This window comes from Malus domestica, chromosome 12 (genome assembly GCF_042453785.1).
Source record: "Malus domestica chromosome 12, GDT2T_hap1".
Lineage (NCBI taxonomy): Eukaryota > Viridiplantae > Streptophyta > Magnoliopsida > Rosales > Rosaceae > Malus > Malus domestica.
Window position 1 is genome coordinate 9,652,707 of NC_091672.1, and position 68,248 is coordinate 9,720,954.

Here is a 68,248-nt window from a genome sequence, read left to right on the forward strand (position 1 = left end):
TAAGCGTAAAAGTGCTTAGAACACTTTTTCGTGGCCTTCCACCGTGGTAGCTCCAAGCGTTTATGACTTGTACACCGCCTTCACCCTATCATGGGGAAGTGACAAAGTGCATGCTTATATTCAGGAGGAGTTTATTTAAAACATTTGATGAGGTTAAGGTAGGCAACGAGTATGGCCAACATCGTATCATCGTGAGGTCATGCTTGAACCCCTAGCTAAACCGGCATGGTGGGAAAGAACTTAACTAAGAAACATAATGCCAACATCGTATCATCGTGAGGTATTATTTTCTAGAGGCCAAAAAGATGGGTAATCACAAGAGGTTGTTGTGAATGGGTACTTGTACCCTCTCATTATTATTGTTGCTAGCCGACATCGTATCATCGTGAGGTGGGCTTGGTAATAGTGAGCCTCCCATAACCCGCTAGGAGCTTTCTTTGAAATCTCCCGGATTCCATTATGGGGGATATGGAATTTGCCAAAAATGGTGGGTGGTGTCATTCGGTTTAAAGACCCAAATCGTTTGACTTAAACAACAATCAATCTAATTATTTTATTTGTTTATGTATATAGATATGGTTGGAAGCACACTCGCGAAAATACTCGACAAACATTGCCTAGAGGGGCACAATTTCCCATCATGGTATCGTAATGTCAAGATTCTCCTAACCTTGGAGAAAATTGTTTACGTACTAGACAAGGCTCCACCTCACATACCTCTTGGCCCTGACGCCACTGAGGATGAACGTGCTAAGTATGACAAGCACGTTGAGGATGATACACAAGCCAAGTGCTATCTGTTGGCTTCCATGAATGAGGAGCTACAGAGACAGCACGAGGGCATGGACAGTGCATCTTCCATAATACTCCATCTTACGGAGTTATATGGTGAAGGGACGCGCAACCGTCGCTTTAGCACTGTCTGTGAACTTGTGAAGACCAAGATGGTCAAGGGGGCTCCAGTGCATCAACATGTACTGAAGATGATAGGATTCATTGAACAATTGGAGAACCTTGGTACTCCACTTGACGGGGAATTAGCCCAGGACTTCATATTGGCTTCTCTTTCTAATTCATTCTCGCAGTTCGTAATGAACTACAACATGAATAAGATGGATAGCACTCTCTCCGAGTTACTAAACATGTTAGTAACCGCCGAGAAGACTATGAAGAAAGAGAACGTTGTAGGGACTGCTGCAGTAGCCTACAATAAGCCATCCTCTTCCAAGGCCAAGCCGCAAGGCAAAGGCAAAGGGAAGGAGAAGAAGTCCCCCACTCCTAAGCCGAAAGGAGGAGTGAGGAAAAAGAAGGCAATGGAGCCCAAAGGGACTTGCCACCACTGTGGAAAAGAGGGGCATTGGAAGAGGAATTGCAGGTTATACCTTGCAACTCTTAAGGACAAGCCACAAGGTATGGTTTGTGTTCTTATCTTCAATTCTAATTGTTAGATCTTCTAAATATTTATATTTGATATAAAGGGCTAATCACTTGTATAATTGTATATAGGTGGAGGAGCCAAGTAGAAGAAGAACAAGCAAGAAAATGTGGTGAAGGGTTCGGCCACTATGTTTTTTGCTAACTACTTAGGAAGTTTTGTTAGGCATTTAAAGATTGTCTTTAAACTTTCTTATTTTGTTAAGAACTAATTATATGGCTTCATTTGATGGAAGGCCACTATTAGTGCCTAAATGTATAAAGGCACTTATATTAGTCTCTAAATGTATAGAGCTAATACCTTTTGTATTAAACATTATGAATGTTTGAACTATCATATTAATGTAATGTGAAGTATGCCCTTTTAATATACTATTTCCTTAAAGTAGTGTTATGAATTGAAAATTGTCTTGTTGTATCCTAGATGAGATACAAGAGTTATATCACTTAATTGTAATGTGATAAACCAAACTTTAGATTTATCAATTATGGATAGATCTCACATGTAGGACATAAAAGGATACAATGAATCTTTAGATTTGGTTCCATTTGTCCACTTATGAGTTCTATATGAATTGACAAAAGTCTAGAGAATCCTTTCTTGAAGAAAAGGAAGATCACATTACAATGATATAAGTAATAAGAAAAACGTTTCTTATAAGGTTATCACTTGAAACACAATGATCAAGATCACTCTTGATTCAATTAATAGTTTTGAACAATTAATTGGGCATTCTTAAAATTGTTTTAAAATGTAAATTGTGTTAGTGATTAAACCAAGAAAGAAGTGTCTAAATCTATAAAAGGTTTAAAGACTTTAGTCACTTAAATAACAAGACATTAAACTTAGTGAAGATTGAAACAAATAAGCTTGAAATGTTTCAAAGCTACTACACAATGTCTTCTACCAATATAATCCACTTTTATACATTTTGAATGTATGAAATGATTTCTCATTAAAGTCATGAGAAATAGTGGGAGGATTGAAAATGGATATAAACTTGAATGTGATTGGTTTATAGTTGTCTAAAGAATAATAGTACTTGACTATTATTAAGAGTTTGTAATTTTAATTGTTAAAAGGACTCAAGCTCTTCAAACGTTAAAAATCTATGTTGTGTAACATTTAAAGAATAGTCTTTGAATGTTGGTTTCGTCAACCTAGCATAAAATGGTTATATGTTGGGAGTTGTCCATCATTCTCTTTTATGAGAACATGCTAATAACAAAGCATATGGACAAGTTGATGAAACAAAAGGGAATAAGTTTCAAAATGAGTCACAACATATGGTTTAACAACTAGACAATCCAAATTCAACATCTCATGTAACGATATTGCTCTATGTAGTTTTGATAGAGAATTATATCAACCACCTAGAAGGAATGGTTGAGTATCTATATCCTTAGTAGGAGCCATACTTCCACTAAGGAATTAGATAATTCTTATATGACTACATTAAAGGTCTTAGTATGACTAAAACTTTTAGTATGGTGTATGACATCGTATAATTAAATGAATAGACTTGATAAAACAAGTCACATATTCAAAAGGAATTACTTTAGAAGGAATTCTTTTGTATGTGATTCATTTAAATAACTTGTGTTAGCTAGGGTTGTTGATGGTCTCAAAATTGTTGAGATATCATCAATAAGCTAATGGATCTCAATGGATCCAAGACAAGTTAGTGGGAGCAACACGCATTCAAATCAAGAAAATATAAGTGTTATTTTTGAATGAATGCTAAGTTACAACAAGGCCAGTGGGAGTGATGTCATAATTTGAGCAACAAGATATGAATAAAGTCTATTTGATAGACTTGATGAAACATAGATGTTACTCGAAAATGACAAAACATGACACGGTCAATTTTGAAGTATAGACTTGAAATTGGACTTACTGATATAGCAAGGCTATCTCAATAATGTTATATGGGAATTAAATCTCAAATGTTGAAGATTTAAGAAAGCATTTTCCTATGTGATAAGAAATCACTTTCACAACCCTTATAATGAATGTGTCATAAAATCACAAAAGGGACACATGTGTTGACTTGTGAAGTAGATATCCAAAAGTGAAGAAACCACTGAGTTTATCACTTTAAGATATTACTATATCCCAGGATCAGAACCAAAGCAACTGATAGAGTATTATTGCCTTTAAGAAAGAAACATCAGAGTGGGACTCTGGAAGCGTGCATTCACTTAGGTTGTTAACCAAAGTGAAAATAAGCCATTTTAACAAATGGAACTTCATGATGGATGAAGTACTAATCATATGAATGAATTGTTAGTATTGTACTACAATGGTCTCAAGCTTGGAGCAAAGTTTGTATAAAGTATACAAACGAAATATATGTCGATATATAGTTTTAGAAACTGCTTCAAAAAGGTGTTTTGAATGAAAGGGGTTCTTTTAGAACCCATGATTGAATCCAAACCATAAGGTCGTTAGTAGAGTACTACGACGTAATGGGGCGATAGCTCAAGCCATGGAATCAAGGTCTCATCAAAGTATTCGAACACAATAAAGAGACATCATCTAATGTTTTGGAAACATTAGATAAGTAAACCCCTTTTGAATAATAAAAGGGATTAATACATAACCAAGTTAACCTACGAGCATAAACTCTCTCAACAAGATGTATAAGATACACTAGGGATTGACTTTAGTGCAAGTGGGAGATTGTTGGAAATATGCCCTGAAAGTCAATCTTTGGAAGAAATCTTTCAGGACAAATATATGGATGTATGGATGAATCTTATACATCAAATGGCAAAGACACGAATTAGGACTATCTCAATAAACGAAATATGTCCTAAATAGTGTATCCATGGACAATGGATCGATTGAAGAAGTAATCTAATGATGTTAGACTACAAAGATCTTCTTCATATAACCAGATGTCCAAAAAGGTTCCTGATCGTTGGATTGTCGGAGGGATACTGACAATGCGGAGACCGGTACATACTATGTCTGCTTCAATTGGAAGGATGGAAAGTCTCACCCCATTCGTGTTGTGACACTAAGACAAGTATGTAGGTGCTCATTAAGGGAATGAGTTCACTGAACACAATCAAACGGGAGTACTTGCATGGAGGTCTACTCACATGTCAAGCAAGTAACTCTAATGGTTGGAAAGATGTAAGTAATCCTTAGACCTGAGGCATCGTCGTTGTCTTGTGGTTAAGTACTTAATCTTTGATTATGTCAAAGTCTCCCCATTCGAGGGTGTCCACGGCATAATTGGGGTTAAGCCACTTAGTCATGAAGGCAAGTGTATGCGCAACAAGGAATCTCTAATCCTCGATAAGAGAGGAAGAATACTCTAAGATATGATTCGGGAATCTTCGGCCGAAGTATCGAGCGTAATAAAGGAAAGCGTTCCTATACGACTCAATTGGATCATATAAGAAGGAATAATCACATTAGGGGTTTGACATGATATATCCATACCCTAATGATGTGATTGAGAGTATTGTATTAGAGAAGGATTGAATTACATTGTAATTCCAACTGACTAGGTTCTTTGAATAAACTTCTACATTAGCTTGGGTAGCTATGACATATGGTTAGATGTCACTCATAGCTTGTGAGTTCTTCTAGATGATTAGATGTAGTCGTCAAAGAAGAAAGGTGAATTAAAATGAGGTTTTAATTCACTAAGTGATTGAATTAAATATAAGCAATTGGATTAATGCCAATCACCTCACTGCCTTGCTAATTAGAACCTAAAAGATTGTTCACCACAACACTATTGTAGTGAGTAACTAATGGATGATGGAAACAATTAATTGGATTAATTATGTGTTGTGATTAATTTAGAAAAGTCTAAAGAAATCATAAAAGCGATAAAGATCGTTTTGGGCTTAAAGAAACGTTCGGGTTTAATTAGGCCCATTGGGCTTTTATTCAAGCATTGGATGACTTGAAATAACAAAAGCCCAAAGCCCAAAAACAACACAAAGGGGCCGGCCACTTTAGGTGAGGAAAGGTGAGATATTTAGTCAAGTGTTGACTAGGTTTTCTTTTTGTCTATATAAGCAACTTTATAGAGATAAAGTTCATTAGGGTTTTTGTGAGTTTTGAACAACAAAAGAGGCAAAAGAAAATAGCCATCTTGAACCACAAAGGCCGGCCACCAAAAGGGGGTTTTTACTAACATCTCTTACACCCTTTTGGTTATTCCTTCATCCTTCTCACTACACTAGTGGGTGAGGATCTTTAGAGGTTTCCTACTTTGGGAACTTGAAGAGAACCTAGGAGCACTCATTGTAACAAAGTGGAGGAGGCAAGGAGGGAAGCTAGGCTCAAAGATTTCAAGGAGAAAAGGCCTTGGAGGTGGTCCATCCTTGGTCTTAAGTCTAGATCAAGAGGTATAAGACTAACCTTCACTTTGTTCTTGATTCTAAAATTGTTTTGATGCATTATATATAAACCTATGAACCTTGAAGGGGATTTGCATGACTATAGCTTTGATAATTTGTTATAAATGCTTTCGCTGCTTTCGTATATTAAATTTGATTTGTATATGCATGTTAGTCATTATGAAATCCCATTCTAGAATCTCATAAATTTCCCTTCAAGTAACAAAGTGTTGATCGGCATTTTCACGAAAATAATAAAGGAAAGGCCTGGCATGTGGCACTTAAAGTTGAATGAGGCTTTATGGGCATATCGAGCATCACTCCGATCGGTGACCGGGACAACCCCGTATGCACTAACCTACGGACACGATGCAATGTTACCAGTCGAGTTAAGCATAAATTCGTTGCGAATGATTGAACAAAGTAGTATGTGCAACGCCGAATATAATTAGTCCATGAGACAGGAGTTAGAAGATTTAGAAGAAGCGGACTTAACACTTATAACCTGCTGGTGGCACAAAAACAGATTGCTGAGCGAGCCTATAATCAAAAGGTTAGACAGAAAACATTTGGCGAAGGAGAATTAGTTTGGCAAACGGTGTTGCCCGTAGGAATTAAAGACCTCAGGTTCGGCAAATGGTCGCCAAATTGGGAAGGGCCGTTCGTCATACATAAGGTTTTTGACAAATGCGCATATCATCTTAAAGACCGGACCGGTTTAGTTCACAGATTACCAATCAATGGGAAGTTTTTAAAGAAGTACTATTCGGTCACATGGGAAATGCGGGAATAGAAATTCATTTCATTAAGATTGATAGAAGAATACACAGATTGAGTAGGTCGATCAGGTTACATTTAAATAAATTCAGGGCGAAGAAGGGAGAAGAGTTTCAAGAACAACCTTCAGCTCCAGCCATCTCACTTCGCCCATTATGACTTCAGCTTGCCGATTCCACTTGTTCATCTTTAGCTGCTCGACTTCCTTGACTTTAGCCGCGTATTCGGTTAAACAAGATTTGCCACTCGACTTAAAGTCTTTCGTAAGATTAGAAGCAATTGCCGACCTTTGAGTTTGGAGTTCGGTAATTTGGCGGTTGATGTCGACCAGTTTCTCTTTCTTCGACTTCAAGGCTTCAATTTTTGGGCGAAGGGCGTCTCGAGCAGCAGTCACAGCGTTCAAGTCAGCTTCGACATGGATATCTTTTTCAAAAATGGCAAAAAACTCTCAGGTTTGCTCCAAGGTAGAAGACGCTTGAGTGATGGCTTCAGTACTCAAGAGACCTTCAACGGCAAGATCATTAAGACACTCACCCACGAAGTCGAGACCCTTACGTTCAAGAATTTATGAAGCTGAAAGAGAAAAGAGTTCTTGTAGCTTAACAAGCACGTTGCATTCGGCTGTCGAGGAAGGCCCGACTATGGTCGCCGAAGGGCCAGCCGCCCTCGAAGTGGTCGAGAGAAGGGCGTTAAATTTGACTTCCTATGAAGGTTGCATGAAAAGGAGTCGTCAGAATAAGCTAAATCTTCAGAAAATAAGAAGAGGAAATGATAGACCTGCCGAGAAGAGACTTCGGCCATGTCTACCGGTTCGTTGCTCGAACCTAGAGAGCTCAATGGCCGAGCCCAATGTTTTAAGCTACTTCTCAATTCACGCGGTCGATGAAGGTTATCTACATTTGACGGCCACTGAGGTGGCCAAGAGATATAGATAACGCCCCTCGGCGCATAAAATTTTCGGTGAAATGAAAACGCGAGCACCTGACATTTAATATTTTTCTGGTTTAGAATTCTTAGGCAGGAGAGTGATTAAGAGAACAATAATAAGGGTGCTTACGTAGGCAGAAGTGGCTTCTTGGGGAATGATGCCTAGGTTTTGATCCTGTGGATGAATTGGCGTCTCCGCCGTTGCTTCAGTTTCAACAGTAAGACCCTTTCCATGATCGGCCACAGGGGGATCAACCTGGCCGATCGTTTCGAACACAGGAAGTGGATTGGTTGGTCGAGGATGACTTTCCAGCGGAATTTCGTCACTCTCGTCATCCTGGAATAAAGTGTGTTAGAAATTCTAACATTAATTGAAGAAGAAAATTACCAACCACACAATTATACCTCCAAGATGATCGCTGATTGTCTTGGAATCTTGGAGGGTGTTTTCTTCGCCACCGAAGTCATTTTCTCCAAGACAGGGGCAACGATTGGCTCCAGAGCTGTCATTTTCTCGACTAGTGGAGAAATGGTTGGTTCGGTTGGTGGCGGAGGAGTCGTTGGCTCGACCAGTGGAGCATTCCTTGGCCCGGTCACGATTGGAGGGTCAGGACGAGCTTTGGGTGCCTGACTTGTAGGAGCCAGCTGCACGACCGTCGGGATGTGTACGGCTGGGGTGGAAGGAGAAGCATCGGGAGTGGCTGTTCCCGTCGTTTGGCTAGAGATGACATGAATTTCTCGTTGCCCTTTGTTTGCCAATTTCTTGACGCGTTTTGTAGGACGAGGGACTGCAGCGGCCGTCTTAGTTTCCTGTCGGGGTCGTTTGCTCGGCTTAGAAGAAGGGATTGCCTTTTTCTTGGCTGCAATTGCAGCCATCGCTTCTACCTTTTTCGACGCTCGGCTGCCTGAGAATTGAAAGCCAAGTCAATAACAATAAGGATATATATATCTAAATATATAAAGGAAGCTATATACCAAAGGTAGCCTCTATAGGTTGAGGAGCAGGAGCCTTATGAGGACGATCGCCGAAGATCTTGTTAATGACATCTTCGACCGGTGCGCTGAAAAAGCTATGAGTGTATTCTTCCCACCAATCACCAAAGGTATCGGTGCTAAGAGATTTTGGACTGACCGGTCGAAGGCGGAATTTTTGGCATCTTTCATGGAACTCATTTTTGGCGTCATTGCATTCCTTTTCTGAAGAACCAGGTTCGCGTCCGCGGCTTAGGATGGATCGTGAGGAGAGAAGGGGGACCGGGTAACCTTGGAGGTAGCTAAGCTGCCGAGCGAGGAAGTTGGGATGATACACTTCCCAACCCGCTCGGCGACCATCACAGCCGAGAGGCAGGTCGCGGGTAAGCACAAAAGACCCTCAAGATTGACGAAGGTCAACATCTTCATCTATGCCCCACGCTGATGTAGGAAACTTGATCGATGAAGGGTATTCTCAACGACGACAGATCAAGAACTCGTCGTTAGAAAGATTGTCGAGAGCGAAAAAGTATCTGAACACCTCTTTAGCTTGGTGAGGAAGTGTTAGTCGAGAAGCCAGCTGAGGGCCGAGCGCTTCCGTGGGCGAGAAATCAGCAATCGTTGGCCGAAGAGGGGCGAAGTAGACCTGCAGCTAGAGTTGGAAGACCCAGAGGGGACCATTCTAGTGCGGGTCGACCTTATCTAGGATCGTCTCGGCCAAGCAGCGTAGGAGATGGGCGAGAATGGCTAGGATGAGTGCCAGAGTGTGACCGCTAGCTAGGGCTTCGGCCACTGGCATGTTTTCGACCAGACACTTATTGGATTTGGTACAACAGATAAATTTGTTATACTAATAAAAGAGGAAAGCCTCGTGTTCCCCTTATCGCAGAGCCTCTTCTCCTCGGCCGACAAAATGGAGATAGAGGGTGTTATAGTTGAAGAAGTTCTTATGAAGTTTGTGAACATTTTCTTTCGAGGGTGCTTGGCCTTCACCGCTCAGCGTCTCAAGGGCCCGTTTGTCGAAAAGTGCCTTTAGGTCAAGGTTCGACGGGTACCCAGAGAGGGCGGCGTCGATTGGGATTCCAGTCGGGGAAGTCCCCAAGATGGCAGTAATGTCAAGGATGGTGTGACCAATGGGGTTGAGAGGGAGGATCGTGGTGTTGGTGGCCGAACACCAGAAACATAAGGCTGCTAGGAGGAACTCTTTGTCCAGGACGACTTCTATGGATGAGAAGTGAATGGCGTCGTAGATGCCTAGGTCTTTCCATTGCTCGTCGAAGAGTTTTTCCATTCGTACGACCCAAGCTGCCTAGGCTGTAGTGGTCGAGGGCCATGAACCTTGAGGCTTTGCCAAGTCCCACTTCAACCATTCAAACCCTTGCAGCAAAGGTGATAGGCAGTGCTTCTTGAGAAGTTCAGTGATGGTTGGTGGTACCGCCGTTTTGAAGAGAGGACCAAGGATTTGATGATGGGTGCTCATGTCACTTTCAAAACGTATGGTTTTAATCGAACTTCGATCAATAATTTTTTGGCATTGGTCACATTCCTTGGAAAGCTTGGAGATGAAGAAGGCCATTGTAAGTGGGTTGAAGATGCGACACGAGAGGAGTTTTCTGGGTTGGGGGTTTGAAGACGAAGATCTGGAAGAAGGGGATTCACTGGAGAGTGATGGCAAGAAATTTCAGAGAATTTGAAAACGTACAGTATAAATGAGAGAATTTCAGTATTTATAGAATTGTGGAAGGAAGAGCAATCGTTTGAAATTCAAAATGAAGGGTAAAATCGATTGAAGAATTCGCTAATCATTATGAACATTCAGAGAATCCAGTTGAGAAGATCAAAGGTTTCGTGTTTTGGGGGGCACACGATTGCGTGTGGCGGCGAGTTTACGGTGAAAGACGTTTTGGCGTCTGCACGATGCTGAATGGTTCGCGGATCAAGGTGGCATGGTTGTTTAGCAACAAGGTCATGATGGTAAGACGGTTCAGTGAGCCGCACACTTTAAACGTCACTATTAGGGGTTAGCCGTGTTAAAGGATGCCACGTGGTGGATTGGTTAGCAGGATCAAGATCGTGCAATCGTGCTCCATAAATGCGCCTTGGAAATAGAGTATTTGGATTCTGAGTATTAGTTTCACTTCTTCAAGGTCGGAGCTCGACCAGAGAATTTAGGTCGAAGATCTCAGAAGCCAGGGGGCAATGTTTAGGCCCAAAATATTGGTTTGGGCCGAGTGTGGAATCATTCTCGGCCCGGAAGGATTTATTGTTAGGGGTCGTCTTGTTCATGGGCCGCTTAATTAGAGTCGGTCGAGCCCCATTAGGAAAAGAAACGGTCTGGATAAGGAAGATGAGTGGGAAATTCTGCGTTTAACAGAAATCCTGATGTGATAAGGAGTCCCGGTGAGATGAGGAGGTCGAGACACATTTTGAATACAGCCTGATAGAAAGGCTAGGTCCAAAATCCTGATGGGAGTAGGAGTACTCGAGATGGTGTTTGATTAGAAGAAGAAGTTCTAATCCGAGTAGGGTTTAACTACTCGGATTAACTCTACTTAGGAAGTATCTGATGCTATAAATAGAAGAGGCTGTGAATTGTTCAACCCTCCCAACTCAACACACAATTGCCCTACGCAAACTCTCTCAACAACTTTGAGATTTTTTTTTATTTTCTCTTTTCACTGACACATCTTCCGTTGGCATCAACAGCACTGTGAAAGCAACCGGTGATATCTTCAGTCGGCATAGATAGCTCTGTCGTCGTAGAATCAGCCGATCTCGCAGCATCTTCCGGTGGCATCAACAGCATTGTGGCGATGACGGTTGGTTACCTATCCAAGTCTTGGTCGAGAAGGATTTCTGAATCCTTATTGATCGAGGTCATCTCATTAGCCTTTTCGGCGAGGTGAGGTGTTACAACTTACTGAGCTCGGCGCATTGCATGCCGAGTTATTTTATGATTGGATACTCTCAAGTGGGATTTAGAGTTCGGCATTCAGATGGTCGAACCACGTTCACTATTAAGACTTATATCCGCTTTGAGTATTTGTGCCCTTACACTTTGGTGTCGATTCGGTGTGAGTTTACTCTGACAAATACCATCATTGTGACCGAATCCAACGATGACGATTCGTGAACTTCATAAGAATAGTAGCCTTGTCTTCAGGTTCGAGAACCCAAGAGGCCGAGACGTGTTCCTTCCTCGGTCGCAATCGCAGGACGCAGAAGTCAGCCGCGCACCCAACGCAACATCAACAAATTTTACTCCTCGGTCGAGCTCGGTCGACGAGTTGCCACGCCCCTCATTCAACCGAAGGACGTAGTTAGCTTATAGATTACTCGGCCTGCGCGCCACGTAGGCTTGGTAGTTTTTAGGGTCAACACATCCTTATGTTGGACTCCCACCATGCAAAGCGTGTTCTTTAGGGAAGTTGAATACTCAACCCTCATATACAAAGATTATTCACGACCCTCCTAAATTTCTTTAGAGGATTCAAGGGGACATTTGTGGACCTATCCAACCAACATGCGGACCATTTAGATACTTTATGGTGTTGGTTGATGCATCAACAAGATGGTCACATGTTTGCTTATTGTCCACACGCAACGCCGCATTTGCTAAACTCCTAACTCAAATCATTAAGCTAAGGGCTCACCACCTTGATTATTTGATCAAGTCGATTCGACTGGATAATGCTAGAAAGTTTACGTCACAGACTTTTGACGATTATTGCATGTCAGTAGGGATAAATATGGAACATCATATACCTCATGTTCACACCCAAAACGGCCTGGCAGAAGCTTTCATAAAGCGCCTTCAATTGATAACTCGGACTTTGGTTATGTGAACCAAACTGCCAGTATCTGCCTGGGGCTATGCAATATTGCACGCAGTTATGTTGGTTCGCCTGAGGCCCCGACCATTCACGGTTACAGTTGGTCACTGGATACGAGCCTGACGTCTCGCATTTACGGGTGTTTGGGTGCGCCATTTATGTGCCAATAGCGCAGCCGCTACGTACTAAAATGGGTACTCAGAGAAAAATGGGAATCTATGTCGGTTATGATTCGCCATCAATTGTTTGATACTTAGAATCATTGACAAGAGATCTCTTTACTGCACGTTTTGCGGATTGTCACTTTGATAAGACAGTCTTTTCGTCGTTAAGGGGAGATAAGCATGCTAAAGTTCCCATAGAACACCGCAAATTGTCGTGGTATGCTCCCACTATGTCTCATTTAGATCCCCGCACTGCCTTGTTTGAAACTGAGGTTGTCGAATTATAGATCTTCAGAGCATTGTTCAAAGCATGCCGGATGCTTTTAATGATCTAGCAAAGGTGACAAGATCACATATACTCGCTGCAAACACACCCACAAGGATAGATGTAACCCATGTACGTCAACAACCCGCCTGGGAAGGCTGGACAGTCCTCGAAGGAGGGGAGGCCATAACTTCTATGCGGCAAGGTACATTGGCGGCTAGCCAATCATCTGCTCCGACCCTAAAGCATGGCAGACCCCTTGGTTCAAAGGATTCACAACCCCGGAAGAGGAAAATGGCACCAACTAGTGACCCTAGTTTAAATCTGACCATCGCTCACTCATCCGTTCCAACGCATGAGGTTATTCTAGATTATGGTGATGCTTCAGATGAAACATGCCGACTTCCCGAGAATCACGAGATTTCGGTCCACTACACAGTATTAGATGAGGTTTGGAATAGGAATGAGATGATCGTAGACGATGCATTCTCGTACTCAGTAGCTACTGACATCATTCTTAGCGATGATATTGAACCACGTTTCGTCGATGAATGCCGATGTAGAACCTATTGGTCAAACTGGAAACAAGCAATCCAGGTCGAACTCGATTCGCTCGCGAAACGTAAGGTATTTTGAACTATCATTCATACACCACCATGCATGAAGCCCGTTGGCTACAAGTGGGTTTTCATGAGGAAGTGTAATGAGAAGAATGAAATAGTGTGATACAATGCACGCCTGTAGCGCAAGGCTTCTCTCAGCGCCTAGAGATTGATTATGAGGAGATGTATTCCCCCGTAATGGACGTTATAGCGTTCCGCTACCTAATCAGTTTGGTAGTTTTCGAAAAACTGAATATGCAGCTTATGGATGTGGTAACCGCGTATCTCTAAGGGGATCTAGATACGAAAATTTATATGAAAGTTCCAGAAGGACTTCCATTGACTGGCTCAAATAGTTCTAGACCATAGAACACTCTCTCAATTAGGTTGAGGATGTCACTCTACGGATTAAAACAATCCGGGCGGATGTGGTATAACTGTCTGAGTGAATATTTGACAAGTCAGGGTTATGTGAACAACGAACTATGCCCATGCGTGTTCATAAAGAAGTCACATTCTGGATTTGCAATCGTTGCAGTTTATGTCGATGATATGAACCTCATTGGAACTCCCGCAGAGCTTGAGGAAATTGCTACACACTTGAAATCGGAATTTGAGATGAATGATCTTGGGAAAACTCAATATTGTCTCGGCCTGGAGATCGAGCATTGTTCAGATGGAATCCTAGTACATCAATCGAACTACACCTAAAAGGTGTTACGACGTTTTAATGAGGATAAAGCGAAGCTTTTAAGTACACCCATGGTCGTTCGGACTCTAGATGCTAAACGAGATCCCTTTTGTCCAAAGGAGGATGAGGAAGAGATTTTGGAACCTGAAGTTCTTTACCTAAGTGCAATTGGGGCTTTATTGTACTTGGCTAAGTGCACTAGACCTGACATCTCCTTTGTTGTGAATCTATTGGCTAGATATAGCAATGCGCCCACACGTAGGCACTGGAATGGTGTTAAAGACATTTTCTGCTACCTCAAAAGTACTACGGATTTGGGCTTGTTCTATACCCGTGAATCTCCAAGTGTTGCTGCCCTCTATGGCCCTCGGATTGATTCTCGCCTTACTGGTTACGCAGATGCTGGATATCTGTTTGACCCACATAGAGCACGTTCTCAAACGGGTTATGTCTTTACCGTTGGAGACACCGCTATATCTTGGAGGTTTACCAAGCAAACGCTAGTTGCAACTTCGTCTAACCATGCTGATATTCTTGCCCTACATGAAACATCGCATGAGTGCTTTTGGTTGAGAGAAGTTATGGAACATATTTGAAGCACTAGTGGTCTTACATCAGTCGTTAACCTTCCTACGACGATCTTTGAAGGCAATGCAGCATGTATCGAGCAGCTGAAAAAGGGTTACATCAAGGGAGACAACACCAAGCATATAGCGCCAAAGTTCTTTTACTCATACCAGCAACAGCAGCATTAGAACATTGAAGTCAAGCAAATTCGTTCTGAGGACAACCCGGCCGATCTCTTTACCAAGTCATTGCCCAAGTTTACATTTTAGAAGCTCGTCCAAGGAATTGGTATGCGTAAATTATCTGAGTTGAATCGCTTGTAGTTCTCTTATTTAGAAGTTATGTCTAACTCAGGGAGAGTATCTAGAAGTATACTCACATGATCTTAATGTACTATTTTTCCTACGTTTAGGAGCATTTTTCCCACTTGATTTTTGCTACCTAACGAGGTTTTAATGAGGCACCAATCCCGGGATGATCATACTCCGATGAGTTCACTACCTTTGTCCAGTTTGACGAGTGTTTAGACATTATGCATACTTTCTTACTTTTCTCCTTAGTCTATGGGTTTTCCCCATTCCTTGAGTTTTACCATAGCGAGGTCTTTGTGAGTTTTTACAAATGCATACTTCAAAGTAAATTTGAGACTCATGATCACCCGTTGTGCCGATGACTTTATCAGCTATTCTATATTATCTGCTGAAGATCTGATACGATGGTTTGTTGAGTATTTACACACTCAAGGGGGAGTGTTGCAGTCATATTTAGAATATGAATGTGATTGTGTAAATCCTAGGGAATCTGGGAGTGTATCTTATATTCCTATTAGGACTATATTACCTATTAAATGTTGTAATCCTAAAGGGAAAGGTTTTACCCTTTCTACTACTATAAATAAAGGCACAATGGGTGAATCAAACACACCTCACAATTAAATCAATCTCTCTTCTCCCTAAAGCTTGCCGCACCCCTCTCTCTCTAACCCTAGATCGCTCAATCAAATAAGCTTACAACATAATCATATTTCTCTTTTATTTCTCTACAAATTCCTATAATTGCTCCATTCAGTCATTCTATTCCTTTTCCTATAGTAATTGCTTTACTCAACATTTACTTCATTTTAAATTCCCTATAATTGCTCCATTCAACTTTTATTTCATTTTAAATTTCCTATAATTGCTCCACTCAACCTTTATTTCATTTTAAATCCCCTATAATTGCTCCACTCAATCTTTATTTCCTTTGAATTGCCTATAATTGCGAAATTCCGCCTTTATTTTCATTGAAATTCCCTATAATTGTGGCCACTTAGCCTTATTTCTCTTGAAGTTCTCTATAATTACTTACAATAAAATAAATAATTACAACATTTTAAGACTATAGTATAACTAGACTTAATATTGAAGAAGATATTATCTTTGATTTAGTTATAATTATATTTGTTTTACAAAGTATTCTATTTTTATAAATATAATTATATATATAATATATATTAAAATTTTAGGTAGCGTGGGGCGGGGCTATCAATGAAACGCCTCGCCTACGCCTTCGCCTTTTAATACATTGCATAATATTGGTATTCCCTTTTCAAATATCCTCTGCCCGGGAGCAAGAATTGCCAAAGGATCATAAGAAGACTTCCTCTGTGCAAAAACTTTCCATCGAGGGCCGAAGTGAGCTCGCCACTCTCCTTGGGTTCTGTAATGAGGTAAATATTGTTTGATACCAAGGTGGGCCCTAGCGCAGTATTCTAGTATTCTTTTATTTTGTTTTAGAATGTATTCTAGGCCGTCTGTTGCTTTCGAAGATACTGCAGAGGAGAGCAATGCCACTAGGTAGAATACATCTTCATCTGGTGTTACCATAGATGTGTTGTTGTTCCACCTGAAACAGAATATTAGGATTGAAGTTGAGAAATTTAGAATTTGAGAATTTTAAAGTACAAGTCATAAAACTATAGAAAAGTTACTTGGTTTTGTTGACTGGGTACATAAGGATAGGACCATTGATGTTGTCTGTGAGAATATTGCCAAAGACCTCATCAGCAAACTCATGTATCTTGCTTTTCGGAACAAGTAGGTTCATCCACGGGTGGGGAACGTCCCATAGTCCGTTTGCTCGGAGTTTTAGCTCCGACACATGCACTCTCTCTAGGAATTGCACATACGAAACTTCGGACAGGAAGAGGGTCGATGGGATATAGTGCAATTCTAACAGTAAGCTTTCGGTTATCTGCATACATGAAATATTTCAGTGTTCGTAGGATGAACTCAGAAATGTATTTTTCGTTTCAGTTAGTGTCACCTGATCTATGACATTCGTTTCGTCGGGGTTAAAGTATTTGGCCATTTCTAGGCAGTACAGTGTTTTTCCATCCGAATCGAATTGGCTGGCTTGCATTGGATCTTTAGGATTGAAAGAAGATCTCCAGTTGTTCAGGAGACCTGTTCTGTTAATTATTACAAATCCTTCAATGTAGTCAAATGAATTTTCAGATGCTATGAGATACTCTTGGTCTTTGGAAAATGCTGAGAAATCTGAGTACAACACTCTAATCCATTTCACCTGTCAAAATTAACTACATGATTAGAATTGATGTGTTTAAAAAACTGTATAATTATAATTAGGGAGTTCTTGTTAGCGCTTTGAAAAAGTCCTCCCTCACATTAAGTATGTACAACATTAGAGAGAAGTGCAGAATGACTTATTTGGAGTGCCAATAACGAACTCTTATAAATAAACAATATGATTTAAGCGGATTGTATATTACCATCTTTGGTGCTGGTTCAAGAGAGATTCTGGCCTGTGTAATTATGCCAAACTGACCTAGCCCTCCAAGAACACCATAGAAAAGGTCTGCATTTTTGCTCTTTGAGCACATACGTACTTCTCCTTTTCCTGCAATCGAAACTCAAATTATAGTACTCGCACATTTTTTCGCCGGGTTAAATTCGAATTGTTGCAATTGAGTGAGTATGAAGTTCAAAATGAAAGAATTTTAGTCACGTTCCACTTGATTCTTAACACACCGATACTTCATGAGCCACTCATTATTTAATCTACTTGTCATGTTCCACTTGATTCTTAACAGTGAAATTTCTTTTGAGCTCTTCTTTTATTATAATGTCAGATGAGTGCAACAACAGGGCAATCAGGAACGTTGGATTCTCAAAAATTGTCCCAGTTCAACGGCCAGGATTAATCAAATTCTAAAAAAATTCAAAAAACCATAAAAATTACCAAAAAAATTATTTAAAAAATTAAAAAAAAAACTTACAAAGTTCACACTCTAAAAATCTTACAAAATTTAACACACTTGCAAATTAAACATTTGAAATTACCCAAAAATCTAAGGCAATAATAATATGTGGGGACAAGACAAAGAAAACATTTAAAAAGAATATATATATATTCGTGAATAGCAATCGCCTTTGCCCCTTCCCTTCCTCATTCCAAACAAGTGGACTTACACAAAGACAACTACTATTTAGATTGCACTACCCTTCAATTTCCACTGTCTTTCACAAACTGGTAGAGATGCTATTAAAAAACAAAGAACAAGACAAAATTTTGAAAGCAAAAACAACTTAAAATAGTTTTTAATTTCACTTTATTCACTCTTCTTCATTCATCTTTCTCTCTTTGTTTTCCTCTAGTGTTTAGTGTAAGACCAAAACATTTTATTTGACTACTTTACTGCCAAATAAGAGTATTAGATGGCGAAAATCCCCTTTGCCTTTTTCTGAAATGATGAGAGATGAGTGCTCTGTGTGTTTTGCCAAACAAGATCGCGAAAATCCCCTTTGCCTTTTTCTGAAATGATGAGTGATGAGTGCTCTGTGTGTTTGTTTGTGCTGCAATTTCAAGGAACTCTGTACTGTGAAAACATTCTTAGGAGGGCATAAAGTGGTTTTGCATACCTGTGACAACCTGCAGCTGGTAGACGTTATTGATCTGGGGACCATGCCGGAAGGCCTGACCACTGATGCCCGCGTATGATAAAGTCCCGCCGACCGTGAGATGAAGGTAATCGGTCCAAGATTTGGGTGCCAGCCCATGTTTGAGAGTCTCATGTAGAATATTTATCCACAACTCACCACCTGAAACGTCCACAAAAGGCTGCTCTCCAGTGTGAACCTGCATTTGCGGTCCCATTAGCGATTCCATGTTGATGACTACACCTCTATGAGCTTGTGCTTGGCCTTGGAGGGAGTGGCCATGGCCTCTGGCTGCAACAGTAAGCTCCGAAGCGGAACCCATGTCGAAAATAAGTTTCACCATTGAGGAGATATCGGAAACTGATTTCGGATGTAGGACTGCTAGTGGGAGGAACTGGTATGTATTGCCAAAGTCCTTTGCTGCATGATTGTTGTTGTTGAAACTAAAGTAGCCGTCTAGGCTCAGTGCCTCCAAAGCAGAAGTAACATCCAAGTGAGTTGTAGTAGTTGGTGTGGCAATGAGTTGGTTGGAACAAAGGTTGGTTGTTCTATCTGATATGCACCCCATGAATAACACAATCAAGAAAAATTTGAGGCAGACAATGTTATTCTGCCTGCGGAAGCTGTAAAATGGTGAGCCCATATGGTAAGTATTTTGAGGATTTTTAGAGAGAGAGAGAGAGAGAGAGAGAGAGGTTTTCTTGCTGATCTTTTGAGAGGCTAGGCAAAACAAAATGGTAGGTGTAAAGAGGAGCGTAAGAAAATGAGAGGTTTAGAAGACAATTTAAAGGGGAGGTTTTAGGCGGTATAGTCAAAACATATTTGCAATAGAATATATATAGACTATATACTAGTTTGTATTAGGTGTATTTAGGTTTGAGTAAGGAAAATACTTAGGTCAGGTCTAAGGAGCTTAATTATGAGGTCATGTATAACTTGAGTCAAGTACTATCCTTAGCGTAATGGTACATATACCAACTAATGTCCCAACCTTTTCGTTACTAATTGATGTGACACATAACATGGAGTTTCTTGTTGATGAAAAAAATAAATATGGATCAAAGTTGGTTCATCAATAAACAAATGAGACGTTTACAAATCAATTGCAATCGGATGAATGTCTTTTAGGACTTGTTTGGCAACACTTCAAATTTTGTGTTTTGTTTTTATTTCAGTAAAAGAGAAAGGGGAGATGTATGAGAGAAATGATGAGGAAAGAGGTACATATGTGGTAAAATGTGAAAGGAACCCTAAAGCGAAAAACAAAACCATAAAAACTACAAAATTAAGTTATGGTTTCACATAATTTTCTTCATTTCTCCTTTATTCCTTCCTCTAACTAAAGAATAAAAACTAAAACCTAAAAATGGAAGTGTTTTGAAAAAGCAATTTTAGATCATTAAAATTGTTTCAACCAATGTATAGTAGAAAAGGTTAAAAGCTTTTTGGCCTCAAAAAATATTTAAAAAGCCTGACCTTTATATAAATACTTCCTTTAGGAAGCACTACAAGTAATTTTTTAAACTTCAAATAGTTGTCTAGCTAAAGAATAAAAACTGAAATTAAAAAAAACAGAAGTGGGCATGTATCTCTAAGTAAAGAAGAAACAACTAAAATCTAAAAACGAAAGTGTCAACAAAAGGGCTTTTAGGTGTCCTTGTTGGGTTTTGAGGAGATAATACACATCACAACTGACAAGAAAGTGAAAATTCCACATTACCTTTATCAATTTTCGTCTTTGTTATAATAAGAACATGTTGTACCTCCTTTTATGCAAGTTTTTTACTATTATTGATAGGGATGTGATATCCACACACCCCATTTTACTTCTCACACACCCTTTATTAATTTCTGTTCGTTGATCTTCTTCAATTCATCCAATCCGACGGCCGAAAATTAGAAAGGTGTGTGAGAAGTAAAAAAGGGTGTGTGAATATCACACCCCTTATCAATATTTACTACTACAAGTAAACATAGTACGATGAGACCACGCATAAAGGGGAGAAATTTTTAGTTGTGACGGAAATATGGATGGTACATCACATGTTTTTATGCAAATGGTGGAAAATTTTAATTTTTAAGTTATTAACCTTTTAACACACATAACTCATCATTTATATAGGGACACGTGGTGTACCACTTCGTGTGACAGTCACACTGAAAAATCTATCAGAGCTTCCTCACGTATTCCACAGGAATCAATTTTCTGTTCAGAGAGCGATTCGGGGAATGCCCCCTACACAGCTGCTGCATGCTGTTCGAGCTTAGTGTCAGGGGAGTCGGATAAAAGTGGGGTTCCACTGAAGCGTTTATCTTCGGCAGCATGCATGAGCATGCATTTTGTGGTTTTGGCTCTTTTCTCTCCAATTTGACTGTCTCATCTTTTTAATGATCTCGTGAACAACCAAACCATAATATTGTTCACCAAAAAAACCATAATATTTACACCATCAACAGAGAATTATATGGACCATCTCCACGGGTGGTTTAGCTTAGCTAGTTGTAAACTCAAATATCTTAATCAACTCGATTTGTGTGGCGCCGTGATGAAAACTTGTGCAACTTTTTCTTTGTAAGGTTTTAGGGTTTACTGTTCTTTGTTTTTATATCAACACGAAGTTTGTAGCTTAGTATATAAGATGTTAGGTTTTTATCTTATCGTGTGCATTAAATAACTAATATGATTCTATGTAGACATGTATAACTAATATGTCTATCCTTTAACAAAGGACGGATGCTCAAATACCTCGGCAATGTCACAATCTTTAATTAACAAGAAAAATATCATTGGACAAATGCGTGCATATATGTTGAATGAAAACCATACAATGATAAGATTATTTTCAGAAAGAAGGAAAATATGTTGTTATCAAATTTATTTTTAATTAACGTGACCAAAATGAAATATATGTTGTCATAAACATGATAAACATGACAAGGTCATGTAGGACATCTTACACGTGACTTTCACGAGGCATCAAGAAAAAATTGTCTTAGCCTTGACTTTGGTTCAAGGACCAATTAACCACACGTCATGTGTATGTATATGTATGTTCCACAAGGTCTAATAGGAACATACGAATAGTCAGTAAAAAGTCATTCTTATTTCCTAGGAAGACTTGTTTAATCATAAATAGGTGGCTTAAATCCTCGTAGATCACCTACGTTTGAAATTGCTCTTGTGAACTCGAATCTTGTTCTAGGCTTGGAATTTTTCACCTTAATATTTATATTCTATTATGTAATTATTCGTAGATTTATGTATATATATAAGAAGAAAGGAGCGTCAAACGCTAATCAATTAATGTGCTAATCACATGTTTGGGCTCACTCTACAATATTTTTTCATGATCCAAATCATACATATTTTAGTTTTTTTTTTTATCTAGAAATCAACCTTACAAAAATTCGTCTAAATCAGGAAGCACCTCAATATTTAATTGTGACAAAGAAAAATTAACGCGTTGCTCAAATTCAACGAAGTCTGTATGACAATAAAGAGGTGGCTAAATGATTAATTGATTTAGAAGAATTTTCGCAAGGATAATTTTTTAATGAAGATTTAAAAAAATGAAAAATTAGGATCAAGACAAAATATCATGGAGTGAGTTCAGAAGAGAACTAGTTAGGGCTTGAGCACTCCAATATGAAAGGGTGACTCAAAATTTATTATCAAAGAGGAGTGAAAATATTAGTGTGAACTTGAATATGTTTTTGTGGACTGAGATTAATATGTTCAATGTGGCCATTGTATGATCATTTTCTACCTCAAATTTATTCAACTTGTCCTATCTCTCATTCTCACTCATTCTCTCATCTCTCTCTTACTATCTCCTCTAATTCTTTCACACTCACTCCTCCCTATCATTCTCATTCACTCTCAATCTTGCCAAAAGGTATATTCTCCCCAAATTTTAATTTTTGTTCATTAATATGTTTTTGGAGTTAATTTTGAGTTTGATGCGGGGTTTGGGGTCGAGTATAGGGTGAGGGGTGGAGTTTGGGGTCAGATTTGGGGTATACCAATTTTAGGGGAGATTTATGCCAATTTTTTGGTGTTATTTTATGTTGTTTTTTTGGCTATTTGACCTTTTTTTTTTTTTTGTAGGGAATCGTCTAGACTTTGATGGCTAAAGTTGAGGATTAGGACGCTATCGAGCCATCCCCCGCCACTACCACCACAATAGACTCGTATTAGGATTTTATTATTGTACTTTGTTAATTTATGTATACATTTTGAATATATATATATATATATATATATTGGATAATTTGATCACTATTTTTCATATGTAATTTGATTTTGAATATGTCAATTTAAATTAAAGTAATTAAAAAAAATAAAATCATACAATTAAATTAAATTAAAAAAGTAAAAATTCGAAAAATCTTGCGCTACCAAATATTTCGTCGCGCAAACAATTAATATAAGAGAAATAATAAAACAAAGGGTCAAAAACCTTGCACAACAAAATATTTCGGTTCGGTTCAATTTTTTTTTCGATTTTTTTCTGTTCGGTTTTTTTTCGGTTCGGTTTTTTCCGGTTCGGTTTCGGTTTTTTGTTTTTATTTTTTTTCAAAAAACGAAAAACATTGAAATTTTAAATTTTAACATATCCAACACAATCATAACATAAACATTCTAACTAGAATCAAAGACAATGAAAATAAACATTTAAAGTTGAACTAAAATCATCAATCAAGTCTTCCAAAGTCCAAACTAACAACCTCACAACACAAAAATCACACAAAAATCGTACAAATGACTTAGAAAAGTTAAATTGTATGATGTTGTTCAAAGATCAGTGTTGTTTGCTTGTAATTGCATGTTGACAACTTGATTAGTAAAGGTAATGCGTGGGTGGATTTATTTAGTGTGTGTTGGATTCTTTTCCATCACAAATTACCCAAGTAATCTACCCGAAATAAATGTTTATGGATTATGTTACATGTTATATGAGAGTAGATTTGGAAAAGAAAGCTGGCGCAGAAGTAGACAGTGCTATGGAGATGGATGTAGGTACTTCGGGAAGAGGTTTGGATCCGGAACCTTATATGAGGGAGAAATAATAGGTTAGGGTTTAGAGTTTTTATAGGCCTTTTTTTAATATTTTGAGCTTAAAGTTTGGCAACACATTGGTTTAGCACATTTTAACTTACAAATTGGGTTTAGAAAATAATACCCAAAACAAATAATTAAATAAAAAAATTAATTTAATTAATTCGGTTCGGTTCGGTTTCTAGATCACTAAAACCGAACCGAACCAAAAGAATTCGGTTCGGTTCGGTTTTTTCAATTCGGTTCGGTTTTTTCGTTCGGTTCGGTTTTTTCGGTTTCGGTTCGGTTTGGTTTTCGATTTTTTTCGGTTTTCGGTTTTTTGAACCCACCCCTAATTCTAACTATTGAAGATACTAACGTGTGCGTAACTCAAGAGAGAGAAATGATGTCTTTAGGTCACTCATCTCAGTTAGCACTCTATAGCAACTTTCTTGTGGCAATCAAAACATCTCTTGTCTCCCACAAGAAAATTGGGAAAGTGGAAACATATATAGATAGAGAATGTACGAAAATAGTAAGGGAAAGCATGCGAGGAAAAGGAAAAAACAAGGAAATTTTCCGAGCCACAGTTTTCCAAAAATAGGTGATAGTGGAAGTACTCAAAACCATCACTTTCCTATTCCCAGTAGGATAATGACAAACAGTTCCTAACACTACATAGTGTGAAAATACATGATAGAAATGGGGTGCATAAATGAAAGGAAGAAAAAAAACATGGCGAGAGAGGTAGAAGAAAAATAACAAAAAAATAAAAACTGTTTTAAGGTTTTTTTATTTTCAAGATTTTATTTTTCCTTCATACTTCTTTCATTTCTCTTGTACCCCATACTTCCTCATATCTCAAGCACAAGAATAAATAAAATAAAACAAAATGGCTATCAAAAGAACCCTTAGTTGCTTGAAAATATGAGTACATTGTGAATATGTAAGCAAGATTCGAGCAAGTTCTCTTCTGGAGCTGCTACACTAAGGGATAGGGAGGACAAAGCCACACAATGTTTCAGTCATGATTGAACTCATCATTCACGATAGTCAAACCTAATAACTCTCACTTAGTGGAGGAATACCCACTAGACCTTGTACTAAACGGAGGCTAGAGATTGCCTTTAAAGATTTCAGTTTTCGACTTGTTTTGAGATAGTTTATTGCGGGAGTTTGTAATTTTGTATGACAGTAAATAATTGAAATTTTATTTTGTGTGAAAAACAAACCTGCTAACTTTTAATAACTAAGTGTGTGTGTGGCAATGAAATTTCCAATTGATTAAGAAACTGCAGTACATCAATTTACTAAACTCAATAAACAATTGAGCTTTTCATACAATGCCACCCTCTTGTTTGCTTGGAAGGGGAGTCATTCCCATACTTTTTTCTTTTCAATCTTTTTGGTTTTGGTCGCACTAGTCTTTTTGTTTCTGGCAATCCAACTCTTGGTATGTAAAATTCCATAAAAAATTTCAGTCTTTTCTAAAATGATAACCATACATTCCGACGAAGTAATAGATGAACCATAACAGAAAACAGAAGAAACAAAACTTTTATGGGGCTATTAATTCCTTCTACGTAGTATAGTCCGTAAGATTGCAGTCTAGTTATAAAAATATAGTATGTGTCTATATGTAATAACTAGATCTTCTTCTTTTCATTCTTCTCTTTTTTTTTTTAAAAAAAAAAAATTTGAAGTAGGAGAGGAGTAGGCCAGATTAGCTAATAGTCGATGAAGGGTGCAAAGCGCCCACCCTCCCAGGAGAGCGGTGACCAAGACTTCCCGTAGCCCCCCACCCCACCCCTCTCTCTTCAGGTGTAATGACTGGATATTTTATTTTCTAAATACATGTTCTTTTGTCATTGTCGCATAGTAAGAACGGTTGAAAAATATTAGTATTTATGTTTATTTTAGTATTTGGGTTTTGCTTGTTAGTTTAGGATTTGGGTTTAGCCCATCCGAGTTAGAGTTTCTTAGGTTTGGTTCTCTATAAATAGAGCTTGTAATTTAGTTTGAGAAATAAGTCAGTCACAATGTAGTCTCTTAGGGTTTTGTAGCCATTTCGGCATTCTCGTTCTTTTAATAATATTATTTCTATTTTGTTAGTCTTGTTCGTTGTGTACTGTGATATTCAACTTGATATCAGAGTGGGTTCGATCCTTAGGGTTCAATCCGTTCTCATTGGTATCAATTTGTTTGCCTTTGTCGTCGTTCATTTTAAATTTATTAGTTGGTATTGATTGTTTGCAAGGAAAAGAAAAATGAAAGAGAAAAAAAAAAAGTTTTGCTTGTAGAGGAGAAGATCCCCCAGCAAATAAAAAAGGGGACGAAGGAGAAAAGAAGAGAGAAAAAAAGAAAAGAAACACGGAAAGAAAAAAGAAGGAAGAAGGTGCGATGTTGCACCTCTTCACTCAGAAGAAGAGAGAAAAAAGAAGGAAAAAGAAAAAAAAATTGTTTGGAGTTTTTGAGGCCCCCACACGGGAAAAGAAAAAAATATGTTTTTTTGTTTGTTTGCTCAGGTTTGTTTTGAAGCTCACAATTGGTATCGGCATTGGTATTAGCATTGATATTGGTATTGGTATTGGTTTAGGTATTGACATTGGCATTGGTATTTGCATTAGCATTGGTATCGGCATCGGCGTTGGCATTGGCACTGAAATTTAGAGTTTTGCATCCACATCTACTTTGGAAAACCTATGTCGTATACCACCATGAGTTTGACCGCCGGGGGGGGGGGGTGTTGGAAAATATTAGTATTTAGGTTTATTTTAGTATTTGGGTTTTGCTTGTTAATTTAGGATTTGGGTCTAGCCCATCCGAGTTAGGGTTTCTTAGGTTTGGTTCTCTATAAATAGAGCTTGTAATTTAGTTTGAGAAATAAGTCAGTTACAATGTAGCCTCTTAGGGTTTTGTAGCCATTTTGGCATTCTCCTTTTAATAATATTCTTTCTATTTTGTTAGTCTTGTTCATTGCGCACTCTGATATTCAAACCCTACAAAAGTTGTTCTCCTTTATCCATGAATAAATGCGCGTATATGAAATTCAATGGATGATTGTAACAATAACTACTAAGGAAAGGAAAAAATTCCAATTCAGACATGTAATTATCAATCAGATTCACATGACCATATATTTGTGTTTGAGGATTTTAACTAATGAAGATACTAGCGTATGCGTAACTCAAGAGAGAGAAACGATGTCTTTAGGTCACTCATCTCAGTTAGCACTCTAGCAACTTTCTTGTGGCAATCAAAACATCTCTTGTCTCCGACAAGAAAATAGGGAAAGTGGAAGCATATATCGATAGAGAATGTACGAAAATGGTAAGGGAAAGCATGCGAGAAAAAGTAAAAACAAGGAAATTTTCCGAGCCACAGTTTTCCAAAAATAGGTGATAGTGGAAGTATTCAAAACCATCACTTTCCTATTCCCAGTAGGATAATGACAAACAGTTCCTAACACTACATAGAGTGAAAATACATGAGAGAAATGAGGTGCATAAATGAAAGGAAAAAAAAAAAAAAAAACATGGCGAGAGAGGTAGAAGAAAAGTAACAAAAAAATAAAAACTATTTTAAGGTTTTTTTATTTTCAAGATTTTATTTTTCCTTCATACTTCTTTCATTTCTCTTGTACCCCATACTTCCTCATATCTCAAGCACAAGAATAAATAAAATAAAACGAAATAGCTATCAAACGAACCCTTTGTTGCTTGAAAATATGAGTACATGGTGAATATGTAAGCAAGATTCGAGCAAGTTCTCTTCTGGAGTTGCTACACTAAGAGCAGTTCCACCGAGGGTGTGATAGGCCAGCACACAACCAAAAAAATGGCCTGGCACCTAGGGAAGTCTCTCCAGCCCAGCAGATTGCCTGGCACTTAGCCCAAGCTGGTCTTCAGGCCAACCCAAAATTGACAGACCTTGGGACTGGCCCGTATGATGCCATGCTGATGCCAACTCTTCCCACAACCTTCAACCTCCAACTGGAGGAATCAAACACTGGGAGTGGATTGCCCGGCGGCGCGAGGGGTGGATCCAGAAGAAACGTCCTGGGCGGTGTGGAAGAAAGTGGCAGAGCAAAGAATAGAAGCAATAAACGCAAAGATCCCCAAACGAACCATCGCTAAAACTCCGGCCACCGCCAAATCCAGTAAGCTCTGGATGCTCAATCCCATCATCCACATCATTTCTTTCTAAGTTTAACACCTGATTGGCAAATTGGAAAATCTGAATTGGGTTTTTTTTTTTTTTTTTCAAATTTCAGCTTGTGAGAGGATTGTGTTGCTCCGACTCCATTTACAAAGGCAAGGAGGTAAGGATGCAGCAAAGGAACAAAAAGAGAAGGAGGAAAGAAATGCAACAAAATTACAAAATTGACTAGGCTATTTTTTGTTAGTGGTGGAGATGCATTTAACCTATTACTGTTCATTGGGGTCTATCACTGTTCATTGAGTGGATAAATGCGCTGGGTGCTGGTGCATTTTTGTTAGGGGTGGAGCTGCTCTAAAGGATAGGGATGACAAAGCCGCACAACGTTTCAGTCATGATTGAACTCATCATTCACAATAGTCAAACCTAACACTATTATCTTAAACACTTTGTGCGACGAAGGAGTATTTGTCGCGCAAAGCATTTCCAGGTCGCACAAAACCTATGGTGACGCAGAAATCGTTGCGCAGAATTTGTCGCGCAAAGGTCGTGAAGAAAGACCTTGTGCGACAAAGAAGTGCACATTTGTCATGTAGCTAAACAATTGTGTGACGCCTTACTGCTCGTCGTGCAAAAGGTATACGGACAAAGGTTTTCGTCTCACGATATAAGAGGGTACAAATGTGCTTTGTGACGAGAAATTTTTGGGGACGTCTATAATTCGTCTCGAAAATGTTTAAGTGACGAAACATGAAAGATGTGCGATGACATGTCTTCAAGTGTAATTTTAATAAAAAAAAAATATAATAAATGTAATATTATTAAAAAGTATATTTCATACAATTGACAAAAATAAAACAAATTAATGAATAGAAAAACAATTTATTTTTTTATGTAAATAACAATGTACGTACAAAAACAAATTTTAAAAAGAAAGTTGGAAAAAAAACTACGAAAAAAATGAGGCATAATCTATGGGCAAGTCATTCGGAGGTGCTTGGTAATTTTGCTGCTGGACGGGGTGGGGTTGAGGACGAGGTTGGAGGTCGATGGGTCTGATAGCTGTGTATGCTCGGAGTGAAGGGGCTTTCACGGCGATGGTGCCAAAAAATCGGGGAGACGGATCTCGGAGGAACTGAGGACTTGTAAAATCAATGACATTTGAGTCTTGTATGATGCAAGGTCATTCCTCAAGCCAGCGACTTCCTGCGTCAAAGCCGTAACCTTGCCCTTCGACTGCGAGGATGAAGAGGCTCCACTCTCCTGCCGCCTAGCATTTCCCATCCCCCAATAATATGTCCCTAGCCTCCGACCAAAAGTCTGGTCCAACGTCTCTGTAAGGATGTGAAACCTCGCATCCTTAGGGGGATGCACAAACTCGATCGGCGTGTCCAGTAGAAGCTAGGAGGCGGACTCCTGAAATAATTAGTAATAGCAAACAATTTGAAATAATTAGTATAAGTCTTTAATGCATAAGAAATTACTTACATGAAGGGACTCGGTCAACTCATTCCTGGGCCGAACATAAATGTCAGCAAAGACGTCAATCTCCAAGAATTTTGAACCCTCATGAAATAGAAAAAGATAAGGAGAAGAGTTTTCTTCTCTCGATTGATCTTGTTCACCTTAGCCTTCTTGTGTTATACACAAAATGAACGTATTAGTTGCAATATTTAAAGAAAATAAAAAAAATTCATAATAAACAGTAGTAAAAATTTAAAAAGTAAAACGAAAGAAGTCCTAATTAAAAACGCACCACATAGCCCGACTCCTGAAAATGACCGCAGAGCCAAACCCAACTATCTTGTCGGTCCTCGAACTTGTTCGAGCAACCTTCCTCGAGAATGACCTGCGGATCATCAAACATCTCGAAATACTGGTGCAGATCACTTTTCCACTGCTTGTAGCGTTTGGAGAAGAGCCGATTGAGGTACGCCAACATGTCATCATTGATGTCATCGAAATTGTAGTTTGTCTGCAGTGTAACAAATATTACGAAAGTATTAGTAATAAAAGACATTAATAAACATAAATATATAAATTTTACATGCAAAGCATTAAAAAGGCGAAGATACTTACCCATAAATGATTGCGCACCGTGTTATTTGCCTCCTCCAGCATCTTCCAAGACTTCCACCGCATAGGGCAATAGGTCGGCACAACGTGCCCAATGTCGTGGACCAATGCACTATGCTGCTCCGCAAGTGGTGCTGCCCAATGTCGCTCATCGTATCCGATTGTGATACGACCGTTGGTCACCTGGGTGACCTTCGCCGTCTTTAATTGCCGACAAGGTCCCCATATGTTTTTCTTGGCCACAAAGAAATGAAAAATTAACATTAACCCAAAACTAATAACAAGTCCTACTAAAATTTCGGCATAGCCTTCCTATAATTAAAACATTTCCCAAAACCCTGAAAATAACATAAACAATATATGTATCCAACACAATGATCACAACTGTGTAATAATAGGTTCGGAACGATGACAACAATAAACAATATATATATATATATATATATATATAAAATAACTTTTTAATCCTTAAATGACATAACTTAACAAACTGAACTTAAAATAACAAAACTAAGTTAACATGGGAATGAAGGAGTAAATTAGGATGGTATACCTGGTTGTGTACCCGAGGCATCAGTTGTGGATCTCGATGGCGACATCTGCTGCCGAGTGCAGGGGTAACGATGAGCATGTCAGGCGCTAACAAGTAGCGCCATCGAAGAAGTCGAAGATGTCGGCGCCTGTGGGATTGGACGACCAACTGGGTCAACTGGATTCACCGGCCTATGGTCCATCTCTGCTGGAGCAGTGGCAGCAGTAGTAGGTGTAGTCGTCGGACGAGGTGTGACATCTACAAAATTGGAAATAAATTTGTTAGATTACAAAGATTTAAATTATCGTACACATACATAATAATTTCTACTTAAATTAAAAAACCCTATTTCTAAACCCAATTCAAGTTTGGCAGAAACAAAACTTAAAACTGCATCTACTATACACAAACTAATCAAATGGTAGCTAAGACACTATAGAAACTTATGAAGATAGACTTCTTATCTTCAATTGTTAAGGCTTTGTCCTTAGAACTTACATAGTTCCATATAATTAACCTTTCAAAGTAGACAAGCGTTAACCCCCCACAACTCAATGAAACTGATTAAGCAAGGCACAATTTGAATAGGCATTAAACCATTTTTTACTGACCGCCAAAAATTTTCAGAAAGTATATTCTGAATTAATTAGTGTAATGTCAGAAAATAAAATGTATATATGCAGGTATCTATATTGATGGGACTCAAAATAAATATTGATAATTAACTAATTTACCTGAGTGAGAACAAAACTAGGAGAATTTAATTAGTGCAATGTCAGAAAAAAGTTCTATAGTTTGCACCAGGAGAATCTAAAGTTATCGTTGCAGCGCATGCTCCTTCAGCCTTATTTTAATGCCCGTTCTCTTAAGGACTAGGATTATCTTCCCTCTTCTTTCCATCCATTTCCATCCCTTTCCATTCATTTCTCTCACATTCTCTATTTTGTCTTTTTCTTTCTATAAAAAATTAATATAAGATGTTGACATAGTTTAACCGTGACCGTTCAAATAGGAGAGGAAGGAAAGGGAGGGAAAAAAAGAAGGGAGGGAATCCTACTCCTACCCTTTAAGTCCTTGCTCGTTCATAATCCTAATTCCAGAACCTGAAGACTATTTATTGATTCCATCTGGCAGTTTAAGTATCTAATAATTCTTTAATTATATGTTTAGCACAGGTCAGAGCTGGTCCCAATTCTTGGTTAAAGATTGAATTTGTCATATCTATCTTATATTATCTCTATTATATTCGTTGATAGGAAATAATATTCATTGGATAAATTTGAACAGTACATTAAAGACGTTGACAAGTAAAAGATACCAAATGTAAAAGTAATAATCTCAAAAGTAAAACTTAAGGAGGAACAAAACCACATAAGTGTAAGTATTAGCTCACTTCACCAAATTAAAGCATAATCCTAAACCAAACTCATGCAACCCAAAATACTCGAAACTGTAAATTAGTGTCCAAAAATCCACAAATTGGTTCTCCCTTACTTGTTTCATCAATGTCTCTTCATATACGAGTTCCAAATAACAATAATGTTTTGGTTCTTATGATCAATAATCATGTATTTCATCTAGTACTAAGTCATTCAATCAAGAGGGAAAATAAACCCATACCGAGTTGATTTTTAAGTTGTGTAATTAGTGTTAACTAGTATAAGGCTACCAACCATTTCTTCTTACAAGTTCACTTGAATTGAACAAGTAAACTCAGACCGTTCACTACAATTTCATACATCAAAATGCACACCCAAATGGGATAACAATCCAAATTCAAATTCTATCAGTCACAAACAAGGTGAATAATCACCAGTATTAATTATAAACAAATTATAATTGGTTTGTGCACTAATTTAATTAGTTTCTCCGATACAATTTCCATTAAAAGTGAAGAAAAAAAAATCATAATTCCACCCAAAAAAAAACAAATTGCAACTGTTAAAACAAGAGGAACATTGCCAGATTTTTCAGCTCCTGCCAGTACATGTTTGAGCACAGACTCCAAAGTACTAACGTCATAAGGAACATTGCATGTGTTGTTCAATCTAACCCCCAGTGAAGCACCCTAAATCTATCCCCCAATTTAAGAAAACCTAATCTAACTTCACTACCCAAAATCGTTCCCCTAATGTAAGACCTAAATCTAACCCCAATTAAGAATCCTAAAAACTCTAATTTAAGAACCTAATGGCGCGTTTACTAATCCGTAATCAAATTGAGAGGAATCGGATTGAGGAGGAATTTGATTGAGGAGGAATTGAAATGAGGTGGAATCAGAATCAGATTCTTATTGAAATTGTTTACTAAAACTGTCTGGAATCGGAATACAATTCCATAAAGCTGTTTACTAATTCAGCAGAATCGGAATATAAACCAGTATGGTTACTAAAATGCCCTTGTCCCAAATCAAATATTTTATATACTTTTTTTTAATAAAATTTGATATAGTATATAATAGTAACAAACTGATTCTGCATTGAGTAACAAACTGATTCTCCATGAAGTAACAAACTGATTCTGCATGAAGTAACAAATTGATTCTGCATTGAGTAACAAACTGATTCTGCATGAAGTAACAAACTGATTCTGCATGAAGTAACAACTTGATTCTGCATTGAGTAACAAACTGATTCTGCATGAGTAACAAACTGATTCTGCATGAAGTAACAAACTGATTCTGCATTGAGTAACAAAATGATTCTGCATGTATTTACAGAGTTACTTTAGATCGATTGAATTTACTCTAGGTCGACTGAATTAATCAACTAACCGTTCCAGAACGTTAGATATGGTAGCGTGAAAATGGAAATAATACTCTAGGGTTAAAAGGATAATCTTGGAAATAATGAAAGTAGGTGAGGGCATAAAGGGAAAAAAGTTAGCATTTTGATTCCCCAAGCCATCCGGAATCCAAATACCTCCTTTATCTTAGGAATCCAAATCAGCCAAATATTGGAATTGGATTCCAAAATTTGTGTGGGACCCACTAAATTTTGATTCCTCCAGATTTAGTAAACACCGGAGTATACCGTAATCGGAATTCAATTCCGTTTCTTGATTCCGATTACCCTTACGTAAACGCGCCATAAATGTAGCCCCCAATTTACGAACCCTAAATCTAACCCCATTGCCCTAATTCTACCCAATTTGAAAAAAAAAAACCCCTTAATCTATAAACCCTAATTAACATGGTAAATAAAGAAAATTGAAAAAAAAATGAAGAGGAAATTACCTCTTGGGGACGAACACGCAACGACCGAACAGAAGGACGGAGAGATGAGGTGAGCGATGGAGAGAGGGAGGGAGAGACGAGGTGAGTGACGGAGAGTGGTAGCGAGAGGGTCTGAGGGAAAAAGAACTAAGGGTGAGAGAAGGGCTGCAATGGCCTTGGGAGAGAAAGAGGAAGGAGAGAGAGGGTATTGCGCGGGGAAAAAAAGGAAGAAGAGAGAAGTGAGAGGAGGAAGACAACACACGAGATTAAAAACATAGAATCTTGCGTGATGGATGCTTTGTCGCGCAAGGTTAAAAAATTCGTCGCACAAGTTTTTTAAAATTTTCGTGATGAAATCTATGTCTTCGTCGCGCAAGTGTCTGAAAATTCAATCTACCCGCGTACAATTAAAATGCTTTCGCGACCAAAAATTGTTATGCGCCGCGCAATTATGTTTAAAAATGGTTTTTTTTTTTTTAGAATTTTCATTACAATTTATTATAAAATACTAATAAAACAAATTTATTTACAAATTAATTAACATATAAAATGGCAATCATTCATACTATTTTTTCCAGCCCTATATATAATGCATTAACCATTTAATGTGTTTTACAACAAAAGTTACAAATAAATTGCATTAATCTTCATTCGAACTATAATAACTTTCACTTTCGTCGCTATCATCATTTTCAGTGTCCCATTCCTCATCATCAATAGGTACGTCGCCATCGTCGTTTGTGCGCACTGGACCATTGTATCGCGGAATATTGTTGAGGTTAATTGTGATTGATTGAATCGGTATTTCGATTGAAGATACTCATTCTATCTGAAATGGTTCTTGATTAAGATTAGTATCTCGGAGTGTTTCCGCACCAATTTCCATCGAAGATTCTAGACGTTGGTCAGCAAAATTGTCGATGTCATCGTCAGTAGAGTCTTGTTCTAGTATAGCATACACATTCCTATGATCCATTTTTTGAACAACTTTCCAACCCGTCCCGACTTTAGGGTCATCTAGATACACTTTGTTTTGCCATGTTTGCTAAGATGTAAGGGTTATCATCGTACCAAGTTTTGGTAGTGTTCACTGATAGTAATCCATGATATTTTTCACACTTCCCTGCCTATTTGGGTTTGTATCAAACCATCAACACTTAAATAGGATCACTTGGCACGGCTCTTTGTAAAGCAATTGCATGACACTTGTTAGTTTACCATAGAATTCAATGTTTGTACTTTTGCCTCCACCTGGGACATGAACACCATTGTTTTGCGTACACAACTTGTCATCTCATGCAGCCGCTAAGAACTTGACGTTGTTGACATGGCAACCCGAGAACAATTCAACGCGAATCGGTCCGAACGTCAAGTTATATAACTCTTCACTATATGCTGAGGAATTAGATGCTTTCAATTGATTCACCTAATATTATACAAACAATTAAATTTGTTAGTTTGATGAAAATAATTGGTACAATATATGTCTGATACAAAACACTTCAAACTTACATATTCGAGAAACCATCACGGAAACAATTCACTGTGTTTCTTGGCATACAAATGTGAAGGATGTGCCTGCTTCATCATATCTTCATGCTTTTCTAGGTATGCCAATGCCTCATCAAAATTGTTGAGTATGAACAAATGTGCTATCTCCATGTCCTTCTTGGAAAATGACACGCCGCATATCGGATCTTTGAATGGTTGAGCGGTTTGGGCAAAAATTGAAAGTTTCTCCTTTCTCACACCCCTGTCATTATTGCGAGGAGGATGATTGAAAGTTGTCTCAACATCCTTTAAATACATTCCACAAAATGTAAGCGCCTCATATGCTACCCAAGCTTGTATAATTGATCCTTCAGGCTTCACTTTGTTTCATACACTTTTCTTCAAGTCTCCGAGAAGCCTGCCAAAATAAAACGATACGATACAAATTTTACTAATCATAAGATATTGATGAGGAATATATACCTTTCTATTGGATACACCTATCGAAAGTTGACTGGTCCAGCAAGCAATGCCTTATTCGGTAAGTGAACCATCACGTGGATCATACTTGTGAAGAAAGTTTGAGGAAATATTATCTCAAACTTGCATAGAACTTGCACAATATCATGGCGCAACTGATTAATGTCCGTCTGTCTCAACAATCTTGACGTCAATTGTGCAAAAAAAATAAAAATAAATTGGACAACAACATGATTGGTTTCACTGCATCGGCTGGCAAGAAAGTTGAATACCAACAGGAAGTAGGCGTTACAGAACCACAGGGCATGCCATATAACCCCTATTGCTCTACTCGAAAACCATTGCTCTACCCCAGAAACCATTGCAAGCATGAATTTTTTCATAACCCAATCCGAAACCATTCAACACCTTTTGAGCGTTTCTATGGTCTTTCAGCAAACAATTATCCTTTAGTAGCATTCTCTTGAAAACCCCTAAAAAGTAATCAAAACACTGGTTTGACTTACGATACTTTATTTTCCTGTGCATTAGTTCCACAATAGCTGTGAGAACGAAAAATCCCTCACACCTTGGGTATAACTCTTGGTTGGCATTTTTTAATAATTTTTCATATTCTTGGAATTCTCCCCTGTCCATTGTTGTAGAAACGTCATCTTTCACTTCCTAATTGGTATTTGTTGACGCAAATGGAAAATCATCATTTAAGATTTCCATGACTTGTTCATTAGGATCCATATTAGGATCAACATTGCCCACTCTTGTCACATAATATTATAGGTCTCTACCATTCCATTCCTTACTAAATGAAATCGAATATTTTCAATAGTTTCCCTTAACGTGTTGTTACGCTTCCTACAAGGACACTAGATTCTAGTTGCACCCGGGTTGTGTGTGCGTGCAAAGTCAATAAAATCCTCGATTCCGTTCAAGTATTCGTTGACGCCTAGTCGGGTTATGCATCCACATTGTATCCATCATTCTTTGAACCACAATAACAGTACAACAATCACAACAACTTCTACATGATCTTGTCACCTTCTGTCTCCGGTAAGGGCCCTATCTCATTCAGGAATGCAAAATTATGTCACGTAATTTATGGCTACTTCGAATTAGATTTCGACGTGGAGAAATTTCATCAACATCTCGAAACAGTTCTTAAAGTGCACGACATAGATATGAAATATCTATGTGCCACCCGAAGAATGTACAAAGATGACACCGAAATCCCCACGACCCAAAATCTAATCCTTTAACTGTAAACTACGCGATATAACTTTGCATTCCCAAACTATCCAAATAATGGGACAATTCACAAATCAATTGGACCTTAGTTATACTTTCACATCCATGCGCGACATCCAACTAATCCTCAAATAGAAAACTAAGTTTTACTAAAAAAAACAAGTACAAAGTTAAGTACAATTAACTGTGTACATCACAACACATATTTCTACGTCACGTACAAATTTGTACATATACAATTCAACATTATAAATAATTATAACATAATTTGTTTTGTAATAAATATAATTTAACAACTTAATATAAACATAACACCATAATTTCAATATAATTTAACTAATTCATATTTTTTTTAAATAAAATGAAGAAAATACCTTCTAAATCGTTATCCACCGAGCGCTAGTCACACACAATATCCCTATACACAACGAATTTTACAATTTTAGTATGAATTGACATTGATAATTTTAAATGAAAATAACAAAAAACCCTTACCAAACACAACGAAATAGCTTGATCAGCCTAGAGATTTAGATGGACGAAGTTTTAGAGGAAGAAATTGAGAGAAATTGGGACTGACGGATCTTGAATTGAAGAAAAACGAAGGGAAATAATTGCAAAGGAGAAATATGCAGAAAACTGCAGTTTTCTACCTCTGCAACTAAAGTCACGTTATAAAGATTACTTTTGGAAGAATCACTTTGCGCTACGAACATAGAATTCGTCTCGCAAGTTTTTTTTGCCCGACAAAATATGATTTCATCGCGCAAGTGTCATTTTTTTTTGTTGCAAAATTCTCTTTTTCGTTTTCTTTATAATTTAATAATGTAATCTATTTGCGCGACGAACACTATATTTGTGGCACAAGTTGCATTATTTTAGTTAATTTTATTTTATTTTTCCCGTTTTCTTTCTTACTAATGTAATTTTTTAATCCAATTAAAATTATCAAACCAAATTATATATTACCAAAATATTTATTAAAACTTATTTATTAACTAAAATATATATTATAACTAATGTAAACTTTAAGCCTTCCATGCATGTAACATAAATTTAAAAAATAAAGTCCAACATAACGTTCAAATAAATCTTATTTCATAAATAAATAAAAAATCAAATTAGGTTCACTCTTCCTCTGGGTCATCAGCAGGGGCCTCGGCAGCGAAATTGCTTCTTGAAAAGGTCGTCGACATATTTCCACTGCTTCTCATCGGTTTCATCAACATCCCAAACAACATGTAATGGCAATACAATTCAATTAAATATCGCAAAAATATTATTTTTAAACAAAAACAATTACACATTCTTTAGTATAAACTTACCGATAACTCCTGAACCATGGAGTTCTTCAAGTCCATATGCATCATTTTCTAAGAGTTAAACTCGATAGAACACATCTCCCGCACCAATCCCCCTACATGCTTCAGCCAAACTTTTGTCATCAAACGAGGGCAAACGCTTACTTCGGTTAATGACACCACAACTTTCTTCATTTTTTCCTACCACAAAAATTTAAAATGTAATAGCCTATTAAAACAATAATTTCAACCATATCAAATGTAAAACAATTAACTCAATAATATTTTTTTTTACCTTTCCCTTCACGAGAGCCTTCTCCCTCCCAACCCTTCGTTGAATTTGAAACTGAATCGGCCATAGTTTGATATAAAACCTTCGCAAAATAGGGTTATGAAACTGTGTTTATATAAAACTCGACACACTTTGCGCGACGAACCCTTAGTCGCGCAAAGTTATTATAACTGCGTGCTTTAATGGGAGCATTTAATGCGTGATTGACCAGTCTGACCGTGTTCAGAACACTTTGCGTGATGAACAATAATAGTCAACGCGCTAAGTCCTCTTGTGCGACAAAACTCTTCGTCGCGCAAAGGTTTTTTTTTATATTTATTCCGATGTTTGCATGACGTAAGTATGTTTCCGTCGCACAAAATAATTAAAACCTTAAATAATTACAAACAAATATTCAGTTATAGTATTTATTCTACAAATAATTAAAACCTTAAATAAATTGAATTAATCCATTCAATTATTTAAAAAACCAAACAAGAATTAAAGCCTAATTAAATCCAAATACATAACCTATAAAAAAACCTAAATTTAAATATTGCCCTCATAAACTTAAATTTAAAACTCTTGTTTTGATGGTCCTCCCTTCCGCTCCACGTCATAACACCACCACTTGTAACCTGCCTTCAACGCCTCCTCCATCAACTTCATCAACTCTTCGTTCATATCATCATCAATAGTATACTTACACTGTTACACATATATGCATATAATTAATTCCAACATATAACAAAAAAATTCACAAAATTATTTATTTATTTATCCATCAACAGTATACTTACTAATAATTGATCCATCATTGCCTTCTTCACATTATCGGGCACATATTTCCAAGAACACCACTCAGCAGTAGGACAATTATTCTGCATGGCTACACCAATCACATGCGCGAACTCCACATGTTGCCTCATATCAAATGAGTTGGTGGGCACGCTCTGATCCCAGTTGTTATCCTCCATTCCAACATAAACAGAATTGTGAAGAATAATGAGAGCTGAAGTGTATATTTATAGGAAGGTTAGGACCTTTGCGCGACGAAGGCTTTGCCGTGCAAACATCTGCACTAAATGCAATATTGATTCCTTTGATTCACATGCACTGAATGGCTTGAGGAAAAACTGACAGTAACTTGCGCGACGAAGCCTTCGTTGCGCAAAGCTTCCCCCTTCATCGTGCATGTTTTTCGCGTCAAAAAAATTACCCACATTTTTTTCTTACTGACTTTGCGCGACGAATATACTGTTTTCGTCATGCAAAGTTTTTCATTGCGCAAAGTTAAATTTTCTTGCACAACGAAGTTCCTGTTTGTTGCGCAAAACCCTCTTGCGCGATGATTTTTTCTTTGTCGCGCAAATAGTTTTTCCTACTAGTGTAATAACTCTCACTTAGTGGAGGAATGCCCACTAGACCTTGTAATAAACGGAGGCTAGAGATTGTCTTTCAAGATTTCAGTGACAGTAAATAATTTAAATTTTATTTTGTGTAAAAAACAAACCAGCTAACTTTTAATAACGATCTGTGTGTGGCAATGAAATTTCCAATTGATTAAGAAACTGCAGTACATCAATTTACTAAACTCAATAAATATTTGAGCTTCTCATACAATGCCACCCTCTTATTTGCTTGGAAGGGGAGTCATTCCCATACTTTTTTCTTTTCAATCTTTTTGGTTTTGGTCGCACTAGTCTTTTTGTTTCTGGCAATCCAACTCTTGGTATGTAAAATTCCATAAAAAATTGCAATCTTTTCTAAAATGATAACCATAAATTCCCACGAAGTAATAGATGAACCATAACAGAAAACAGAAGAAACAAAACTTTTATGCGGCTATTAATTCCTTCTGCGTAGTATAGTCCATGAGATTGTAGTCTAGTTATAAAAACATAGTATGTGTCTATATGTAATAACTAGATGTTCTTCTTTTCATTTTTTTCTTTTTTTTTTTTTTTTAAAATTTGAAGTAGGAGAGGAGTAGGCCAGATTAGCTAATAGTTGATGAAGGGTGCAAAGCACCCACCCTCCCCGGAGAGCGGGGACCAAGACTTCCCGTAGCCCCCAAACCCACCCCTCTCTCTTCAGGTGATGACTGGATATTTTATTTTTTAAATACATGTTCTTTTGTCACTGTCGCATAGTAAGAACAACCCTACAAAAGTTGTTCTCCTTTATCCATGAATAAATGCGCGTAAATGAAATTCAATGGGTGATTGTAACAATAACTACTACGGAAAGGAGAAAATTCCAATTCGGACATGTAATTATCAATCAGATTCACATAACCATATATTATTTGTGTTCGAGGATTCTAACTATTGAAGAAACTAACGTGTGCTTAGCTCAAGAGAGAGAAACGATGTCTTTAGGTCACTCATCTCAGTTTGCACTCTAGCAACTTTCTTGTGGGAATCAAAACATCTCGTCTCCCACAAGAAAATAGGGAAAGTGGAAACATATATAGATAGAGAATGTAAGAAATGTTGGAAATTATATATTGTAATATAAATGGGAATTGTTATTGCCACTCTAAAATTCTCATTCTACACTCCAAACTTTCTATATTTAGAAAGAAAAATACACTTGTGAGGAGTGTAGAATGAGTTTTGTAGAGTGCCAATAACACTTCCCTATAAAATATTGTAATACATAATTTTAATAATTGAATGAAAAATAGTGTTAACCATATTTCTTAGAAAGGTTATGTTATTTAGGTGCATTCCCTTGTCAAATGATGTATACTTATAAATGAAAAGTTACATCTCTTTAATAAGAAGTACTTGGGTGCTATATAAACTCATGAAGCCATCATCATTAATATACAAAATTAGAGTTAATTTTTACTCTTGAGAAATAGGGTTTCCCCACTCTATTTCTTTCATTATTCGTTTGTCAAATTTCGAGTCATGTCTTAGTACGGAATATATAAAGTTCGCCAGAGTCCGAATATTGAAGTGATTTGACTTCGGTTTATAGATTGTTGAATCTTGGGACACGGACGCCTACCACACTACAAGCACAAGAGTAGGGGCGAAATTCTGTCTTTAGGACGTTGCATTTATGCAAGCCTCAATCTCCAAGTTTGTCAGTTTTTCTAACTTTCTCTCTAGTTGTTTATATTAATCTCATATCTAATTGATGTTGTTCTTTATGATTATTATCATTGGAATTATATTGTTATTTGTCATATTAAGAAAAATGGAATCATAATTTGTTAATTGAATGTGCCAATCAAGATGTCATGTGTAATTGTTTAAGGTATGACAAGTTAGATGCCTACTTACAAATACCTTAAATATGGGGGAAGTCTACTTCCTCATATTAGCAAATTATTGTGTAAGTCCTAACATTTGTTTCGAGGACTTAACATTGGAAAACAACTACTCTCATATGAATTAAAATTTCAAAAGATGGGTTGTGCACACTATTAAAGATAATCAACCTAGTAGTGGATTCAATTAATAAAGGTTAGACTAGAGAGTAAGTTGATCATCGAGGAGAATGAGGCTAAAGCCAACATAACTAATGAATTAGCCAGACGGTGCTAAATTTTCTAAAGCTCTCATGAATTCGGGATTTGTTCAGGATCAAAATGAAGACAACCGTATGAACCGTAATATATTAGGATTAGTGATGTATGTTGCTTATAGTCTCAGTTTACTGTTGCGGTGAACAGTTCAAGATCTTCCGCATCCATTACATCACCAAGTAAACCCGATAAGTATTCATTAGGGTAGGTTCAAGTCCAAAAGGCACCTCTCACGATGTATCTCTTTGTCTGCCTGTACTCTCAAATTCTTTCTAATTTTTCTTTCATGTGGGGGATTGTTGGAAATTATATATTATAATATAAAATATTGTAATACATAATTTTAATAATTGAATGAAAAATAGTGTTAACCATATTTCTTAGAAATGTTATGTTATTTATGTGCATTCCATTGTCAAATGATGTATACTTATAGATGAAAAGTTACATCTCTTGAAGAAGAAGTACTTGGGTGCTATATAAACTCATGAAACCATCGTCATTAATATACAAAATTAGAGTTAATTTTTACTCTTGAGAAATAGGGTTTCCCCACTCTATTTCTCTCATTATTCGTTTGTCAAATTCCGAGTTGTGTTTTGAGAGTACGGAATATATAAAGTTTGCCAGAGTCCGAATATTGAAGTGCTTCGACTTCGGATAATTATAGATTGTTGAATCCTGGAAGACAGACGCCTACCGAACTCCAAGCATAAGAGTAAGGGCGAAATTCTGTCTTTAGGACATTGCATTTATGCAAGCCTCAATCTCCAAGTTTGTCAGTTTTTCTAACTTTCTCTCTAGTTGTTTATATTAATCTCATATATAATTGATGTTGTGAATTTCTTTATGATTATTATCATAGGAATTATATTGTTATTTTTCATATTATCTAATATTACTCCAACTAGAAATAGTAAGGGAAAGCATGCGAGGAAAAGGTAAAAAAAGGAAATTTTCTGAGTCACATGTTTCCAAAAATAGGTGATAGTGGAAGTACTCAAAACCATCACTTTCCTATTCTCAGTAGGATAATGACAAATAGTTCCTAACATTACAAGAAAAACATCATTTCCAGACTAAATCATTTTGTCGGGCCAGAGTAACTTCTCGTCGCTTAAGATTTTACTCAATGGAATTTTGTCGCTCAAAAATCACCGCGTAAAGCAGGTCAGGCAAACTTTTGCCAGACGAATTTATAATTTTTGTTGGGCAAAATATGTTTGCCTAACGAAATTGTGTTGTCAACAAAAGCATGTTGACCACGTTTGCCCGACGACAGTAATATTTTGTCCGATGAAACTATTCGATTGGCAAACACTTTAAATTTAAAAAAATATTTTGCCCAACGAAAAGGTTTGTCTGGCAAAATTTGTTTTTTTTTTAAAATAAATTTTTTATTTAGTTAATTTAAAAAACAAATTGTGCAGCTGATTCTAATTTCTAGCCTCCTTTATTCTAGCTTGAGCATCTGCCTCGGCAACCCTGACCTTGTCCTCTGGTCTCACAACAGCTGATTCTAATATCACAACGCACTCTCAAGCTTTCGCAACCTCAGAGCGCCATATGTGTGCCTCTTGGAGAGTAGAATCTCTCGGCCTAGTCAATTGTTCTCTTTCTTTCCTCAAGGTTTGCAACCTTTTCTTTAGAATAGAACAAATAAAAAAGTTCTCTCAAGCAAACATCAGCTTCTCTTTTTCCACATTAAGAATATGTAGTAATGGAAGGGGAAAAGAAAACAGATCGATCCTGTTTGGATCAAAACTTGAACTTTGGGCTCAAGAAAGGAGCTGGCCCGAAAGGAGGCCCAAAGGGAAGATAGCCGAAGCCCAGTCGAAGCCCAGAAGGCAGAAAGGGCCTTTTCTGACTTGGTGCAGCTCATGAAGACCACTTGCTTACCTACCCAAAGGCCAAGTGGTATAGACTGATCAGCTACACAGCCCATAAAGTACTTTATGATGGCAGTACATGTAAAAAAGCCGATTAGTCATCACCCTCAAACCGCATTCGGGCAAGGCCGCTGCTACAGGAAGCCAAGCCAAGTTGTCTATATAAGAAGAAGGAGAAACCAGGAATAAGGACACTCAATCAAACAAACAAAAGCACAAACTCTGCTCAAAGCCAGATTTGCCTTCAAAACAAAGCTGTAGCCAGCCTTCATCCCTTTCGGGACAACCCTCTCTTCAACCCTTGTAATAGCTCTGCTACCTTGTTCAACCTTGCTGTAGTATCGATTCATCTTTTGTAATCTCTCTCCCTCTATCCCTCTAAGCTTTCAGACCTTTGACAAAACTACAAAGATAGGAACCTGCAAGACGAGCAACCTTACCCGATAAAGTTTAACCTTGCCCGACCTTCTTTGCTTTGTTTTTGTCTTTTCAATATGTTGTATACTTCCAGTTATATGCAAGTTATTTCTAGCAATATGACTATTAAAAGGCTTTCTCAGTACTTGAATCCGATTTGAATATATCGTCAGTGTTCAAACCAGATCCAAGTCCTAAGCCCTCGGGCATGTAAATCTGATCAGTTAAAAGTTCTTGGCCTCAAGGCATAAAAAAGAACCTTATGTGGACTTAACCCATCCACGACGGTGCTTGATAAACGAGAAGTCCGAAGTTACTTGGGGCGCAAGTAATCAACCTACCCTCTAGTTTTCTTTCTATTATATCATGATTACCATAGAACGCCTGAACGTGGAATGGATTATAATGGAAAGCCTCAAGGCCTACACCTAAGGCCCCACAAAGGCATCTATTTGGATTCATTCCGTTCTGCGATCTAAAGAGTCGAAGTATATGAATGAACTCTGATGGGAAGCCTCAAGGCCTACACCTAAGGCCCCACGAAGGCACCTATTTGGGTTCATTCTACTTCTTGGACTCGGGTAATCAGAAGTATAATAGTTAGAAAACTCCGGCAATCACGAGAACGAATATGATGTGTTCGAGCACCGGTTTAGTTATTGATGGGAAGCCTCAAGGCCTACACCTAAGGCCCCACAAAGGCACCTGTTATAACTAACACAGTTTCTTGGATACATACATACATGCAATTAAAACGCGACATCTATTTTACATCTGCCATGCTAAGATGGCAGTGGCACGCCTGAGCACCTAAATGTTAACCTTGATGGGAAGCCTCAAGGCCTACACCTAAGGCCCCACAAAGGCGCATCTCAAAGTTAACGCTGTCCTTCTCTTTCAGCCTTGCCCGACGAGCCTTGCCCGACGAGCCTTGCCCGAAGAGTCTTGCCCGACGAGACTTGCCTAGCGAGACTTGCCCGACAACGCCCGATAGTGAAGCAGAAGCCCGACAGCAGCCCTCAACCGGCGCCAACCTTCAGGGGAGTTGTGTGCTCGTCGGCCAGGAAACATCCCCGACGGAAATTCCTGACGCGAACATAGTTTTGGCAGGCCCGGTGGGATACCTTCTGATCAGAAGATATATGTCAAAATGCCAGAAGGTTTACAAACCACGTGACTACAAATGTTGCAAAGGTTGGAGAAAGCTTCCACAGGCTTCAGAAAAGAAACAGACCTGGTTCCTCCCGAGGGAAAGAGACTTAAAACCAGCCCGCCTGAAGAGTTGGTGGTAGACAAACCTGCAGTTCCCTTTTCAGAAGTCCTTGTAAATATGATCAATATGACATGGGCTGAGAAGGGAAAAGAAAGAATTACAAGGGAACCAGAAGAGAAGAGATTGGCTGAAAAACCTACAGGAGGGGTGATTAAAACACCCGAATATCCAAAAGCAGCCATAATCAAGGGGATGGTTATGTGCAGTAAGTGCCAATGCGAGTGTGAGCTCGAAATTCCCCCGGCTGGAGTCCTCATTGACCGTGAACTAATCAGGAGAAAGGAAGAAGACGTCAGAAGAGAAGCCCGCGAAAAGAGTAAGCAGGCAACAAAAAAGGACACTTCTCGAAGCGTTTTTCAACGACTAGGAGGTGATTCCCAACCCAAAGCTTTGTCAGAAGTATTTCGAAACCATGAAGTTTCTGAAGAAGCAGAAGATATAGAGGCCAAAATACAAAGGGGTACATATCATCCTCAATACGGCCAGATGGGGGGGGGAAATCAAGAGGATTGATGGCATGACCAATCCTGTTAGAAAAGAGCATCCTGCCCACCTCGGGTGAAAATGGTACGTAGTCGGGAAGAACGGACAGCCTACCAAACCAATGGGGGCCTCTATGGTCAGGAGGGTTCAAAGACAGCACAAAGCCTACATGAATGCCCTGAAGACCTCCACAACATCCGAATCCTCCAAAAATCACAAGTTGGAAAAAACAGCATCTGGGGGAAGTAGTCAGCTTCGTTGGAGAAGTAAGAAAGAGGTGGAAAAGGCCAACAGCAAAACAGAAGGCGATGAGGATCACGTGCCACAGAGCCAACATCCTGGGAAGTACAGGATCTTAAGGAGAGCTCAAGAAGATCTAATCATGGTACCAACCCCTAGATGGAAGCCAGAGCCTATTTGCTTTGGAACTATTTCATCTGAAAATAGACTTCCTTCTCTGCCATTGGTAGATCCTTTTGGTGAAGTTCCAAAACAAACACTGTATGCGGACTTGAACCAACAGCAACAGGAGGGGGCACCAAAACCATTACTTCCAGTTGATGCGATGGCCTGGTTGGATAAATTTATGGACCAGATTGGGGGCAATAAAGAAGATCCGCCCGAGCCTAGTAATTTCCATATCAACATGACATATGTGTTGTCCGCCACGTTTGGTGCCAGACCTGATCAACCCGCTACTATGGAGGGTGATTACTTGACAACTGAGCCAATGATGGCACATGTCAATGTAGAGGTAGTCGAAGAAGAAAGCTCGGGCAAGGCTGAATCTTCAGAAGCATCCAAAGGCGGTCCTCTAAGGATTTACACAGATGAGATGGTGTTTAGCCGCCCGAACTGCTCGTTGGCCAATCATCTGAAACCCATATACGTTACAGCTCACCTAGAAGGTGTGCCCTTCAAAAGAATTCTAATTGATGGAAGAGCAGCTATTAACATGTTACCAGCCAAGCAGATGAAGAAAATGGGAAGAGGCACGGAAGATCTTATTCCCACAGACCTCACAGTCTCTAGCTTCTCAGACGCTATCACTAAGACTCATGGGATATTGCCTCTAGAAGTGGATCTGGGATCTAAAAAGATAATGCTGGCATTCTTTGTGGTGGACTGCACTTCCACTTATGGGGCCTTACTCGGAAGAGATTGGATCCACCAAGGCTTGGCCATACCCTCTACTCTTCATCAACAAGTGGCTGTTTATCATGAAGCAGGCATAGAAGGACCAGGCTTTTGGGAGATGGTAGAGGCCGAATCAAGGCCATTTCTTCCCACAGCCAATGTTGCGGAAGCAAGTTTCTACGACCCCAATGTAGGAATTTTGAAGTGTTCAGGAGCTGACGAGAACGGCCGCCCTACCAAGGTGACGGCCCAAAAGCTTTTGGAACAAGGAATGCTCCTTACTAGAGAAGAGTGGGATAGACCTTGTATCCTCCCAAATCCCCTACACCATCAATGACTGAACAAAACAAGAGAGATCAGGTAATGGCAGTCAAATCCCTGATTAAAAGACTGTTGGTGTATGGGAAGGGAAGAAGGCAAGAAGGGAGCTCTTGGACAGGGAAGAACAGGAATGGCAGGTGGGAACTTCAACCAGCCAGCATGAAAGCAAGGAGGAATCTTGCAGAGAAGAACTGGATAGGGCCATTCAAATGGCCGAGTGCATATGTGATCTAGACGGGCCAGACGACTTGCCCGAGAGCCCGGAGCTGGTCGAATTTTTGTGTACAGAACCAGATAAGCCACCACCAGAAGTCCAGGATCCTCTGGAAGTTATTAATTTAGGAACAGAGGAGGATCCAAGACCAATACAGATCAGTGGTTTAATGGGGGTTGATGATCGGGCAAGGATTGTTTGTCTGCTGCAAGAATTCAAAGACTGTTTTGCTTGGCACTATACCGAGATGCCAGGGTTAGATCCAACCTTGGTGGAACATAGAATGCCCATCAAGCACCACGGAGGATGTCAAAGGAGATAGAAGAAAAGGTCAAAGAAGAGATTGAAAGGCTAGTGAAAGCTGGCTTTATCAGACCAGCCAAATATGTGGAGTGGTTGGCCAACATCGTACCCGTTTTAAAAGCTGTAACAAAAGCGGTACGATGTTGTGTGGATTATAGAAATATTAATGGCGCTACACCAAAGGATGAGTATCCCATGCCCATGGCCGATTTATCCATAGATGCAATAGCAAAACATAAAGTCCTATCTTTTATGGATGGGAATGCCGGGTATAATCAGATAAAGATGGCTCCAGAAGATATACATAAAACAGGTTTTAGGTGTCCCGGTCATGTGGGGGCATATGAATATCTGGTCATGCCATTCGGGCTCAAGAACGCTGGTGCAACTTACCAGAGGGCAATGAATGCCATCTTTCATGATCTAATTGGCCAGAGCATGGAGGTATACATCGATGACATAGTGGTAAAGTCCAAGACAGAAGAACATCATCTGGAAGATCTCAGACAGACATTAGCAAGGATGAGGATCCACAAATTGAAGATGAATCCAAAGAAGTGTGTGTTTGGAGTAAGAGCGGGCAACTTCTTGGGATTCCTGGTGCATCAAAGAGGGGTAGAAGTGGATAAGAACAAATCTCGGGCAATAATGGAGTCACCTTCACCTACCAACAAGGTGCAACTCCAGAGGTTACTAGGCAAAATTAACTTTTTGAGGAGATTCATTGCTAATTTAGCAGGCAAGATCCAGCCGCTGACTCCTTTACTAAGGTTGAAAGATAAAGAGAAGTTTGAATGGGGACCACCGCACCAACAGGCCTTTGACAGCATCAAGGCCTATTTAACTTCTCCACCAGTGTTGGTGCCACCTCAAAGGGGAAAACCCTTGAAGTTGTATATTTCTGCCTCTGAAAAGTCAATCGGGAGCTTGCTAGCCCAAAATAATGAAGGCGGGAAGGAGCAGGCAGTGTACTACCTCAATAGAATTCTGACTGAGGTAGAAACAAGATATTCCCCGGTAGAGAGATTATGCTTGGCTTTATATTTCACTGCCAGTAAATTAAGGCATTACATGTTACCTTGTCACGTGCACATCATCGCCAAGGCAGATGTGATAAAGTACATGTTGTCAAAGCCAATGCTCACAGGAAGGATTGGGAAATGGATTCTAGCTTTATTGGAATTCAGTTTTCAGTACGTACCCCAAATGGCAGTCAAAGGTCAAGCAATTGCCGACTTCCTGACCGAGCATCAAGAACCTTCAAATGAGGTGATCAATATCCCGGGAAGCTTAGAGGTTACTAGCATTTGGATCCCGCCAAGAAAAGATATTTCGGGCAAAGAAGATTGGGTCTAGCAAGAGATAAGAAGAGTAGCTGGTCTCTGGATCACTCATTGGAAGTTGTATTTCGATGGATCCTACACTCAGAAGGCTTCAGGAGCGGGAATTGTAATTGTAAACCCTCAGGGAGTTTATCATTATTATTCATTTCTCTTGGACTACCAAGGGAATACTAATAATCGGGCAAAGTATGAGGCCTTAATTATTGGTCTGGAAATCTTGATGGATCTGGGGGCAGTAGAGGTAGAGGTCTTTGGGGATTCAGAGTTGGTAATAAACCAGTTAAATGGAGTTCAAGTGCAGACATATTACCATGGCGGGGTATTACTTGGCAGCTACGCAATTATTGAATTTCTGGGATTCTGAGATATCGGTCAATCATGTTCCTAGGAAATCCAATTTAGCGGCCAACGAGATAGCACAACTAGCCTCAGGAGTGCCAATACAGGAGAGGAAATATGGGGTGGATGTCGAGATCCAAAGAAGAAACCTCCCTTCCATCTTAGAAAGGGGATTCAGTCTAGATATAATGGTGCTAGAGGCTGAGATAGAAGATTGGAGGTCACCTATTATTCATCATTTGAAGGATCCTTCCTCGCCTACAAGCAAGAAGGATAGACAGCAAGCAACCAAGTATGTCTTATGGGCGGAGAACTTGCTAAGGAAAACTCCAGATGGGTTACTGTTGAAATGTTTGGGCCAAGAAGAATCCATGAGGGTAATGGCCGAAGTACATGAATGAGTATATGGAGCACATCAGGTTGGAACAAAGATGAGATGGTTGCTTAGGAGGTATGGTTATTTCTGGCCCAACATGGAAAAAGATTGTAAGTCTTATGCCCGAGGATGTGAAGAATGTCAGAGGCACGGACCTCTCCAGCATGTGCCCTCAGTGCCTTTAAATCCAGTGGTCAAGCCTTGGCCCTTCAGATGATGGGTAATGGACTTCATCGAGCAAATCTATCCAGCTTCTAGCAAAGGGCATACCTTCATAATTGTTGCAACGGATTACTTTACCAAGTGGGTGGAAGCATCAGCAGTAAAATCCATAACGTCAGCCACAGTCAAGAATTTTATCGAGACCAAGATCCTGCACAGATATGGGGTGCCCGAAACTATTGTGACAGATCGTGGACCATCTTTTATTTCAAAAGAAGTTGAGGAGTTTGCAAGTAAGTACAAAATAAAGATGATCCAGTCCAGTCCATACTATCCGCAATCAAATGGCCAGGCAGAAGCCAGCAACAAGATCCTGATCAACATTATCAAGAGAATGGTGATTGATAGCCCAGAAAAATGGCATGAAAATCTGAGGAACACTTTGTGGGCATACAGAACTTCTAAGAGAGCAGAAACATGGACAACTCCTTATGCTTTAACTTTCGGGCAAGATGCAGTGCTCCCCGTGAAAATCAATGTGAGTTCTTTAAGAATTCAAAATCAATTTGGATTGCATAGTGAAGAGCATGTCGAAGCTATGTGTCAAGGAATTGAAGACTTGGATGCCGCCCGAATTGAAGCTTTGAACCAGATTCAAGAAAGGAAGCGAGCCGTTGCCCGAGCTTATAACAAAAAGGTGAAGATGAAATCCTTCAAGGAGGGAGACTTAGTATGGAAGACAGTCTTCCCTCTAGGAGCTCAGCTCAAGGGCTTTGGGAAATGGAGCCCGACATGGGAATGTCCTTTCATTATTAGTCGTGTTTTGGATAGAGGGGGATACTACTTGGCGGACCTTGAAGGAAACAGGCATAGACATCCCATTAATGTTAGATTCTTAAAGAAATATTGTCCTACGTTGTGGGATGTCAGAGACTGTTATATCGAAGAAGATGCAAGGTAAAGCAAGCTTCGGGATATCAATGTGCAGTGTGTATTTATCAATCATTCAAGAAGATGGAAAGACAAGAGTTGCTGAGATAAGATATATTTCATTTCGACAAATTGATAAGATTTACAAATAGATCTAAAGTCAACGCATTACAGTCAAATCTCTTTCTAGGTGTTATGGGATCTTCAACTGATTTTCCGATGTCTTCATGGATGGAACCCGATTAGATGATCGAGTTGTGCGGCCAACATGGGCCTGGTAGAGGATCCTCAGACAGGACCATCACCATAGGTGATGATCAAGCCCAATTTATCAACGCAACAAGCGGGAAGACGAGCCTGCGAGAGGAAACCGTCTGACCAAGGGTGTTGGAGATAGTGAGGTGTTCGACCAAGGGTGTTGGAGACAGCAGTCTTTTGAGGAAAGCCCTTTTTCTCACGAAAAGGGAGTGTTAGGAAATCCCACTCAAAGCCTAAGGAACCCATTGCTCGGTTTTTGAAAGCTCGAAGATGATGGAAGAAAAGGCTGAAGAAAATTTGATGGCTTGACAGAAGAGATTTCGAGCCAGAATTTATAGAGCCCCAGGGGATAGTTCAAAGGTCGTGAGAAGAGCAAGGGGCACGGGTTGCCTTCATCCTGTCTAGAAAACACGAAGTTCCAAAAAATTGAGATGCACGCATGTGGATATTCAATCAATGATGGCACCTGGGATTCCAACCTTAATATTGATTGAAGGGGGCACTGTTTAGATCAAAACTTGAACTTTGGGCTCAAGAAAGGAGATGGCCCGAAAGGAGGCCCAAAGGGAAGATAGCCGAAGCCCAGTCGAAGCCCAGAAGGCAGAAAGGGCCTTTTCTGACTTGGTGCAGCTCATGAAGACCACTTACTTACCTACCCAAAGGCCAAGTGGTATAGACTGATCAGCTACACAGCCTATAAAGTACTTTATGATGGCAGTACATGTAAAAAAGCCGATGAGTCATCACCCTCAAACCGCATTCGGGCAAGGCCGCTACTACAGGAAGCCAAGCCAAGTTGTCTATATAAGAAGAAGGAGAAACCAGGAATAAGGACACTCAATCAAACAAACAAAAGCACAAACTCTGCTCAAAGCCAGATTTGCCTTCAAAACAAAGCTGTAGCCAACCTTCATCCTTTTCGGGACAACCCTCTCTTCAACCCTTTGTAATAGCTCTGCTACCTTGTTCAACCTTGCTGTAGTATCGATTCATCTTTTGTAATCTCTCTCCCTCTATCCCTCTAAGCTTTCAGACCTTTGACAAAACTACAAGGATTGGAACCTGCAAGACGAGCAACCTTACCCGATAAGGTTTAACCTTGCCCGACCTTCTTTGCTTTATTTTTGTCTTTTCAATATGTTGTATACTTCCAATTATATGCAAGTTATTTCTAGCAATATGACTATTAAAAGGCTTTCTCAGTACTTTAATCCGATTTGAATATATCGTCAGTGTTCAAACCAGATCCAAGTCCTAAGCCCTCGGGCATGTAAATCTGATCAGTTAAAAGTCCTTGGCCTCAAGGCATAAAAAAGAACCTTATGTGGACTTAACCCATCCACGACGGTGCTTGATAAACGAGAAGTCCGAAGTTACTTGGGGCGCAAGTAATCAACCTACCCTCTAGTTTTCTTTCTATTATATCATGATTACCATAGAACGCCTGAACGGGGAATGGATTCTAATGGAAAGCCTCAAGGCCTACACCTAAGGCCCCACAAAGGCATCTATTTGGATTCATTCCGTTCTGCGATCTAAAGAGTCGAAGTATAAGAATGAACTCTGATTGGAAGCCTCAAGGCCTACACCTAAGGCCCCACGAAGGCACCTATTTGGGTTCATTCTACTTCTTGGACTCGGGTAATCAGAAGTATAATAGTTAGAAAACTCCGGCAATCACGAGAACGAATATGATGTGTTCGAGCACCGGTTTAGTTATTGATGGGAAGCCTCAAGGCCTACACCTAAGGCCCCACAAAGGCACCTGTTATAACTAACACAGTTTCTTGGATACATACATACATGCAATTAAAACGCGACATCTATTTTACATCTACCATGCTAAGATGGCAGTGGTACGCCTGAGCACCTAAATGTTAACCTTGATGGGAAGTCTCAAGGCCTACACCTAAGGCCCCACAAAGGCACCTCTCAAAGTTAACGTTGTCCTTCTCTTTCAGCCTTGCCCGACGAGCCTTGCCCGAAGAGTCTTGCCCGACGAGACTTGCCCGGCGAGACTTGCCCGACAACACCCGATAGTGAAGCAGAAGCCCGACAGCAGCCATCAACCGGCGCCAACCTCCAAGGGAGCTGTGTGCTCGTCGGCCAGGAAACATCCCCGACGGAAATTCCTGACGCGAACAGATCCCTTATTATTCACGTAAGAGATGAGAGTTGTGTATCTTGAGAGAGAGAGGAGAGTTGCAGCTCGAGGAGAAAAAGAAAGGGTCTCAGTACTTGTAAAATATCAGAACCTTGAGAGAGAGATGAGACTTATGTACCTTTGAATTTTTAAAACTTTGAGTTTATAGGAAAACTAATGAAAATGGTTTAAAAACTTTGAGTTTTAACGATAAAGACAAAATAAAGAGTAAAGTGAATAGTACCATGATTGACTTTTTAGTGTAAAAATGTGGTTTTTCGTTAAAGTGAACAGTACCGGGAACTTTTCGTTAAAGTTCCCGTTTAAAACCCTCAAAACCCTTTTGAACAGTGTTTTTAAGGAGAGTTCAAAATAAATGAAAATTCATAATAATTAGTGTACAAGTGTGAAAAATGTGAAAAGAATATACAAACGCTTGTGATTGCAACTCCACACTTGAACGGTGGTTACATCGTCGTTTTAAAACCCTCACAATGACAACTGTGAAAAATGGAAAAAAAAAATGACAAACGCTCATAATGACAAGCTCTACAACTTTTGTGAAGAGGTCAACTCCGATATTCGACATCATAATCCATAATCTATATTTATATTTAACTATCGATTGTCGTTTACGTTTATGTTCCATTTTTCTTATCAGATTTAGTTTTGTTTTCTTTAGATTTTCATTTTTGAAAACATGATCTTTTAGCAGATGCAGAAAGATGAATGGTTAGGATCGTTGATCTCATGTTCCATTATGTATGATTAACTGAAAAATGAGTTGATGTTATATAGTTTCTAAAAACTTTATGAACTCTGAGCAATAATTTCACTAACCACAAAAATCTAAACGTGATACCAATGATCTGAACCTTTCATCTTTCTGCATTCGCTAAAAGACCATGTTTTCGAAAAAGAAAATATGAAAAAACGAAATCTGGTGAGAAGAATGATGCATAAATATAAATGACAATCGACGGTTAAATGTAAATATAGGATTTATGGATTATTGTGTCAAATTTTGGAGTTGACCCTTGTACAAAAGTTGTAGAGATTGTCATTACGAGCGTTCGTATTTTTCTGTACATTTTTCACACTTGTACATTAATTATTATGAATTCTTAATAATTTTTCGCTCAAGCAAAAAACACTATTCATGGGGCTTTCGAGGATTTTAAAAATCTAAATGATGATGTAACCATCGTCCAAGAGTAGAGGATGCAACCACGAGCGTTTCTATATATAATTTTTTTTTTTAACAATTTTCACACTTGTACATTAATTATTATGAATTTTTATTTATTTTAAACTCCTCCTTAAAACATTGTTCATGAGGGTTTGAAGAGTTTTAATCTAAACGATGATATACCCATCATTAATAGGATGCAATCACAAGCATTTTTATTTTTATTTTTTTTCACATTTTTCATACGTAAATTAATTATTATGAATTTTTTAATGTGCTTTGGTCTTTTGTAGAAAAAAAAAATTCAAATTACATTAAACAATTCATAATAATTAACTTACAGGTGTGAAAAATATGAAACATATATACAAACACTTGTGATCGCATTCTTATGCTTTGACATGGTTACGTACATCGTCGTTTGAATTTTTAAAACCTTCAAAACCTTTGTGAACAGTTTGTGAGTTGAAAATGTGTAATAATTCATAATAATTAATTTACAAGTGCGAAAAATGTGAAAAAATTGTGTCAACGCTCGTGATCGCATCCTCTACACTTTGACTATGGTTTCATCTTCGTTTGAGTTTTAGGTGTTACGGTTTTGGGTTTTGGTTTGGGGTACGCAGTACTAATTTAATGAAAACGCACTACAACAAAAATGAACATTGTGCACAATAAATTATCTGTGCCCTTTGAGGCCAAAAAGCACCAACAATTGTGCTCATAGACCAATAGCAACAGTGCAGCTACTATATTTGTGTATGTGCCCTCTATGGGCGTCACCATTGCTCAGAGGGCACAATACTGAGTTATGTGCTCATGATGTTAGCACAAATAAAGGGTGTTTTGTGCCTACGTTCTGACAAAGTTGTCAGACTACCATTTCCAGCCATGTTGGCACTTAAAATGTAATTGTGCCTGCACGAATTAAATATTAAAAAAAAAATCATAATTTGAAAAATTGAAACTGAAATTGAGGTTTTTTTTTCTTCATAAAATGTAGAAAGCCTACAATACATTCTCAATCTCACAAACATATATTGTAATGTTACATATTTAATCTCTAATGCAAAAAGAACTTGAAAGCAGACATTTTTGGACAGATGCATCTTCCCCAGCAAGCCTTGCACCTCATCGAATCTCTGCTGCTCCATAAACGAATTAATGAAGATGATCATCAAGAGAATATCTTCCATTTCTGTTTAAGTATTCCTTCAAATAGCTTTTCCCTATCCTCCTACACAACAACTTTAGTAAACTCAATAATTTAATGATTATAGTAATGTAAAACAAGATAATTTTAATACATAAGAATAGAACCTCCAACAATATGCAATTGAAATATAAGTTTTTCCACTATAAGAACATCACCGTACTTTGAAATTATGGACATCAGTAAGTTGATAAGCAAGACAAAAGTTGATACTTACAACAATAAAAGTTGATAATTATCCTAAATAATGTCATTTTGGCCTACAAGAGATCGCAGACCAAGTCACATTTTCACCAAGGATGGGAAGTTCATGAGTTGGAGGGCAAACATATTTCATAGTGGTAAGAGAAAGTAAACTTCAGAAAGAAAAAGAAATGTGCAAGGTTTTGAGAGGATAGATGTACATATGTCTCACCTGGCTTGCAACAAGGAGAACTGCATTGGCATTTTCTTTCTTGTAATTTATCTAAATGTGTTTTTGTCACCATTGCAACCCGATCAATGTATGGCTCGGTATATTTCTTAGCTTCCTGCCATAACACATAAATGCCATAAGAAAGAATTCCATCTACCAAATCCATATATTTAAAAAAGTTCTCTTGAGGGGCTCACTTTAATGTAAGGATCTGCCATATTTTGTGCCTTGAAAACAATTGGTCATATAGAACTGTTTGATGAACGATATACATCAACAATTTTTGTAGTGACTAATCAAATATTTGGTTCAAGATAGGCTTTAAATTCCAAAGATTGTTTCTTCAACCTTGGGATCCAGTTCTTCAAATTAAAAGAGGAAGAATTAGAAAGGTTGCCAACTTGGTTCAATATCTCAAATAGAAAAGTTGACTGTACACTAATTGTTCAGAAAAGAGGAAGATGTCAAACACCAAAGCTGAGTCTAATGACTTCAGAATTTATTAGTAAGATAGGCTCTTGCTGCTTTATGCTCCTCTTCAGAACTCGAGTTTTGAAACTTAAATTTTGCCACTTAATCCCATAAAACGCAACTCGTGTCTCACTTTGTATTTTGTATTATATGAAGAAGAGTTGGGGATAACATACTGTTCTGATTCTTTCAACGATGATCCCAGCCCAACCCTCACCACGAGCTTTCATTTTTAAGGCCTGAGGACAAACAATAAATGAATACTTGGCTATTCCAGTTTATTCACCTGGCAAGTGAACATCTTTATTGGAGAAGTTTAACGAATAAAGTTTGGAATATCAGACACACATTTTCAATTCCCAGATTGAAGGCTGGTCTTCCAAGCTCATTCCAGTAAGTCACAATGTACGTCTGCACATAAATACTTTGTCATGAAATTAGACTGACATTGTTATCTAACTAATCTGCGTGGATTTACCTGAAAATAGTCTACATGAACTCCAAATGTATGTGGAAGCCATCCTCAATGGACCTGATCATGGGTCACAGCAAGATTTAACTATTGGCAGTATGGTGAACTTAATTTTAAAGTACTTGTAAATGGTAACAAGAACATGATACGCTTCACTGTTATTCAAGCTTAAAAGTTTGCATATGATTAATAAGAGACGAGGCCATAACAGAATCCACCTTTAGGCAATTGATAAATTTACTAATTGACTAGTCTCACTAAAAGAGGCAAAGACACAAGAATTAAACCTAAAGTGATAACAACAACGTTGCCAACAACAGCAGGCATTAGAAAATTATAGCATTACCATTTCCTTACCTCAGTCAAATCTTCAAATATCGAAGAAATCCCAAACTTCTCCTTCACCATTTCTTCCTGAGATATCAAAAAAATTAATACCATATAGCAATTGATAGTTTTAGGTAGCAAATAAACGGACAAGAAACCTCTGCAACTTGAAGATCATGTTCAGTTTTCCGAATTCCAGTCTTTTGTTCATCATTTACTTTTCGAAGCTGAAAAAGAATAGAAAGAGAGATTAAATTGGCCAATTAAATTACACTAAAGTCTGCTTTTACAAAGAAATTTTGCACCCATGGAAAATTAAACTTGATTACAGATTGTCTAGTTGTATACACCATGTAGGACCTTGATCGCAGAACTCCATAATGAAGGGATATCTGATCTACAACTCCACAGATATTTAAAAGCTTTCAGAACTAATCAAAACAATTCAAAATAACATCAAATCCTAAGAGAAAACAGCTTCTCTTAAAAACACGCGATTACTAAAAGAAATAATATTGTATATCCATGGCACCTGAACAACCAACACACGTTTACAAGTATACAATCGTACTTTAAAAATGAAAGGAGATAAAGATGAAAGCACTAATCATCCTCTTCCTCTTCTCTTACCTCTCCTTCTTATTGGAAATGTGCCCTAAAACCAATCATATGATGATACTTTACGGACATTTCACATGTTAAACTAATCTAGTTTAATATCAAGGGCATAGATTATTGTTTTAAGCCGTCTCATATAAATGTTATATGCTTAAACGATGAGTCCAAGGAATATGTAATTAGGAGAATGTAATTTAAACAAGTTAGATTAATGAGACCATTCTCTTTCGTATACATATCCTAAACGTTCCTGATCATAGGATTGCCAATTGGGCATTGACAATCTGTTAAGATCAGTACATGCTATGTCTTCTCTTAGGGAGAGTGACTAGTCTCGAGTCATTGGTGTGATTGACACCAAGACAAGCATGTAGGTGCTCAATAACGAATGAGTCCACTGAACACGATCAACGAGGAGTTCTCATACTCATGTCACATGAGAACTCATGGTTGGGATAATGCAAAGTAGTCATTTGACCTGAGGCATCATAGTTATCTTGTGGTTAGGTCCTTGATCTTTGACTATGTCAAAGTCACCCCGTCCGAGGGTGTCCACGACATAGTTGGGGTTAAGCCACTTAGCCATGGAGGCAAGTGAATGCGCAACAAGGGATCTCTAACCTTCAAACCGTTTGAGGGAGAATACTCTATGATATGATTAAGAATCTCTGGCCAGAGTATGAATGAGATTTAGGAAGTCGTTCCAAATCACATTCAAGATAATCATATAAGTAAATGAATCACATTGGATAGTAGACATGAATAAACTATCAAACCAAACAATGTGGTCAAGAGTATTGTATTAGAGAAAGACCGTATTGCTTTGTAATCCTAAACTGAATAGGTTCTCCACCTCTTCTGATTAGCTTGGGTAACCATGATATGCTGCTAAGTGTCACTCATGGTTTGTGGAAGCCCTAAACGTGTATAAAAACTAAAGGGAGAATTGAAAGTAAGTTTCAATTCACAATCGATTTGAAAGAGTTTTAATCGCCCACTGCCTCGCTAAAAGGAACATAATGGATCGTACACCGTGTAAGGTAGAGATTGAAGAAACAACGGAGATGAGTAAGAATAATTAAATGGTTTAATTATATATGGCAAGGATTAATTAATATTTTAATTAATGAAATGAATAAGTTCGTTAAAGACCTCGGGATAGTATTGGACCTTAAGGCCCAATGGGTTTTGAACGTCAAGTCCATTGACTTAAGTTGTATGACAACTTAATGAATAATGATTCACAAAGGCCCAAATAGCCCAATAATACCCTAAGGCCGGCCATTTAGAGGAGGGTAGTGAACTTGCTTTAATTACAAGTTTGCCACTCCAATGAAGGAAGGTATAAATATGACTTTATAGCCAAAATTCATTTAGGGTTTTCTTTTGGGAAAGGATGAGAACACAAGCTCTCTTTTCTCTCTAAAGAGGCCGGCCACCCTAGAGGAAAATAGCTAGCAATCTTACTTCCTCTAGGTCACTCATTTCTTCTTAAAATCTTACCTTGGTGTGGAGACTTAGAGGTTCTCAATTTTGAGAACTTGGAGAAACCTATTCTTCCATCCAAATCCATGGATCTAAGAAGCAAGGAATGAATGCCCTATCTCTTGGGTGATTATCCTTTGCTTTTGCAAAGAGGAATCTACAAAGGTATAAATTTCTCAACTCACTTTCTTTTGAGTTGAGTCTTGGTTCACCTAACTACTAGGCTTTGAATTTAATGGGTAATGTTTTGTTTTGAGTGCATGCAAGCATGATTCCGCCTTTAATTTGTTAATTACATGCTATAGATGTTGCTCAAATGAACATGTTTTTCACAAAATTTCCTTCAAGTGGTATCAGAGCCTAGGTCTAGTAGTTGGTGAATCCTTTTGGGTTTTGTAGTTCATAGTCTTTGATTTGAATGTTGTAATTGTTACAAGCTTTATTCTTGCTTCTTTGAATGTAAATTTTGTTAGAAAATTTGTCATCTCAAATGTTGTAGATGTAGTTCATATGAGCATGAATTTTGGAGCTAAAATTTGGTGCCATGTTTTTGGGGATTTTCGGCCAAATCCAAAGGGTGATTTTTTGGGTTCATGTTTGTCTTATTAAAAGTGTTTTAAGGTGACTTTTGGAACCCCTAAGTACCCTAGGATGTTAACCCCATTTTGAGTAGTGAAAATTTGAGTTTTATTGAGTGAAAATGTTCATGGAACTCTTATGGGTTTTCATGGATGTTCTTCATTGTTCTTGAGGTTCTTACCAAGAACAAAAAGTTTGATGTTTTGATTCAAAGTTTTGGTTAATTTCATAAAGTCTTTGTTTTGTGTTGGTTGGTGTGACTTATCTATCAACAAAAACATTTATTGAAATTTTGAAAGGTGATAGAAATGGTGATGGGTGTGTAAGAAGTACTTCTCTTACACACACACACCACTTGCATGGCTGTATTCACACCAACTTATTTCCACTTGCATGGCTTTATGACTTTGTTGAAAAAATTTGAAAATTTTGTGGCTTCACTCTCTATAACCGGCCACCCTATTAAAATAGGGTTCTTTTGGGGCTTTTATGCAATTACATAAAGTTTTGATACTTTTGTGTATTTGTAGTTTGACCCAAAAGTTTACGTATTTACTTAAAGGCCCAAAATCATTAAAGGACAAATTGTTTTGTTCCTTTAACGTTTTTGAATTTGTTGAAATTTTTGGGTTCTAGTTGTAATTACATGAAGTAGTGGACTTTTGTGTTTTTACAAAATGAGCTCAAAAGTTTAAGTTTTGCAACATAGCCCAAAAAGTTAAGGTTATTGCATTTTGGCCCAAATTAAGTTGAGAACAAAATGGTTTTGTCTCTTTAAATGAGAATTGGATTTTCATTTCATTTAGCTCCATTTAAATCAATTCTATGGATACAAAAACCAAATGAAAATGTTGCATTCAAGTTTAATTAGTTAAAGCGTTAATTAATTAAAGAAAGGGTGATTATGAACCTAAGCCTATTATAATTGAGCTATGTGAAAGGCCGTCTCAAATTTGTTTGAACCATGGGAATGTGTAGATTAGATTTTGGTTGTAATTTGATATGATCAAATGTTGTAAAAGAGCATAAGCTCTTCTTTACTTTAAAGTAATTTGTTTTGATCAAATGTTGTAAAAGAGCATAAGCTCTTCTTTACTTTAAAGTACTCATTTTCTTGTTTTATTTGATATGCATGAAATTGGAGTAGTTGGGTCCAACGTGCAATAGGAAAAACACGCCTTAATATGATTAAACGCGTAACTAAAATCAATCACCATCCCTAGACCGAGATTCAACACTAGGCTCGTGTTGGATCTAATCAAAGGTTCATAGTCATCCTAAGGCCCTAAGGCAACTATATAGTCCATCAATGAATGCAAACCTTATGTTAGTAGTACCATATACTCTTGCTTTAAAAACCGTTTTACAAGCATAGTGGGAGTATCATGTACAACTAAATCAATCACATGGACCAATAGTTGTAATAGGACCAAATTGTTTTAATAAGATTAAAATGTATGTTTATATATGATGAGACCTAAAACCCTCAACCAAACTATTATTAAGTTGATAAGCGTGAGAGTGCTTTGAACACTCTTTCGTGGCCTTCCACCGTGGTAGGCTCTGATCGTTTATGACTCATACACCGGCTTCACCCTATCATGGGGGAGTACAAAGTGCGTGCTTACACTCAGGAGGAGTTCTATATGCATACATGATGTTGTGAAGGTAGGCAACGAGAATAGCCAACATCATATCATTGTGAGGTTGTTCTTGAACCCCTACTCGAACTTGCATGGTGGGAATGACTTAACTAAGTGCAATGGAGCCAACATCATATCATTGTGAGGCTTCATTCTCTAGAGGCCAAATAAGATGGGTACTTGCAAGAGATGCAAATGAGTAAGTGTACTCTCTCATTATTATTGATGCTAGCCAACATCATATCATTGTGAGGTGGGCTTGGTCATGATGAGTCTCCCATACCCTACTAAGAGTTTCCTCCAAAACTCTCGAATTCCGATGAGGGATATGGAATTTGCCAAAAATAGTGGGTGGTGCTATTTGATTTAAAGACCCGAATCAAATGGCTTAAAATCAATCAATTTATATTCGTTATGTATTTGTTTCCCAATATATTTGCAAACGCTATCCAAAACTTGACTAAGAAAAGCCGAATGCTTTAGTTTCCGGACTTGGTAACACAATCCCAAAGATTGTCTTAAATGGATTGTATATGTACCTAAGTAGTCTAATCCTCACAATCTTCCTATTGATAATGTATCATTGGAAGAACATGTTAGATAAGTCTATCATAAAGAGGACAACACTTTTAATGTCATAGTTCTTCACTTACAAATCGTTGTATGAAGAAATAAGAGTTGCTTTGAACAACCCTTAGCTAATGCAAACACTAGTGCTTGTTTCTTTGTTAAATGAACAAAGAACTTAAGAAGAAAGCACAAGGGCATGGACACTTTATGTGCCATGATTCTTCACTTACAAATTGTTGTATGAAGAAATGAGAGTTGCCTTGAACAACTCTTGAAAGTTTGTAATTATGTTTAGAACATAATGGTTGGTTGACAAAAATAGTCCATCAACATGGACTTATGATGATTTTGAATCATTGAGTGTTGAAGTGTTAAACCACTTCTAGAAACGGAAACTAGGCAAAGACTTCACCTTTGTGTCCCTATCTAAATGGTTCACTAAGTTTATTGTAAACTATATAGTGAACAATAACCACACACTCTCCAAATCGTTTGATGTGTATAACACAATTGAAATAAGTTTCAAGAGAGATAGTGGGAGTTTAGGGACCATGACTATTGTAGTCAAAGGAGAAGTCAAATGAAGAAAGCGAAATAAACTCCAAGGGAACAAACTTTCTTTATGAAAGAATGGACATTGGAAGGGGTATTTGCAAGAAGTGTCTTGCAAAGTGTCAAGAACACACCTTTCGAAGGTGTTGTAAATTGTTCTTGAAAAGTTCAAAACAGTTGGTTCTTCTACTTGAATGCTTGATTCCGTATTGGTAACTATGTTTTACAATCATTGTAAAAGTGTGGCTAATAAAAAGTAGAAGATTAATGAGAGAAGAGAAAGTACTTCACATTCGGAATGTGAATCAAATATAGATCTCTGCGAAAGCAGATGGTACTTACTTCCTCATATGAACTACCAAAGAAATTGGAAAAACCAAAGATTGTCTTTACATTCCAATTTTAAGGAACTTAATTCCATCACTATAAGGGATGGATGAATGTTTTGTTTGACAAAACATTGTTCTTTATTAATGAATGATTAGATTATTGTAATCTAATTGATTGTCTCTATAGTAGAGATGATATGGTAGTGTTAACTGTTTAGAATATAACGATGCTTAAAACCCAAAAGGTTGCAAGGTAGTGACTAATCCCAACTGAGTTGTGATACCTCTAAAACATAAAACGAGTTGGTCATAGATGGATGCTTTAGATCGTTAGATCCGGATCCAATACCTTCTTATTAAAATTGTATAGAGGCGAAATGTTCGAATCTTTATTCTTTTGGAAAGGAAGAAAGAATCACAAAGTTGTTGAGGTTAATTCACTTAGATGTTTGTGGCACTTGTCCACAACATAAAACTACTCATGTTGTATGGCATTCACCGAAGATCACTCTCGGTTGGACTATAGTTTATTTTGAATAAACACAAGTCCGAATACTTTGCAAAAGGTTTCAAAGAATTCAAGAAATGTAAGTTGATGAGTAAGATGTCTAAAGTATTTACCTCCTTAGATTTGATCCAAGGAAAGGTAACACTTTAGAACAGTTTTCTTGAAATATATCAAGGAAAGAAGCATCATAAGATAATGGATTTCTCCATTAAGAGAAGAACGAACTTGAATAAGATTTAGTTCGTTGGATATTATCAATTACCCATATATAGGATATGTACTTCTAAGACAATATAATTGTCAATTAGAAGATCTTCCAAAATTTTCATGACTCCATAGGATGTAGTTGGAAAGAAAGACAAATCTTAATCATGTTAAGATTTGGGGTTGTGTGCTAATAAGCAATATTTGTTTAAAATTATCTTGTGGGTATCCTTAAATTAACATTTGGATATCACTTCTATAAACCAACTAACAAATGTTGTTTGTTGGGTAGTTCATTGTAATCCTACACTAGGATTTGCCTAAGATAGCGCAAATGAACAAGAGATAGAACTCAAAGAATGGGTTCTTTGAGAAACAAGATCATGATCAACAAATATAACAACCTAGTTCCTATACCACAAGCTCCAAGGTAGTCGAGAAGGATTTATAAACTGTCTCAGTTGAATGGTTTGAACTTTATGACTATGTCATAGAGTTACACCTCTTAATTCGAAAGAAATAAGAATGAAAATCCTTATGACTACATTGAGTGTATATACGACATATACTCAAGGAAATGGTAAAGTACCATTTGACCCGAAATAATGAAACCTCCATGGCTAATTGGTAGCTTAAGGTGACTACAATTAAAGAGATTGGTTGACTTGGAAGAAACCATCTTTGACGTAGTCTTGGTTTCAATTAATTCGAAGATTGCTAGCTACAACTAAATAAGTTCGTTAAAGACCTCGGGATAGTATTGGACCTTAAGGCCCAATGGGCTTTGAACGTCAAGTCCATTGACTTAAGTTGTATGACAACTTAATGAATAATGATTCACGAAGGCCCAAATAGCCCAATAATACCCTAAGGCCGGCCATTTAGAGGAGGGTAGTGAACTTGCTTTAATTACAAGTTTGCCACTCCAATGAAGGAAGGTATAAATATGACTTTATAGCCAAAATTCATTTAGGGTTTTCTTTTGGGAAAGGATGAGAACACAAGCTCTCTTTTCTCTCTAAAGAGGCCGGCCACCCTAGAGGAAAATAGCTAGCAATCTTACTTCCTCTAGGTCACTCATTTCTTCTTAAAATCTTACCTTGGTGTGGAGACTTAAAGGTTCTCAATTTTGAGAACTTGGAGAAACCTATTCTTCCATCCAAATCCATGGATCTAAGAAGCAAGGAATGAAGGCCCTATCTCTTGGGTGATTATCCTTTGCTTTTGCAAAGAGGAATCTACAAAGGTATAAATTTCTCAACTCACTTTCTTTTGAGTTGAGTCTTGGTTCACCTACCTACTAGGCTTTGAATTTAATGGGTAATGTTTTGTTTTGAGTGCATGCAAGCATGATTCCGCCTTTAATTTGTTAGTTGCATGCTATAGATGTTGCTCAAATGAACATGTTTTTCACAAAATTTCCTTCACTTCTCTCCCTCCTCCCTCCAAGTCGCCGACTCCCAATTCGAAGGCTACGACGACGAAATAAATGAGGACAACGACGACTACTCCTCACTCCCTCTTCCGACTCGCACCCGCCTTTTCCTCACCACCGCCTCCTAACCCAACTCACCTTCTGATCTCTCCCTACCAAACCCAATTCCCGATTCGGACTCACCATGCATCCATCTTCCCAAACCTTCCTTCACCAGCTTCGTGTATTGGGATGAAGATGAGTTCGAATGCCTCCCACTCCAACCCTAGAAACTGCCATTCGATGACCCTGCAGTTACCAAAACTGCAATTACCTCCTCCGATTCTGATTCCAAACTCTTCGCCGATCCCAACCCCCCGCCACTCCGAGATCCTTACTTGTGGAGATCGTGTGCGGAGGGTTCCTGCCAAGGTTTTCTGGCGATGATGGAACTCAAGAGCCTCCACGATTTGATCTAGGTAAGGTAGTGAGAGGAAGGGGGTTGGAGAGACAGAAAGAGTCTAAAGGAGGCAGAGAGAGATGAGAGAACGAGAAGGAGGGGGTGCGGTGTGGGTGGTTAATGGGAGTGAGAGAAAATGGGGTGTGGGGCCATAAGTTTATGACAAATAATAAAAAACAAATAATTGTGCCCTTAGATGTAAAATATAGGCACAATAATATATTTGAGTTCATTTTTTTAAACAAAATTGTCAGAAAATGTGTTTGTGTCCATTTTTTTTTATATTGGGCACAATATGTAGTGTCCTTTATTGAATGGGCACTGTTTTAATCTTTTTGTGTTGAAAGACACACAAATCCCTCAATTGTGTCCATAATTTTGTGCCCAAAGGCCATTTTTGTTGTAGTGACGTGGTATATAGATATTAATTGATATAACGTTTTTCATTTGATTATTCATTGAAGCAAAATATATTTTCTTTAGCGGGTAACGGTCCAGGTTATATTACCAGTTAATTTTAACGGGTTGGGTTATTACTCGTTCATTTTAACGTGTTTGACAGGACATGACTTATTAAGATATCGGATATGTCATGAAAACAACACGAATACGACACAACCGTCAGATCTAGTAAAAATGCCACCGAAATGTTGTGTAGTGGTGCACGGTTAGCCTAAACTCTCTCACCTACACTACACGACTTTGCATTACTTTGGAACTTCTCTATGATCGAGTTGTCATGTCATCATTTCGACGGACTATTAAGTATTTTTCCTCTATCCTCGTTTAAAAAAAGAAGCAGCAGTTTACCATTATTATAGTTCACTAAAATGATGCCAAACACCACTAATGAGACCGTTACCAATTTTTTTTCAACATAATCATCAAGCAACTGCCATTGTGAAGAACAATTACATCAACTTGGCTTCGAATCTTTGTTGTTTCCTTGCGTGCGCCATGTATCTCATCACATTCTTTAATATTTTTGTTTGAAAATTTTGTACATATGATTCCCCAAACGAAACTTGAAAAAAAACGAAAGGAAACTTTAAATCTGGAACCGTGATCATGCATTGTTAATGAAATTTATAGGTTGATTGTGTTCATGGAATGCTATCATGCTTTGTCTGCACGGATATACGCATAATGTATCCAATACCCATTCATGCGGAAACACGATGATTCGGGGCCAATCATCATCATTTGTAACTTTCCAAATGCTTCATTTTGTCTGTTAATTCTGAACCTGCTAATCATGATATGATTAGTTTACTAAAAACTGGGTCATGGTGATAAAAGTAGTAATAGCAGTGCGGACAAAATATAGTTGGTGCTTCTACCATTATTGGATGGGAATAGAAATTAGTTACAAGGAGGAATTGTTTATGTTTCCTTTAAGAGTCAATACTGGATTTCATTCACTAGAAAAGTGGCAGAATACAATGAATTATAAGTGCACACACATGTAAAAGAGGGAATTGCGAAAATGCAGTTGTACTCTGTAAAAACTACATTTTTTTTATTTATTGGGGAAAAATACTTGCTTGAATTTACAATATGAAACGTTGGTTTTTTTTTTTTTTTTGTCTTTCATCTCTTGATCGATCACGTAAGGGTTACCAAAAAAAAAAAAAAAAACCAAAAAAATTTAGTAATAAAACTGATTATCACATGAACAATAAGTAGAATGAAATGGAACTGCATAGAGGAAGCTATGGAATAAGCGGTTGCTTATGCAGTGAGCTATATTTCCATGAATTTCAGTGGTTGCTATCTCTTGTCAGGGCCGGTCTAAACATTTTGGAGGCCCTGGGCAAAAATAAAAATGGGGCCCACAAACCTACAATACACACACAAAAAAATTATGTTTTTCATGTGATTTTTTTTCTTAGGTATTTGAATTTTTAATAATTCGAACAAGTATTTTTCTTTATCGGATAATAAGTTCATCATATATAGAAAAACAAAGTTACATTGTAAAAGTGGTCATAAGGAAAAGAAGATTGTCATATGGTAAAAATACTAGTCAATCGAGCAATACTTGACGTCTAGTGTCTAAAGCACGGGACTTTAACAATTCAATTTTATGAGCAAAAGCCTTGTTGATTTGGTATAAGTGAAAGTTCCAATTTTTGGAGCTGAGTGAAAATGATCTCATTTTTTGAATAATCTCTGTACTTGCTAAATTAAATTAGTAAACATTATTTTGTTGAAAGTTAAATTTGAATTTGAATGGATATAAACAATATGCACCTCTAGTTAACCTTGATGAATTAACCAAATTTTAGTAATTATAATAAAAGGTAAAAGAAATTAACAAGCAAACAAAAAT

At 38.0% G+C, this 68,248-nt stretch overlaps 3 protein-coding genes and 2 long non-coding RNA genes across 5 annotated transcripts; 1 reads left to right on the forward strand and 4 right to left on the reverse strand.

Moving 5' to 3' along the window:
• Positions 1-15,997: 15,997 nt before the first annotated feature.
• On the reverse strand, positions 15,998-19,288 carry LOC103424196 (cytokinin dehydrogenase 1-like). The gene is made up of 5 exons (XM_008362283.4): positions 18,518-19,288; positions 17,368-17,495; positions 16,902-17,162; positions 16,567-16,829; positions 15,998-16,481 (listed from the first exon to the last, which is right to left on the reverse strand). The coding sequence occupies exons 1-5, from the start codon at positions 19,176-19,178 to the stop codon at positions 16,121-16,123; spliced, it is 1,674 nt and encodes a 557-aa protein (XP_008360505.3). The 5' UTR covers positions 19,179-19,288; the 3' UTR covers positions 15,998-16,120.
• A 9,309-nt stretch (positions 19,289-28,597) lies between these two features.
• LOC139189804 (uncharacterized) lies at positions 28,598-34,529 on the reverse strand. The gene is made up of 7 exons (XM_070809034.1): positions 34,430-34,529; positions 32,809-33,042; positions 30,452-30,597; positions 29,811-30,041; positions 29,488-29,706; positions 29,220-29,365; positions 28,598-29,132 (listed from the first exon to the last, which is right to left on the reverse strand). Exons 1-6 carry the CDS (start codon positions 34,527-34,529, stop codon positions 29,234-29,236), a joined length of 1,062 nt encoding a protein of 353 aa, XP_070665135.1. The 3' UTR covers positions 28,598-29,132; positions 29,220-29,233.
• Positions 34,530-49,570: 15,041 nt separating this feature from the next.
• LOC139189805 (uncharacterized) lies at positions 49,571-49,999 on the forward strand. Its single transcript, XM_070809035.1, has one exon. It carries the CDS (start codon positions 49,571-49,573, stop codon positions 49,997-49,999), a length of 429 nt encoding a protein of 142 aa, XP_070665136.1.
• Positions 50,000-55,608: 5,609 nt separating this feature from the next.
• Positions 55,609-56,402, reverse strand: LOC139190232 (uncharacterized). The gene is made up of 2 exons (XR_011574320.1): positions 56,285-56,402; positions 55,609-55,893 (listed from the first exon to the last, which is right to left on the reverse strand). It is a non-coding gene; the product is annotated as an uncharacterized lncRNA (long non-coding RNA).
• Positions 56,403-56,675: 273 nt separating this feature from the next.
• Positions 56,676-58,188, reverse strand: LOC139190182 (uncharacterized). The gene is made up of 4 exons (XR_011574238.1): positions 57,713-58,188; positions 57,585-57,641; positions 57,234-57,287; positions 56,676-57,166 (listed from the first exon to the last, which is right to left on the reverse strand). It is a non-coding gene; the product is annotated as an uncharacterized lncRNA (long non-coding RNA).
• Between the last annotated feature and the right edge of the window lie 10,060 nt (positions 58,189-68,248).

Bases quoted from the DNA above. Each gene is read 5' to 3' on its own strand.
- LOC103424196 (XM_008362283.4), bottom strand. From the start codon at position 19,178: ATGGGCTCACCATTTTACAGCTTCCGCAGGCAGAATAACATTGTCTGC. The intron at 16,830-16,901 runs GTGACACTAACT...TCATGTATGCAG, and splicing joins AAACGAATGTCATAGATCAG to ATAACCGAAAGCTTACTGTT. The intron at 16,482-16,566 runs GTAACTTTTCTA...ATTCTGTTTCAG, and splicing joins TACCCAGTCAACAAAACCAA to GTGGAACAACAACACATCTA.
- LOC139189804 (XM_070809034.1), bottom strand. From the start codon at position 34,529: ATGGATCATAGGAATGTGTATGCTATACTAGAACAAGACTCTACTGAC. The intron at 33,043-34,429 runs GTGCGGAAACAC...AAATACATGCAG, and splicing joins AGAATCTTCGATGGAAATTG to AATCATTTTGTTACTCAATG. The intron at 30,042-30,451 runs GTTAGCGCCTGA...TTTGTGGCCAAG, and splicing joins CTTCTTCGATGGCGCTACTT to AAAAACATATGGGGACCTTG.
- LOC139189805 (XM_070809035.1), top strand. From the start codon at position 49,571: ATGGCGGGGTATTACTTGGCAGCTACGCAATTATTGAATTTCTGGGAT.